Here is a 72089-nt window from a genome sequence, read left to right as displayed (position 1 = left end):
GCAAGCAGGGAATTGTCATGGAGTATATAAAAATATATGGAGACAGTATGACATGTTGTTTACTAGAGACCAAGAAAAGAAAAATCAGCTCATGCATCATGGCAGAGTACTTACATCTCTTTCTGCCTACTATCTTTGAATATTCCTATCCCGTTCATTCTTCTTAGGCAGAGGCATCTGAGAGAGTAATCAAAGAGAGGGTTTAGAGATATGGAAAAGTTACAAGAACATAGAGTCATGTTGTTTTGATTAATATATGGGACATCATTTAAGAGGATTGGTAACCAATGCAGAGAATTAAAAAATAGAAGGCCGAAGCTGCCATTTACAATACTATAGCTTATAGAGGAAAACAATACAGTGCAAGAACCTTCTGAATGATGTGTTAAAACAAACCAGAACCCAAAAATCTCTAGCTCCAACATGAACTTATAGTTGAGCAATCAAACACTAGAAAAACAATTATAGTGTAACTATATAACAATAGAAAATACTATGTTTGCAGTCAAGCAGAATTTTTGTATTTCAAACAGCATGGTACAAACAGAACATTAACAATGCATGCTACCAAAATTGGAGAATTATTATATATGCAAAAATAAACTGCAAAACTCTTATTTAGCAAGCTATCTAAATGGATGATTGTAAGATACAGAACCTACCAATGGAGCAATAGTAAGTTATAACTCACTGATAAGTATCATGAGCAGCAGTAAGTAATTTTTCCAAACAGCAAAAAAACAACACATCATGACCAGATGAAGCTCATATTTCACAATCTTCAAATTTAATCAATATTTAGTTCTTCACTCAATCTTCCTATTTGCAACTAGGGTAAAGAAATGATTTATCGGAATCAGCAAGTATCAAAGCTAGGCTATAGCACATAGCATGGCAAAACAGGGGGGAACATGACCTGTTACAGGATGTCGTCATGGTCGGGGTTGAGGAAAGAGGACCTTCTGCGAGTACGCGCAACACCTCCCGATCTACCGCTGTCACCCACCAGGAGCAGCTCGCCGTGACTGCTGCCATCGGAGGCGAGCGTGACGGTGGATGCCGGCCTGAGATAGCGAACGCCAGGAGGGTTGGCAAGAACCGGGGCCGTCTGCAGCTGTCGGCAGTCCTGCAGGCCATGGGAACACCGACGCCGGTGAAGGCCGGCTACATCCACCCCGCGCGGTGAGGTCGGCCACCGAGCCTGGTCAGCACCACCCGCTGCGGGGGCTAGGTTTCTATTGAAGATGCAGTTTGGTGGTAATCCAAGGTGGAATGGAGAGAGGAGGGGGAGGGGTTCCGGAAATATGGTAGGCGGCGCAGGGAGTGGCCGGATTTGGCCGGAATCTAGGCCGGCGACCGAGGTGGAGGAAAGGGGACGATGGAGGAGGCGCTGTGAAGGGGTAGGTCATGATGGAGTGCATCTGTTCGATGGGTTTGGGATCGGGTTGGGACTTGGGAGGGGTAGCTCTCCCGCGTCGTGGGCTCAATTTTGGTCTCGCCCCTCTCAGCCCAAATTCAGATTAGTTTCGCGCCTCAGAGAAAATACAGCGCGGGATTACACAGGGTCATAGGCGAGATGAAGTTTCGGGCGTCGGATCGAGCTCATGTGGACGAGATCTGCTTTGGTGGGGTGATCCGTGGGTTGTCTGATTCTATCTTCTGATTGGCTGACAACAATTGTCCACTTTGCTCAAAAAATAAAAATAATTTTCTCAAAAGCAAGCATCAATTACTTTTTTCTTCAATTTATTTTCCATGACCGGAGACATGATTCGTTTGATTTGCTAGGCGCGTCCGGTCTCAACTTGTTAGTTTTACGCGTCTAGAAGGATAGTGGGTCCCGCTTTTCAGTTTGATGGGGCCTACATGTCAGGTGACAAGTCTCCTAACAGTTTAGTGGATCCTACTTGTCGAAAACGCATGTCTAGTAGGAATATAGGTCCCATATGTCATTGAATTAGTTGTGTAGTTGACCTCCCGGTCAATCAGTCATTGTGTTAATCCCACCTGTCAGTTTTAGATTTAAATAAACATGTAAGCGGAGGTTCACACAGACACATGGACACCTCACTTAGGCAAGATTTCTAAGGTGGACGACCAGTCAATTTAAGGCATCTCGAATTAGCAGTCATGACCATTTAATTTGGTCGTACTCGACTAAATACGAGGTCGTGAACTGTATTATTTACTCCATGACCATTTTGTGTATGGAAATTATGACCTACCTGATGTAAATGGTCGTAATGATTTATGGTTTGAACCATCTCAAATGCCTTACAACCATTTGAGGCAAAATGGTCGTAAATCTATGACCAGTTCATCCACGGTCACTATAAGAAGGTCACTAGTTAACACATTTCTTGTAGTGATTAGAAGCTTGAGAATTGAGATATAAATTTTTCTCATCCTGTAAAGATAGATTTTGTGAATCCATAGGAGGAGAAAAACTTATATCTACAATTTTCTCCATATGAGGGTCAATGTCCCGAAAATGACTAAGCATGCAAATTTTCCAAACATCATAATTTGTGCCATCTAATATAAGAGTGTTCTCGTGCACTAATCGTCTAGCCGACATCTTTACTCTCAAGGCGGTGAAGCCTAAAATGAGAGACCTTGCTCTGATACCAATTGAAAGGACACAGATGTCGCCTAGAGGGGGGGGGGGTGAATAGGCGATTTAAAACTTTTACGAGATGGGCTTAACAAATGCGGAATAAAACTAGCGTTTACTTTGTCAAGCCCAAAGCCTATATACTATGGTTCACCTATGTGCACCAACAACTTATTCTAAGCAATGGTTCATCTATGTGCACCAACAACTTATGCTAAGCAATACAAGCAAGTATGTGATAGCAAGATATATATAACTTCAAGCACGATGGCTATCACAAGGTAAAGTGCATAAGTAAAGAGCTCGGGTATAGAGATAACCGAGGCATGCGGGAGACGATGATTTATCCCGGAGTTCACACTCTTGCGAGTGCTAATCTCCGGTGGAGAGGTGCGGTGGCTTAGTGCTCCCGAACGCCACAAGAGGCTCACCTTGAGGTGTGGTTTCTCGATGCACACCAACGCCACAAAGGCCTCACCCCAAGATGCGGTACTCACACCACACACCGAACGCCACGAAGGCGCCTCACCTAAATCTCCGGTGACCCTCGCCACAAAGGCCTAGGTCACGGTTCCACTAATGGATTTCCTTCGAGGCGGAAACCGGACCTTACACAAAGATTGGGGCACACATCCACAACTTAATTGGAGGCTCCCAACAAATCGCCACAAAGGCCTAGAATCCGTCTAGGGTTCCAAGAACCCAAGAGTAACAACCTTCTTGTTTTCACCACCACGAATCACCGTGGAGAACTCAAACCAATGCACCAAATGCAATGGCAAGAACACCACAAAGATGCTCAAGTCCTTCTCTCTCAAATTCCAACAAAGCTACAAAAGCTATTGGGGGAATAAGAGAGGAAGAACAAAGGAATTCACAAAGAACACCAAGATCAAGTTCTAGAGAGTTCCACTCACAAAGAGATGGATTTGATTGGTAGAAATGTAGATCTAGATCTCCTCTCTCTTTTTCCTCAAGAATATGCAAAAATCATGGGAGGAATCAAGAACTAGGGCAAGCTTTGAAGGACAACAATGGAGGGGAGAGAGAGAGAGTGAACCACCAGCCCAAGGAGGAAGAAGGGGGTCTTATATACCCCCTCCCAACGAAATATGACCGTTTGGGACTTCCCAGGCCGGAAAATCCGCCCCCGGGCCGGATTATCCGCCCCCCGAAAACGCCCCTGGACTCGGGCCGGATATTTGGCCGGATATTTGTCCGAAATTGGCATTCGGGCCGGTTTATCCCCCCCCCCCCCCCCAGAAAACTGCAGAAACACCAAAACTAAAACGGGCATAACTTTAGCATCCGGACTCCGATTTTGATGATCTTGGGCTTGTTTTGAAGCTAGAAACAAGCTCTACAAGATCATGCAGGAAACCATCATAGTCCAACAAGGGAGGATAGAAACAAATGATGAAAGGTTTGACCTATCTAAAAAAGACATACCGGTAAAACCTCCAATCTCGAAAATGCAACAAGTTGCCCATGTAAAAACCATTCTCAATGAACTAGAGATTGTCATGAGAATAAGCACAAGCTCTAAAACATCACATGGATAAGATCCAAGTAAAACCAAGAAAGATGATGAACCAAACTCGAAAACGCAACGAGTGATCTATGCGAAATCCGTTTTCGATGAACTAGAGCTTGTCATGAGAATAAGCACAAGCTCTAAAACATCACATGGATAAGGTACAAATAACAACTAAGAAAGATGATGCAATGATGCAAAGATTTGAGATCTCTCCGAACGATACGATCGAGTTACTCACTCGAGAGCCCTCTTGATAGTACGGCAACTAAACTATAAACCGATCTCCAACTACACTATGAGACCGGTGAGAAAGAAACCCTATCAAGAGCAAACCTTATACTTGCGCATTCCACTTGAGCTCGATGACGACGATCTTGACCTCAACAAGATGGAACGCCTTCCTTGATTGTGCTTGCTTGACGAAGTCTTGTGGATTGCTCCCCCATAATCCACCATGGGAGAGCTTCTTCTTCGGCGCATCTTCACATATCAATGATCATCATAAGGATGGCAAGACTCAAGCAAAGGATCTCTTCGAGATGGCTCATCTTGAACTTGCACTTCATTTCTTCATTCTTCATCATGTTGATGTCTTGAAGTAACTTGAGGGCTCACTTCATCTTCATCTTCAAGACATACTTGACACTTGATATCCTTCATCAATTTCTTCTTCTTGCAACCTTGAAGCCAACATATGGTTCAAGCATTTCTTCATGGCAAGCTTCAAGCTTATGATCTCTTCGAGTTGGCTCATCTTGAACTTGCACTTCATTTCTTCATTCTTCATCATGTTGATGTCTTAAAGTAACTTGAGGGCTCACTTCATCTTCATCTTCAAGACATACTTGACACTTGATATCCTTCATCAAATTCTTCTTATTGCAACCTTGAAGCCAACATATGGTTCAAGAATTGCCTATGGACACCTCCTACAAATATAACTCAATGCAAACATTAGTCCATAGGGATTGTCATTAATTACCAAAACCACACATGGGGGTTCCATGCACTTTCACCCGGTACCCTCCAAGATCAAGGTTTTTCTGTGAAGGTTGGCGAAGCAGTCGCTGCCAACGGCGGATGTGAGGCATCACAGGCATATGTCAACTGATGATCGCTATGCCATTTGTGGAGGTGCAGATTCGTGGAGACATTCTCTTGTAGATTGCACGATGGCAAGATGTGTGCGGGCTCTGATGGATTGTAATATCACTGATCATATCAGCAGGAACCTGAAGCAAGAACGTGGATCAACATGATGATTGAGGTCCTAAACCATCAGGAACAAACAAGTCTTTTTTAACTCTTTGGGCTATACGGTATACTCGGAGGAAAGCAGTACATGACGAGGAAATTCAGAGCCCTTTGTCAACAAAATTGTTCATTGACAGGTTTGTGTCTGACCTGGAAGTTTGTTCGGAGAAGCAGAGAATACCCAGGGTGGTGCCTAGTGCTGAACCAGGGCGCTGGATGCCACCACCACTTGGTCATGCCAAAATACATGTAGACGCTGCGATCGGCAAGAACATGAACAAAGCTTCGGTGGCAGCTGTTGCAAGGAGCAGCGAAGGGGAGTACCTGGGGGCATCTTCTGTTGTGTTCCAGGGAAGGAACGAACCGGAAACGCTAGAGGCCATGGCGTGTAGAGAAGAGCTAGCTCTAGCGAGTGATCTGATGATCACAAAGCTAGTGATCACCTCAGACTGCTTGAATGTAGTGAAAAGCTTCAAGGAAGAAATGAGGGGATGTTATGCTCATGTAATTCTCGAGATCAAGGCAAGGAGCAGGGAGTTCGAATCCGTTGTTCTCGTCAGTGAGAATAGGAAAAATAATAAGAAAGCTCGTACTCTAAGTAGGAGCTCCCTGTATAATGAAGTAGGCCGCTATGTTTGGCTAGTTGCACTGCACCGCCTGAAGGTGTTTGTATCCCGCATAACACTATGATTTAAATAAAGCGGATATTTCTCAAAATAAAAGACTACATCTTTTGCGAGTGGTCCAGTGAGAGGAGAGGTCTTGCGAATTTCCACTGTTCCAACGAGCGCGCCGCTGGATGGGTCCGTGATCCATGGCGATAGCACCGGGTACGTTATAGTGAAGTTGTTATCAGCGCCAGTGCCACGGCTGCCAACGAGGGGGAAAAGGTTGGAACCAACCGTAGTGAAGTGCTTTTGTTTCATGGCCTGGGATTCACGACTCACGAGAGGCGCGGCTTGGCTCGTCGCTGTCCTCGCCGCAACCTCGCCGTCTGCTTCCACGATTGACAGTCGAAACGACCAATGCTTCCGGCTCGTGCCAGGTTTTCAGTTCAGGACAACGCGTCGCCTTTTTCTCTGTTGCATCGCTGGGGCGGCTGGGCTCTTGCAAACCTGCGATGCTTCCGCATGCTGCGAAACGTGGCAGGGCTCCCCCGTTGGATCAGATCAGATACCTACTGTACAGCTTCGCTGACACGTAGCTTTCCATGTCAGCGCGCAGCTTTATCATGCACCAAGCGGTTTTGTCCTCTGCTATGTGACCTGACTCTCCATGCCATGCATCGTGTCTACGTGCGCGCGCTCGTTCGCTGCTCGCATTAATCTGAGATTTTTGTGGATTGCTATAATGCTATGCTGCAGTGAAAACGAAAACATACTATGATCATTTAGGGTTTTTGATTTATAGAATAGAAAAAATATTGAAATAGGAAAAATATAGGATTGGGATGTCATGCATACTTGAATTCTATGGAAAGATAAAATTTATTTGATTATAGCAAAGTAATTTTTCATGAAATATGACGTGATGTTTTTTTCTATAGAATTTGCACTACAATTTTTTTATAAGTTTAAGTTTTCCGTTGTTGTTATTTCTGCCTTGCGGTTCCTTAAAAAGCATGGACGCCCTGGCCGCTACAAGCCTGCACTTCCCCATATCCATGGCAATCAACGCATTGATGAGTTCGATGTTCATTATTACATATCCTGCGTTGCTCGACCTAGCAAACGCAATCACTCGCAAGATCCTCCACATCTACCTCCCTCCAAGTCGAGCACGTTGGCATAATCTAGCAGTCTGTTCAGAATGGTCATTGCAATCCGATGGGTCATTGTTTGTCCGGCCCTGTTTTTACTATACTGATGAAACGCCAGAATTTCCAACTCCAAGTTAATAATGCCAACACCCCATATGGGTCAACTGAACCAACAAAGTTAACTGCTGGGTAGTGTGTGAACAACACCGGTGACTGGCCACCGGGGTGGCCCTGGATGGCGGGGACGCGCCATGACCAGAGCGCGTGTAGGAAGGGCTCCCGTCGCGGACTTCCACTGTTCCAGCGCCAGGGCGCGCCGGCCGGGGAGGCCGGCGATGCAGTGCAACGCGCTGGTGCGTCTTAAGGCCATCTCCAGCAGCGCAACGTAAATGGACGTTGAGCGACCGTTTGTATTCGTCGTGATCGGAAATACGTCTGGCACCACCTTCAGCGGGGCGACGCATAGTGATCGGATCATCCGCGAAGACGTAAACCTGGCCCAAATATGCGCTAGATTTGCGTCTCTACGGACGCTGAGCAGACGCGCAAAGTGTCCGCTCGGTCCTCGCACGGACTCGCCTGACAGGGACACAACTGCATGGTCTTCCGCGGTATTACTTGCGAAGGGCGCGCTGCAGCCTTTGCAGGGCCGCGTTAATGGCGCGTCTCGGCTTCCGCGAGTGTGCGCAGCGAGGCGGCGTTGCAGTGGCAGGCCATTGAAGGCGAGATGGCGTCCGAGCCTTTTAAAGGGACGCTGCCGGCGGCCATTTCCCCGACCAAACCATTGCCACATCCCACGGTATCCACCCCACTGACGCCATGGGGAAGAAATGCTGACCGTTCCGCAAGATCAAGAACGACCACGAGTCTAGCGGCTCGCGGTCCGGCAAAAAAGCACGGGTCGGCCGGTATGTCCGCGTCGACTTCGCGCTGCAGCTATGGGAGGAAAACCGGCCGTCATGGCCGGACGCGAACTTGCCGGGAGGGGGCTGGTACCTCAACTCGAGGCGCGTGCCGGTTCCCCCCGTGCCGCGCGAGGGCCGAGAGCGGCGGGACGAGGTGCGCTGCCGCCGGATCTGCGGGAGGATCCGGCGTACGCGCTGAACTCCTACAACTGGATTTCATTCGGGTCGTGGGAGTTCGACGCGCGCCGCCGCGCTGGCTACCTCGCCGACGTAGACTACTTCGAGCGCGAGATCGCCGCAGAAGAAGAAGAGAACGACCAGGAGGACGAGGACGGCGACGAGGACAAGGACGACGACGACGAGGACGCGGATGAGGACGAGGACGTGACCATGGTGTAGGATAACGTTGCATAGAAAAACAAAAAATTTCCTACCGCGAACACGCAATCCAAGCCAAGATGCAATCTAGAAGACGGTAGCAACGAGGGGATTATCGAGTCTCACCCTTGAAGAGATTCCAAAGCCTACAAGATGAGGCTCTTGTTGCTGCGGTAGACGTTCACTTGCCGCTTGCAAAAGCGCGTAGAAGATCTTGATCACGGCGCCACGAACGGGCAGCACCTCCGTACTCGGTCACACGTTCGGTTGTTGATGAAGACGACGTCCACCTCCCGTTCCAGCGGGCAGCGGAAGTAGTAGCTCCTCTTGAATCTGACAGCACGACGGCGTGGTGTGGGTGGTGGTGGAGAAATCCGGCGGAGCTTCGCTAAGCGTGCGGGATGTGGTGGAGGAGAGAGAGCCGCTAGGGTTTGGGAGAGGGGGGCGCCGGCCTCAAGGGGTGCGGCCACCTTGGTGGTTGTTGGGGTGGCCGGCCCCCTCCCCTTGGCCCCTCATTATATAGGTGGAAGCCCCAAGTGTTGGACTACAAGTCTCCGAATAAGACCCGAACCCAAAACCTTCCATGTGATAGGGAAACCTACCCAAGGTGGAAATCCCACTTGGGGTGGGATTCCCCCCTTCCATGTGGGGGGTGGCCGGCCCCCATAGGGGGAGTCCACTTGGGACTCCTCCCCCTCTAGGGTTGGCCGGCCATGGAGGTGGAGTCCCTCCCGGACTCCGCCTTCCATAGTGGTTTCTTCCGGACTTTTCTAGAACCTTCTAGAACCTTCCATAGAACCTTCCGGATCATTTTAAATCTCATAAAATGACTTCCTATATATGAATCTTATTCTCCGGACCATTCCGGAACTCCTCGTGATGTCCGGGATCTCATCCGGGACTCCGAACAAATATTCGAACTCCATTCCATATTCAAGTTCTACCATTTCAACATCCAACTTTAAGTGTGTCACCCTACGGTTCGCGAACTATGCGGACATGGTTGAGTACTCACTCCGACCAATAACCAATAGCGGGATCTGGAGATCCATAATGGCTCCCACATATTCAACGATGACTTTAGTGATCGAATGAACCATTCACATACGATACCAATTCCCTTTGTCACGCGATATTTTACTTGTCCGAGGTTTGATCATCGGTATCACTCTATACCTTGTTCAACCTCGTCTCCTGACAAGTACTCTTTACTCGTACCGTGGTATGTGGTCTCTTATGAACTCATTCATATGCTTGCAAGACATTAGATGACATTCCACCGAGAGGGCCCAGAGTATATCTATCCGTCATCGGGATGGACAAATCCCACTGTTGATCCATATGCCTCAACTCATACTTTCCGGATACTTAATCCCACCTTTATAACCACCCATTTACGCAGTGGCGTTTGGTGTAATCAAAGTACCTTTCCGGTATAAGTGATTTACATGATCTCATGGTCATAAGGCTAGGCAACTATGTATCGAAAGCTTATAGCAAATAACTTAATGACGTGATCTTATGCTACGCTTAATTGGGTGTGTCCATTACTGTAGGGATTCGTTGCATAGAAAACAAAAAATTTCCTACCGCGAGAACGCAATCCAAGCCAAGATGCAATCTAGAAGACGGGAGCAACGAGTGGATGATCAAGACTAACCCTTGAAGATTTCCAAAGCCTATTAGAGTAGGCTCTTATTGCTGCGGTAGACGATCACTTGCCGCTTGCAAAAGCGCGTAGAAGATCTTGATCACGGTGCCACGATCGGGCAGCACCTACGTACTCGGTCACACGTTCGGTGTTGATGAAGACGACGTCCTTGTCCCCGTTCCAGCGGGCAGCGGAAGTAGTAGATCCTTCTTGGAATCCCGACAGCACGACGGCGTGGTGGCGGTGTTGATGGAGATCTCCGGCGGAGCTTCGCTAAGCATATGCGGGAGAGGTGGTGGAGGAGAGGTAGCTAGGGTTTGGGGAGAGGGGCTTGGGCGCCGGACCTCAAAGGGGTGCGGCCAAGGCTGAGCCAAGAGTGGCCGGCCACCCTCCCCTTGCCCCTCATTATATAGGTGGAAGCCCCAAGAGTTGTCGTCCAAGTCTTCGAATAAGACCCCAACACCAAAACTTCCCAAAGGTGGGAAACCTACTCAAGGGGGGAGTCCTACCCAAGGTGGGACTCCCACCTTTCCTTGAGGTGGGGCTGGCCGGCCACCAAGGTGGAGCCCACCTGGGACTCCTCCCCCTTAGGGTTTGGCCGGCCATGCTAGTGGAGTCCCTCCGGGACTCCACCTTCCATAGTGCCGTTCTTCCGGACTTTTCTAGAACCTTCTAGAACCTGCCATAAATGCACCGGATCATTTCCAAACTTCGAATATGACTTCCTATATATGAATCTTATTCTCCGGACCATTCCGGACCTCCTCGTGATATCCTGGATCCCATCCGAGACTCCGAACAAAACTTCGAACTCCATTCCATATTCCATATCTACTTAAACGACATCAAACCTTAAGTGTGTCACCCTACGGTTCGTGAACTATGTAGACATGGTTGAGACTTCTCTCCGACCAATAACCAATAGCGGGATCTGGAGATCCATAATGGCTCCCACATATTCAACGATGACTTAGTGATCGAATGAACCATTCACATACGATACCAATTCCCTTTGTCACGCGATATTTTACTTGTCCGAGGTTTGATCATCGGTATCTCTATACCTCGTTCAACCTCGTCTCATGACAAGTACTCTTTACTCGTACCGTGGTATGTGGTCTCTTATGAACCATTCATATGCTTGCAAGCTATTAGACGACATTCCACCGAGAGGGCCCAGAGTATATCTATCCGTCATCGGGATGGACAAATCCCACTGTTGATCCATATGCCTCAACTCATACTTTCCGGATACTTAATCCCACCTTTATAACCACCCATTTACGCAGTGGCGTTTGATGTAATCAAAGTACCTTTCCGGTATAAATGATTTATATGATCTCATGGTCATAAGGACTAGGTAACTATGTATCGAAAGCTTATAGCAAATAACTTAATGACGTGATCTTATGCTACGCTTAATTGGGTGTGTCCATTATATCATTCACATAATGACACAACCTTGTTATTAATAACATCCAATGTTCATGATCATGAAACGATGATCATCTATTAATCAACAAGCTAGTTATACAAGAGGCTTACTAGGGACTCCTTGTTGTTCACATAACACACATGTATCAATGTTTCGGTTAATACAATTATAGCATGGTATGTAAACATTATCATAAACTCAAAGATATTATAATAACCATTTTATTATTGCCTCTTGGGCATATCTCCAACAATTACATCATTCATATAATGACATAACCTTGTTATTAATAACATCCAATGTTCATGATTATGAAACTAATCATCCATTAATCAACAAGCTAGTTAAGAGGCATACTAGGGACTCTTTGTTGTTTACATATCACACATGTACTAATGTTTCGGTTAATAAAATTATAGCATGGTATATAAACATTTATCATAAACATAAAGATATATAATAATAACCACTTTATTATTACCTCTAGGGCATATCTCCTTCAGTCTCCCACTTGCACTAGAGTCAATAATCTAAATTACATTGTAATATACCTAACACCCATTGCATTCTGGTGTTGGTCATGCTTTGCTCTAGGCAGAGCTTTAGTCAACGGATCTGCTACATTCAGATCAGTGTGTACTTTGCAAATCTTTACTTCTCCATCTTCGATATGCTTCAGCCTCTTGTGTGACCTTGGCTCTTGTGCATTGGCGATGGCACCCATGTTATCATAGTAAATGATTAATGGGTCCAATGCACTAGGAACCACACCGAGCTCTACAATGAACCTCTTCATCCATACCGCTTCTGATGAAGCCTCTGAAGCCGCTATGTACTCTGATTCTGTTGAAGACTTCGCCACCGTGCACTGCTTCGAGCTTGCCCAGCTTACCGCAGCACCATTCAATATAAACACGTACCCGCATCGTGACTTAGAGTCATCAGGATCAGTGTTCCAACTTGCATCGGTGTAACCGCTTACAACGAGCTCTTGGTCACCTCCATAACAAAGAAACATATCCTTAGTTCTTTTCAAGTACTTTAGGATATTCTTGACCGCTGTCCAGTGTTCCATTCCTGGATCACTTTGATATCTGCTAGTCAAACTAACAGCATGCGCTATATCCGGTCTAGTACATAGCATGGCATACATGATAGATCCTACTGCCGAGGCAAAGGGGATATTACTCATCCTTTCTCTTTCTTCTGCCGTAGCCGGTCCTTGAGTTTTACTCAAGACCTTGCCTGGTAACATAGGTAAGAACCCTTTCTTACTTTCGTCCATTCTAAACTTCTTTAGAATCTTGTCCAGATATGTACTCTGTGATAGCCCTATTAGGCGTCTTGATCTATCTCTATAAATCTTGATGCCTAATATATACGATGCTTCACCAAGGTCTTTCATTGAAAAACTATTATTCAAATAACCTTTTACACTGCTTAATAGTTCTATATCATTCCCAATCAATAATATGTCATCTACATATAATATCGGGAATGCTACAGTAGCTCCCACTCACTTTCTTGTAAATACAGGCCTCTCCATGACCTTTGTATAAACCCGAAGTCTTTGATCACCTTATCAAAGCGTCGGTTCCAACTTCTTGATGCTTGCTTCAGTCCATAGATTGAACGCTGAAGTTTGCATACTTTGTCAGCATTTTTAGGATCGACAAAACCTTTGGGTTGTACCATATACAACTCTTCCTCAATGTCTCCATTAAGGAACGCCGTTTCGACATCCATCTGCCAAATCTCATAATCGAAAAATGCAGCTATTGCTAACAAAATCCTCATAGATTTTAGCTTCGCTACAGGTGAGAAAGTCTCATCGTAGTCAACTCCTTGAATTTGTCGGAAAACCTTTGCGACAAGTCGAGCTTTATAGACAGTAATATTACCATCAGCATCTGTTTTTCTTTTGAAGATCCATTTATTCTCGACAGCCTTTCGGCTATCAGGTAAGTCTACCAAAGTCCATACTTTGTTATCATACATGGATCCCATTTCGGATTTTATGGCTTCTTGCCATTTGTTGGAATCTGGGCTCATCATCGCTTCTTCATATGTCGCAGGGTCCTCATCATTGTTATCCACAATCATGATATTTAGACAAGGATCATACCAATCAGGAGTGGCACGTTCCCTTGTCGATCTGCGAGGTTCGATGGTTTCGTCGTTCGTAGTTTCATGAGCATTATCATTAGCTTCCTCTGTTGCCGGTGTAGGCGGTACAGGTACAACTTCCGGTACTGCGCTACTCTGATCAACGAGTATAGATTCATCAATCTCATCGAGTTCTATTTTTCTTCCAGTCACTTCTTTAGTGAGAAATTCTTTCTCAAGAAAGGTTCCGTTCTTAGCAACAAAGATTTTGCCTTCGGATTTGTGATAGAAAGTGTACCCTATAGTTTCCTTAGGGTATCCTATGAAGACGCATTTCTCCGCTTTGGGTTCTAGCTTGTCCGGTTGTAACTTCTTTACATAGGATTCGCAACCCCAAACTTTAAGGAACGACAGCTTAGGTTTCTTATTAAACCATAATTCATACGGTGTCGTTTCTACGGATTTTGATGGTGCTCTAAAGTGAATGCGGCTGTCTCTAATGCATAACTCCAAAATGATAACGGGAAATCAGTAAGAGACATCATAGAACGAACCATATCTAAGAGAGTTCGATTACGACGTTCGGACACACCGTTTCGTTGTGGTGTTCCCGGCGGTGTCAATTGTGAAAGTATTCCGCATTTCTTTAAATGCATGCCAAACTCATAACTCGGATATTCACCTCCACGATCAGATCGTACAAATTTAATCTTCTTGTTACGTTGATTTTCTACTTCACTTTGAAATTCCTTAAACTTCTCGAAAGTTTCGGATTTATGTTTCATGAAATAGATATACCCATATCTACTCAGATCATCTGTGAAGGTTAGAACATAACGATAACCACCGCGCGATGCTATGCTCATTGGTCCGCACACATCGGTATGTATGATTTCCAATAAGTCAGTAGCTCGCTCCATCATACCAGAAAATGGAGTCTTAGTCATTTTTCCCATTAGACATGCTTCGCATCTATCAAGTGACTCAAAGTCAAGTGATTCAAGTAATCCATCTGTATGGAGTTTCTTCATGCGTTTCACTCCAATATGACCAAGGCAGCGATTACCACATATAAGTAGAATTATCATTCAATTTAATTCGCTTAGCATCAATGTTATGTATATGCGTATCACTGCTATCGAGATCTAACAGAAATAAGCCATTCTTTTTAGGTGCTCGACCATAAAAGATATTATTCATAAAAATAGAACAACCATTATTCTCAGACTTGAATGAATAACCGTCTTGCATTAAACAAGATCCAGATATAATGTTCATGCTCAACGCGGGTACAAAATAACAATTATTTAGGCTTAAAACTAATCCCGAAGGTAGATGTAGAGGAAGTGTGCCGACGACGATCACATCGACTTTGGGTCCGTTTCAACGCGCATCGTCACTTCATCTTTCGGTAGTCTTCGTTTATTCTTTAGTTCCTGTTTCGAGTTAAAAATATGAGCAACCGAACCAGTATCAAATACCAGTACTAGAACGAGAACCGTTGAGATAAACATATATAACATGTATATCAGATATACCTTCTTTCTTCTTCTTGACAAGGCCGCTCTTGAGATCAGCCGGATACTTGGAGCAATTACGCTTCCGGTGTCCCTTCTCCTTGCGATAATAGCACTCAGATCGTGCTTAGGGCCGTTCTTAGGTTTCACAGGAGGCGTGGCAGCTTTCTTGCCACCCTTCTTGAATTTTCCCTTAGACTTGCCCTGTTTCTTGAAACTGGTGGTCTTGTTGACCATCAACACTTGGTGCTCTTTCTTGATCTCAATCTCAGCAGCTTTTAGCATGCCAAAGAGTTCGAGTAACTCCTTGTTCATGTTCTGCATATTGTAGTTCATCACAAAGTTCTTGTAACTTGGTGGCGGTGATTGAAGGACACGATTAATCCCGATCTGTTAGGAATCACTATTCCCAAGTCATCGAGTTTCTTCGCATGCCCGGTCATGGCGAGCATGTGCTCACTAACGGAGCTGCCTTCTTCCATCATACAATTTGAAGAAATGTTTCGATGCTTCATAGCACTCCACGGCCGCATGAGTCTCAAAAATAGCTCTCAGCTCTTTCATCAACTCATGAGGATCGTGGTGCTCAAAACGTTTTTGAAGATCGGATTCCAGACTGCACAGGATGGCACACTGAACTTGAGAGTACCGAGTTTTCCGAGTCTCGTAAACAGCTTTTACTTCATCGGTTTCGGTTTGCAGGAGGGTCACCTAGCGGTGCATCAAGCACATATTGCAGATTTCCGCCAGAGAGGAAAATCCTCACATGACGGAACCAGTCGGTGAAGTTGCTACCGTTGCTCTTAAGTTTTTCTTTCTCTAGGAACTGGTTAAAATTGATTGGGGACGCCATCTCTACAACATATATTTGCAAAAGTTTAGACTAAGTTTATGACAAATTGAGTTCCAATTTTAATTCAACATAATTAAAAATCTAGGTGAACTCCCACTCAAAACAATATCCCTCGCATTGTCTTAGTGATCACACGAACCAAATCCATCGCACCTAAGTCCGATCATCACGAGACAAGGTGTGATTTCAATGGCGAACACTCAAAGTGTTCATCATATCAACTATATGATTCATGCTCTACCTTTCGGTATCACGTGTTCCGAGACCATGTCTGTACATGCTAGGCTCGTCAAGGCCACCTTAGTATCCGCATGTGCAAAACTGTCTTGCACCCGTTGTATGCACTTGTTGATTCTATCACACCCGATCATCACGAGATGCTTCGAAATGACAAGTCTTGGCAACGGTGCTACTAAGGATGAACACTTCATTATCTTGAGATTTTAGTGAGAGATCATCTTATAATGCTACCGTCGCGATCTAAGCAAAATAAGATGCATAAAAGGATTAACATCACATGCAGTTCATATGTGATATGATATGACCCTTTTGTCTTTGCGCCTTTGATCTTCATCTCCAAAGCACGGACATGATCTCCATCATCTTCGGGCATGATCTCCATCATCGTCGGCGTAGCGTCAAGGTCAATGGCGCCGTCCTCATGATTGTCCTCCATGTAGCAACTATTACAACTACTTTGAAATACTACTCAACATGAAATTTAAAGACAACCATAAGGCTCCTGCCGGTTGGCACAATACAATAATGATCATCTCATACATATTCATCATCACATTATGGCCATATCACATCACCAAACCCTGCAAAAACAAGTTAGACGTCTCTAATTTGGTTTGCATATTTTACGTGGTTTAGGGTTTTCGAGAGAGATCTAATCTACCTACGAACATGAAACACAACGTTGATACTAATGTTGTCAATAGAAGAGTAAATTGAATCTTCACTATAGTAGGAGAGACAGACACCCGCAAAGCCTCTTATGCAATACAAGTTGCATGTCGAACGAGGAACAAGTCTCATGAACGCGGTCATGTAAAGTTAGTCCGAGCCGCTTCATCCCACTATGCCGCAAAGATGCAAAGTACTCAAACTAAAGATAACAAGAGCATCAACGCCCACAAAACCATTGTGTTCTACTCGTGCAACCATCTATGCATAGACACGGCTCTGATACCACTGTAGGATAACGTTGCATAGAAAAACAAAAATTTTCCTACCGCGAACACGCAATCCAAGCCAAGATGCAATCTAGAAGACGGTAGCAACGAGGGGATTATCGAGTCTCACCCTTGAAGAGATTCCAAAGCCTACAAGATGAGGCTCTTGTTGCTGCGGTAGACGTTCACTTGCCGCTTGCAAAAGCGCGTAGAAGATCTTGATCACGGCGCCACGAACGGGCAGCACCTCCGTACTCGGTCACACGTTCGGTTGTTGATGAAGACGACGTCCACCTCCCGTTCCAGCGGGCAGCGGAAGTAGTAGCTCCTCTTGAATCCGACAGCACGGCGGCGTGGTGTCGGTGGTGGTGGAGAAATCCGGCGGAGCTTCGCTAAGCGTGCGGGATGTGGTGGAGGAGAGAGAGCCGCTAGGGTTTGGGAGAGGGGGGCGCCGGCCTCAAGGGGTGCGGCCACCTTGGTGGTTGTTGGGGTGGCCGCCCCCCTCCCCTTGGCCCCTCATTATATAGGTGGAAGCCCCAAGTGTTGGACTACAAGTCTCCGAATAAGACCCGAACCCAAAACCTTCCATGTGATAGGGAAACCTACCCAAGGTGGGAATCCCACTTGGGGTGGGATTCCCCCCTTCCATGTGGGGGGGTGGCCGGCCCCCATAGGGGGAGTCCACTTGGGACTCCTCCCCCTCTAGGGTTGGCCGGCCATGGAGGTGGAGTCCCTCCCGGACTCCGCCTTCCATAGTGGTTTCTTCCGGACTTTTCTAGAACCTTCTAGAACCTTCCATAGAACCTTCCGGATCATTTTAAATCTCATAAAATGACTTCCTATATATGAATCTTATTCTCCGGACCATTCTGGAACTCCTCGTGATGTCCGGGATCTCATCCGGGACTCCGAACAAATATTCGAACTCCATTCCATATTCAAGTTCTACCATTTCAACATCCAACTTTAAGTGTGTCACCCTACGGTTCGCGAACTATGCGGACATGGTTGAGTACTCACTCCGACCAATAACCAATAGCGGGATCTGGAGATCCATAATGGCTCCCACATATTCAACGATGACTTTAGTGATCGAATGAACCATTCACATACGATACCAATTCCCTTTGTCACGCGATATTTTACTTGTCCGAGGTTTGATCATCGGTATCACTCTATACCTTGTTCAACCTCGTCTCCTGACAAGTACTCTTTACTTGTACCGTGGTATGTGGTCTCTTATGAACTCATTCATATGCTTGCAAGACATTAGACGACATTCCACCAAGAGGGCCCAGAGTATATCTATCCGTCATCGGGATGGACAAATCCCACTGTTGATCCATATGGCTCAACTCATACTTTCCGGATACTTAATCCCACCTTTATAACCACCCATTTACGCAGTGGCGTTTGGTGTAATCAAAGTACCTTTCCGGTATAAGTGATTTACATGATCTCATGGTCATAAGGACTAGGTAACTATGTATCGAAAGCTTATAGCAAATAACTTAATGACGCGATCTTATGCTACGCTTAATTGGGTGTGTCCATTACATCATTCATATAATAACATAACCTTGTTATTAATAACATCCAATATTCATGATTATGAAACTAATCATCCATTAATCAACAAGCTAGTTAAGAGGCATACTAGGGACTCTTTGTTGTTTACATATCACACATATACTAATGTTTCGGTTAATACAATTATAGCATGGTATATAAACATTTATCATAAACATAAAGATATATAATAATAACCACTTTATTATTGCCTCTAGGGCATATCTCCTTCACATGGCATAGTACGACAACGACGACGGCGGGCCGGCGTGGGATCCGGAGACCCAGCCACCGGACATTTCCGAGGAGGAGGCCATTGCCATGGCACTGGCCAACAGCGAGCAGGACGAGCTCAACGAGCTCGCTTTGTGGGACGGGCTCGTAATCCAGCTCCGCGAGTCAGCGCTCCGCCTGCTGCTCCGGCGTGGGATCCCTGGCCACAGCCTGCTGCCCATGCGGCGGTACCTACTCCACCGCCGGCGTACGAGCTTCCATGGCCAACGCCGGAGTTGATTGACCTCGTCAGCGACGATGACCAGTAGGCAGCACCTACTTTTAGCACGCCTTTCTGGCTTTTTTATGTTTTTTTATTAATGTAAATTATGGCTTCATGAATGAAAAAAATTTATGCGTCGTTCTGCTGGAGCCACCCGACGTCCGGACGATTTCGAACATTTGGCCCGACGTAAACGGACACGACGCGTCCGCTTGGACGTCCGAAACACGTCGCACCCTGGAGATGCCTAACTGAAATCAGTGAAAGTGCCGCGGTATCGGTTAGTGATCCATGGCGATAGCAGTGCGTGCACAGTGAAGTGGTTAGCAGCACAGACAACAAGTCTGTCAGGCAGCAACGGCTCAAACAGGACACAAGGGTCAAACCGGCCTACCCCGCGTACCTAGCTAGATAAATCTAGTCAGAGCATCTCCACTCGTCCCCCGACGAGGCCCCCGAGCGATGTTTTTTCCATCCGGACGGCGAATTTCGGCCCAGTCGCGCCCCCGGTTCCTCGTTTTCGTCCGGATTTGGCCCTTAATCCATCCGGCGAGCCCACGCCACCCCCGGCCCCCCGGGGCGCGCTCGGGGACTCCGGACGAAAGGTTTTGGCGCGAAACGTCGTGTGGACCCGCGTAGTCGGCGACTGGAAAACCTAATCCTGTCGATTTTCCCTCCAATTTGCTTGCATATCCCCATTCCCTCCAATTTGCTTGCATATCCCCATTCCCTCCAATTTGCTTGCATATCCCCATTCTCTCCCGCCGAAATCCCCCAATCTCCTCGTCTTCCAGCTCCAGTTCCTGGCGGCGTCTTCTCGTCCACCACCACTCTCCTCCTCGTCTTCTCGTCCACCACAATGCCGCCGAAGGCGCCGGCGAGGAAGATGCGGGCGAAGAAGACGAAGCCGCCGGGCATGTCGAACGCCGAGTGGGCGGCGGACGAGCAACGGCGCGACGTGGAAACAAGCGCCAGGGCGGAGAGGGTGAAAAGAGCCGCCGCCAAGAGGTCGGCGGAGGCGGCCCAGGAGGAACAAGCGAGGCTGATCAGCATGGCCTATAGCGGCGGCATGTTCCCCGGCCAATGGCCGACGCAAGGTACAACAAGTTCCCCGTCTTCCTTCTCGCCTTCGCTGTACTCGCCGTCGCCGACTGCCGTGTTCCAAGAGGGCGCCTACGTCCAACCGTCCAAGCCCACACCGTCGCCGCCCGAGCTTGGCGTCGGCGGTGGCGGCCTGTTCGAGGACACCTCGCCGGCCATGCGACGAGGGCCGCTCGCGTTCGGTGCGATGGCGGCGCCGAACGAAGAGGAGATCCACGAGATGATCACCTCCGGCACCACCGCCGCCGCTGCGAGCCCGGGATTCTTCATGACCGCCGCCGCTGCGTGCCCGGGGTTCTTCACGCAAGAGGAGACGAGGGCGACGGCAGCTGTGGCGGCGCGCAACGAGCATCGCGAGGATGTTGCCGACGGAAGCCAAGCCGTCGAAGAAGAAGGCGAGGAAGAAGAAGAGCCAACTCAAGCCGCCGCCAACCTGTCGAAGGGGAAGAAGAAGAGGAAGAAGGACTCGCCGCCTGCCGAACCGCGTATCAAATGGACGCCGAAGGAAGAGGAGTGCCTCGCCGAAGCTTGGATGACCGTGTCCACGAACGGCATAATCGGGGCCAATCAGTCGTTCGACACATATTGGCTTCGAGTGAAGCGAGCGTACGAGGAGCGCAAACTCGTCGATCCCTACTTCAACAAGACGAACATGAACGTGTTCCGGGGAGACAAGGCAATGGCCACCCATTGGGGGCTCATGCGAGACGGCGTGCAGCAAATGGCACGGCATACGGGAGGAGTGCGAGAAACGGCCGATCAGCGGCCACGACATGGAGCAAAAGGTATGCTCCGTCGACCACGCATCACCGAGGTACATCGTCGTTAGCTGACCCGTATCGCCGTGCTCTTTTTTCCCCAGCTGCGCCGAGCTTTGGACATGTACACGGACGACACCGGCCTGCGGTTCAAGTTCCTCAACGTCTACGCCCGCCTCGAGAAGTGCGAGAAGTGGAAGGAAGTCCGCACGACCTGTCGAAGAGCAAGACCGAGCAGTACAACCCCGACGCTCCGGCGGCAAGCGCGCGGAAGGGCGCCACGAACTCGGCCAGAAGAAGCTCAAAGAGCTCAAAAGACGGGCAATCCCGCCCGGACGGGATGCGATCGTCGATCGACAAGTGCTGGGCCGACTTGAGGACGCACGCCGACGGGAGGAACGACAAGTTCGACGGCAGGTGGCGGGAGATGCTCGCCAACCAAGGCGTTCGGATCGCCCTGCTGAAGACGACGGCGGCGGCGAAGAAGAGGAACACAGACTTGGCGTTCCTCATGGGCGGCGGCGACATGGAACTGATGGACGAGGAGACGAGGAATTGGTACCAGGGCCACCGCAACGACATCCTCCGAGCCACTCCGGCCAGTCCTTCGTCGTCTCCGCCGGCTCATACCTCGTCTTCCTCACCATCTACCTCGTCGACTGCGGCTGCTTCGACGTCCACTGCCGCTGGTTCATCATCCGCCGCCGCAGCCGCTTCGGCCACGACGTGTGAGGAAACTGGTCCGTCGGACGAAGCCGCGCCGGCCGGGACTGCCGACGAGCCTGTTTCCGTGTAATTTCCCTCCGATCGCCGATCTGTGGCTGATCCTTTTGCTCCTTTTGCCGATCAACTGGCCGTACTTGTAGCGCGGGACGGCGGTTTGTTTGAATTTAAACTCTATCCGCCGAACTCCGGGTGGACGACTGGAAATACGGTACTCCCCACGCCTTAATTTCGTCCAATCCGGAGGTAGTTTCGTCCGGATTTGGGCGTGGGGAGCGCCAACGAGTGGGGATGCTCTCAGTGTTGGGGATCACCTGGAGAGGCTCAACCCAGCCCCTGCGGCCTACTGCACTCGGTAGGAAAGTTGGTCATGTTCATCCACCATTTCAGCTCAATTTATTTCTCACGTCCAGATGATCGACGAGGTCCATGGATGTCATCGCCATCGAGCGAGTCGACCATGGACGAGTCCCCCGCCGTCTCCACCTCTCCCGCAATATCGGATGGAGGCGCCGCCACCAGTGATTTGACAGACCGAGTGGAGCATTCTTTTTGTTAATTAACTTGGATTTGTTGGGTTGTGAGGACTTGTTTTGTGCTTTGGTTCATTCGTTTGTTCAGGGAATCCAGGTCAGTGCAAGGTCCTTTTTTTTAACAGGGACGGTCCCGAAGGACCGAGAGATTTATTAATTATGAGAGGTGGAAGTACATCTTATAGGAAGGGACTCAAGAGAATAGACAATTACACAAAAGCCCTTACAAATTGCACGGAAGACCTCAAAAGATAAATAGAGAAAGCAATCGAGGCCAGCTCCATCTTTCCCGCACATCTGCATCGCAGTCAACCTCACCGTCACTAGGGACGGAACCACTTGGGGCAATGAGGCGGGAGCCTACTGCACTGGAGCCGAAGGGCCTCCGAAGTGGCATGAAAGCCTAGAGGTTGAAGACAACCATCGGACACCGGCCGGAAGAAACCTTCACCAACGTCAGTGTCGGGAGAGGCCACCTTTAGGCCGTAGAGTACACCGACGAGCCAGACACCAGCGTGAGGTACCTCCCGAGAGAAGCAGAATACCTCCCCTGCTGTAGACTTGACTGATGGCAACCAGTGAAATGAAGGCGTCGAAGAGCCACCGCCATTGGACGAGATAAGGGTGAACATGCAGAGCATGCACCCATCTGAGCATATCGAGAGGAGAAGCCAACAACTCGGCAGAGGAGGGGAAGTTCGGGCGACCTCCAAATCCACCCCAAAGACAAGCTTATTTAGGAAGCAGTGGCCAGATCTGGACCTCACCGCCGCCCACCATGAACGCCCGTGAGCGAGAGGACCTTGGCCATTTCCAGCGCTGCTTGCTCGCACCGAAAATCTGCTTCTATGCGGCACATCGCCATTCTCCACGGAGGAAAAACACATCCTACTAGTACTAACCTGGGAGGGTCCCTCACCCAATCTCAACGCCGGCAGTCGCCAGAGAGGAGCGGGGAGGGGCCTGACAGCCAGCAATGCAAGGTCTGCTGGACATGCTCTGCTGCTATACATGGATGAGGGTGGATAGAACATGGGTTTGTATGTTTGTGCCTGCATCGATGGAGTGTATGTCTTGCAACTACATCACTACATGTCTACATTGGTCGTTTTCAGCTAGTGCTGGTTTGAAAAGATCGTTATATATCTTTGTTTCATTGGAAACATGCTGATTAGCAAAGGTGCCAGAATTTGATCATAGTAGTGGTGTGGTGTTTTCCTGTTAATTTTTGAACATGGAAGTTTGTTTCTGTGTTGGCCATTATCGACCGTTGGGACGGAGGCCTGTTGCGCAGGTGGAGCCGCTCATGAGCTCACTGCTCACCGTCCATGACAGCAAGTAGCAGGCTTGTCACGGCGCCGTTCCCGATGCCGATAGGCGATCGCTGCGTCTGGCCCAGGCATAGCGTCCTGCTCATCAGAAGCAGAGCATAGCTGTGCCGCGCGCAGTAGCCAGTCGGCACTGCACCTCCAGCTCCAACCAGCAGGCCTCTTCGTCTTCGCAGCGCAGCTTGGGCTCTTGCACTGCTGCGAAACATGGCAGTGGTCGCTCGATCTGAATCGGGGATCTCACACACAGACACACTCTTGATTATTGGCCTGCGTACTTGCTTCGCTGACTCGTAGCTTTCCTTGTCAGCAGCACGCAGCTCCTCTCGGTGGCGCGTCGCATGTGCTCGTTGGTCGTCGGATAACGGGCATAAATAACGGGAATGCATATATGCGTGGCCCGAGCGTTAAATTTTATATTCTGAAAATCTATCGTGTATCCAAGCACTTGTGAGCACTGGATACTTAGATTTGACATTTTTGTTCTCATAAATGAGAAATATGTTTTTGGAGGGAGGCCACATTTCTGGTGATTTCATCGACCTTAACACTCGTCGGATCTTTTTTTCTAACCCAGTCCCTTGAAGGTGCACATAGAGGTGGTATGTACGTGTGTACACTCATAAAGGCGAATGTATGCACGTATTTATAAGCGTCTACGTTAGTGTTTCGTAAAAATAAATTCTGGCCAGGTCACTCCACTTTAAAACAGAAAATGGACAAGTCGAATGGAATATAAGGAAGCACCATATATTCTAACTTTTACCTCCTAAACAATAAGAAGATAAGAAAAGAACGAATGAAGCCAGGTTATTGTTCTATAAAATTACCGTTGCTGCTAAATTTAAGCCACATGGTACATTGTTCTGTATAAGTCGGCATCTTGAGCTCTATGTTGTCGTCGCCTTCAAATTCATGCATAGGCATATGGAAATAAAAAGATTTCAAGACTAATTTTACTTGTGTGTAGACAAACAAGACAATTATTTTCGAAAAAAAACAAGACAATTATAACCAAGAAACATTTTTAATAGAAACCTTATAAACCATGGCATTATATGTTTGGTGAAGACTCCCCTTGGGGGAGACTTGTTTATGATCTCTTCATTAGATGAGATCATAGTATCAACCCATGAAAATCATGTTTACACAATGCAAAAAAAATCTGAAAAGTTGATACGAGTACAACACACATATTGGTTGTAACTATAACTAAATTTTATCTACTTTTTGGAGAAACTCCATACGAATACCAATGCTTAGTTATACATGCATACACTCAGCCCTATGAAAGCACAAACGCATATCCTACGCCGCACCTTATAAAGATCGGTTTGCAGGTTGGATCTTGAAATTGACAAAAAAATATTTAGAAAAGAAAACGATACATTTTCGTGTGAATAGTGTCAGCTTTGGGTAAATAGCATTTCACACTATTCATGACCAAATTTATCCTTTCTTGCTCTCTAAGTGTAGTATAATATAGCGGTATGTTGTTATTTTTTGCAGGATATGTGGACAAATTTTTTACTTCCAAAAAATCTAAAACCATATCCTACCCAAGTTGTCCAAAGAAACATGGACCCCTAGCCAGTGTGAGCAAGAGCTCGACAATCTTGCCCGGATCTAATGTGTTCTTTGTCCTAAATAGTCCTTTTCAAAACTTCAGATCACTTTTAGCCCCTTTTGAAACTTTAATATTTCTATGACCCTTTTTAGTCACGTCATGCAGGATGGCTAAACTGAAGTGAAGGTCATGCCACTTCGGTTGGCAAGGTTGTTCAAAATATGTGCAAAAAATAACTAAGTCATTTTAATCTAGCCATACCAAATGGCATGACCTACCTGTTTTCTTACCCAGAGGATCTGAAAACATTCTCTCCCTACCTGTTTTCTTACCTAGAGGACCTGAAAACATTCTCAGAGAGTCCAAGATTTTTACAAATTAGACAACCTAAATGAGTGATGAAGCTGTTTTGGGGCAAAAAAAGGCTATGTCATTTCAGTCTACCCAACATAACTGGCATGACCTCCATTTCAGGTTAATCATCGTGCATGGCGCGACCAAATGGGGCCACTTCAGTTTAACCATCATGCATGGCGTGACCAAAAGGGGCCATATAAGTTCAAAAGTTTTTAGAAAGATCAAAAGTGGTCTGAAGTTTTGAAAAAAAACCATTTATTTATCCTAAAGATAAAGAACTCGGATCTAATCCATCTAGTTGACAGGGCTGGCAGATGACGCATTAATGAGTTCGATGTTCGTTAGGTGCCCTGCTTGGATTAGTTAAGTACGGACCAGGCAAAACAATCACTCGCTTGCAAGATCCTCCAAATCCAACTCGCCTCAATCAGAAGATCCATAGCAGCCAGTGCAGAAATGCAGAATCATCATTGCGATGTTGTACTCGTTTCTCCCGTTGTTTTCACCGATGAAACGCCAGGATTTCCAGCTCCAAGTTAACTTGCGCCGGCGTGGTGGGTCGGGTGGACCTCGCGGGCACGCACGTACGACGCCCTGTACATCACTGTATCCATCCCTGTCCGAAGCGAGTGGTCCAGAGCGGCAGCAGCCCGAAGAGGTCCAACGAGCAAGGGTGGCCGTAGGCCGGCGATACATTGGTGCGTGTTAAGGTCTCCAACGGGCCGACGCATTTTAGATGCTGAAATTGTTCGCGGGCGTCCGTTTGTGTCGTCTGGCGGACGTGAAAATGACCGCGATGCACGAATTATCCGTTTGCGTCGGGGGCCATCCTCAGCGGTCCGACACATTTTGGACATCCCAGTGTGTTGTTTCCTTGCTCATTCTTTTCCTTTTTGTTGAAGAACTCCCTAATTTGTATGAATGATTACTCGAAAACAAGTTGAAACGCGAAAACAACTAGCGCGAAAACAACTAGTACTGATTACTCGAATCGAATAAGTTTAAACATATTTAACATACAAACTCGAGAACAAATTTAAAAACAAAGAAACTATAAGCTAATTCTTGGCCTTCTTGTTAGAAGGTCCTGCTTCGTCGTCCTCACTCCTGCGCCTCTTACTTGTCACCTTCTCGTCGGAAGAGGAACTGCCGGACGACGCGTCCATGGAGGACTTCGAGTCGGACGAAGTGGCGTCTTCGTCGTCGTCGTCGGTGAACGGACGACGACGCGCCGCCCGCGCCTGCGCCCTTGCCCGGGCCCTGGCCTCCTTCCTTGTCGCCACCTTCTCGTCCGCCGCCTCCTGCGCCTCCAGCCGGGCGAACCTGGCGTCGGAGTCCTCCTCCTCTTCCTCCTCCTCCTCGCCGTCGCTGCCAACGACGCCTCCGTCCTCCTCCTCCTCCTCCTGGCAGTCGCTGGGCGTGGAGCCAGGGTCGCTGGGCGTGGAGCCAGGGTCGCTTGGCGTCGCAGGGGTTTCCCGCCAATACCGCCATCCTGGCGGCTTGCCCTCGCTCTCCGAGTCCGACGGCAAGGTGTAGTCGCTCATGGCGCCTGGCTAGCCGGTGTTGGAGAAGAAGAAGAAGAAGAAGAAGCAGGCGGTTCGACGTGAATTACAGCAGACGCATGGGTTATAATCTGCGGGGATTAATGGCGGTGCGTATAACGAAGAGGCCTGCGGTTGCTCTTCCACGGTGGTTCGGCGCTCCATTCCGGCGGTTGGCGGGTTTATCGGCGCGGTTGCCACTCCGGCGGTTGACATCGGCGCGCTTGCTGTGCTTTAATTCGAGGCCGATCGAGCCAGGGTCGCTGCCAGGTGGGCCCGTGGGGGAAGCGAGCAGACGCTAGGCGCGACCGCGCAGCGTCCGCGGAGACGCAAACGTGCCGCATATTTGCGCCGCGTTTACGTCGCTGCGGATGCCCCGGATACGATGCGTCGCCCCGCTGGAGCAGGGTGCAGACGCATATCCGGTCCGCGCGGATGCAAACGATCGCACAGCGTCCGTTTGCGTCGCCCGTTGGAGATGCCCTAACTGAAAAGCGCGCGCGGATGGATCGGTCTGTGATCCATTAGGACATCTCCAACCGCGGCGACGCGGCAGCAGCGATGGTCGCACACGTGTTTGTGTCGCCTCGTGGACAGGCGTGCGTCCGTTTGCTAGGGGTACTCCCAGTGCCTTCATTTTTAAACGAAAGAGGACGATATAGTAATTACTTGTTGGGCATGTAAATCAGGCTATTATATTCCTCAAGCTCTTTATCTAATGGATCCATGATAAAAACTTTTCCACTACCAACTTCAATGATCATTAGAGCATAGTGGAAGCTACACATGCATGCATATCTCATCAACTACACTTAATATCGAGTAAGCAAAATAAAATATGTGTATAAGATAGTAATACCCACTTGAGTTGTAAGGAAATAATATTTGTGATTTAGTATTTTGTTCCCTTAGAAACGAAAGCAAGTTAAACTCGGTGTTCTTGGGATGATTTTCTGCGTTATGAGAATTAACAACATATTGGCAATGAACCCAATGTCATAGAATCTTTTTTTCGACATTCTTGCATCTTCAATCTGCATAATAGCAGAAATAAATCTCTTAGAGACAATGAACGAGGTGAGCTAGAGACTTAATTCCAGAAATAAATTACTTACTGACAATAGCAACAGACGAGAGATTTGTCGACAGCGTCTTGATTCAATAGTTGAAAGAATTCTACCATCCCAATAGCTACATGGTTTTCATTGTAGAAATAATCTTCTTTTATTGACACCATGTGAAACTAGTGACCTTGCACTGTGACTTCTTTGTACTAGTTATGCAATCAGCGCATTTGTGTTGCTAGTAGATAGATCTTCTCAAACTCAAACCAGAGGCTGCCCGTAGACATATTTCCATGCTTCCTCACGATTGGGGACATCTTCGATGCCCAGCAATTGAGCAACAGTAAGACCCTGTTCCCTAGCTGCATCAGCCACCGTCATGATCTTATCGGAATACACCTTGAGCGGGGGATCAATTGGTTTTGCTGTTCTCCTAGCTAGGGGACACTTTTCCCGCTTCCCGGAAGCTCCTTCTCCGCCAGATCCTTCTTCGCCATCAACTAAGGTGATGTTAGGAACTTCTGAAATTTAAAGTAGGAAAACTAAGCAGGATCCGAACCGACCAGCTGTGAGAAGGTGACTGGTTCCAATTCATCATACTCGCCATAAGAGCTACTCTCAATTGTCTGTCAATGTCAAATAACGAGGAAAATCTAGGATCCAGTGAATTATGTTAGTTTGCCCACGCGGGGAGCCAGACCCAGTCGGGGAACGAGATTGGATCGCCCGCGACCTCCTCCTTCCACAGCTCGATCGAGTCCCCGGCCAGGCAAGCCCTCGCTAGCATCAATCCCTCCCGGGTCGTCCCCGCTCGGGCGACTCCGGAGGCGGCCGCCTCCTCTCACCCCGCCTCCCTCTCAACGCCCCCGGCCAGGCCGCTACCGTCGCCGGCGCTGGCGGCGGTGGCGGCGCCCATCCCACCAAACGGTGGAGGGCAGCGGAGGAGGCGCGTTCCGCCAGCGCATCCGGACGGGGAGGTGCTGCGACGGGCGGGCTTGGCGCGGCGGATGTGGCGGCGAGGCGACGGGGAGCGGGATGCTGGCGGTGGGCGGCGGCGGCGCGGCGAGCTGGCTGCAGCGCGGGTCCGATCTGGGCCCGATTTGGGCCTAGAGGTCCTGGTCGTTGCTTTGTTGTCTACGGTCTGCCACGACGACGGCTTTGGCCGATTCGCTCGGGCGATCATGGGCAGCGCCTCCGGTCCTAGCCGGGGAACGCAACCTGCTGTCGAGTCTTCTTCTCTGCGGCCGCCATGGGCTTGGCGGCGATTACTAAGCTAGGTGTTAACCTCCTTCGTCGTCGTCGGGCGGCGGATGGCGGCGTGGGGGCCGGTTCATCCGCGTCGAAGAATAAAGGTGGCGGTTCTAGGGTTCTTCTCGCACCAAGTTTGAAGATCTGTCGGATGCTTGTTCCAACCAGGCTGGGTGGATTGTCGTGTTCCGGAAAAGGCCTGCCGGCGAAATTCATTGTGCGATCAGTGCCTGAAGATTGCTGGATTGGGTGTTTTCGGTCGTGCGCACCCATATTTTTTTTATCTGGCCGTTTGGTTTCAGAGGGAGCGCCTCGAAGCTCTGCTGGCTGTTAATATCATGTAGCTTGTTTTTTTTCCATGGTGCTAGCAGAGAAGGTCATCAAGCCAAGATAGGTGGAACAGCTATGATTGTCGGATCTTGGTGCTGAGGTGGAATTGGCTTGGCGATTCGTGACTTGTAATAGCGACTGGTATGTGGGGGCGGCTGCACAGGAGAAGTTCAGAGTCTTATCTTTCAGGGTGAAAACCCAAGGTCTGGCCTTAATTGGTTGTGCCTGGCAATGTTCTTGTTGGAGACATTGTTTTGAGAGAGATGACTTTCTTCAGGGTGAAAACCTAAGATTTATGATCGGGCGACGGCAGCGTTTCTGCATTGTTTCCTTCTTGGAGGCGTCGCTTATGCAGAAGCTGAGTTTCTGGTATTGTCTTGGCGGTGTCAGTGTTGCTGTTTTAAGTTATGGCTCTTTATAGCGAGATCTTTCTTTTTTGTAATTCTTCTCTTTTTTTGGCTATGTGCATCCTTTATGCCATTAGGGCATGATGTTATTGCAGAGGCTGGGTGTAATTGGTATCTCCGCGCGATATTAATATATGCTCTTTATCGAAAAAAGTAGAAGGAAAACAATGAAGCTTATACTAAAACAACGTTAGCATCATATACCTGCATAAATACTACTTATGTTTTGCATTTCGAACCTACTATTTCAAACGAGTTCAATGCGTAGCTCATTAAATATATTTTGTTCGGATGGTATGCTATGCAACTTATATTTCACGGCATGGTATCATTTTAAGTAAACTAGGAAGTTTGCGGCACGGCGTGCGCCGCGCCCGTGTTGTCCGTGATGCGGTATTATTTTTTAAAAGGGTGGTTTTAAGGTTTAAGAGTGCAGGATTCCTTTTCAAAACAGCTGAAGAACATTAAAACTCGACCGTGCCCTTGCAATCAAGATCATTGGTTACAATTTTGTAGAAATAATACAATATCTGGGTTGCTGAAATACCATGAAAGTGCCCTTGTAATCAAGATCATTGGTTACAATTTTGTAGAAATAATACAATATCTGGGTTGCTGAAATACCATGAAAGTGTCAGTGAAATAGGTAGCGTATGGTGGGGTGCTTTTGTTTCTAGATCATTGGTTAAATATTGTAGAAATAAAACAATATATGGATTGCTAAGTACCGCAAAAGTGGCTGTGAAATAGGCGGCAGATGGTGAGTGCTTTTGTTTTCGGTGTTGCTACAAAAGCAAATGGTAGTATTTCTCCGGTCGAAAGAGACAACGGGTGATGGAGTAAATATATCTTTCTAATGTTACCGTAGAAGAACACAACATTATTTTTCCCCGAGTAAAAGAGGGACGAATGTTGGATTTTTTTGAATCATCGTTGAAGAGTTATGCAGGACTAAAGAAATATCGGTGGGGAATTACGATCCGGAACCACGGTTGAGGTGGAAGGTTCGTGTAAAAATTACTACCCTCGTGCGTCGTTGAAAAATGACTAACGGAAAAATATGCAGCCTTAAATAATTAATAGTAAGTAGTTAATGGCGTGTTTCATAGTTGACACTGGCAATGTTCGAGATGCCTGCAAAGCTATTGCCTTCCACAAAAATATAGGTAGTTGCCACCTCGCAAAAAAATACTACTGAAACTAAACTTGAGGTTGAAATTAACACGTTGTTGCACCATTGAGAAATTAGGTAATTAGCGATCTATTTCATAGTTGACACCTGAAAATTACTGTTGGTGCTTACTGTTCATGTTAAAAGATTGCATCGAGAAATTATTTTTGAGAAATTAGAGATACTTACCGCCTTGCAAATTATTACGAAATCTAACTATTTCAACCGACGATGTACTGTGAGAAATTACGATCAGAGTTTTTAAATATTGTTAGCGCGACAAATTATTACGAAAATCGACGATCTACTGCAAAAATTTACCATCAGATTCTTTAAAAAATAGTATGAAAAGTTTTTAAAAATCCAGAAAAGAAAAGAAAAAGTCGATGCACTGTTCACTGCACTGTTCATGTCGCGTGAACAGTGCCCAAATCGCTGTGGGAGCAGCAAATCCCCTCAGCTTTTATATATAGTACTAGGAAGATTAGGCGCGGCGCACGCCTCGCCCCCATGGGAGATGAGAATCGAAGACTATTTGTACAGAAACATGCTGTGTTAGACTTGACATGAAGCGGCACGCCGCGCGTGAAGGCTATTGTCTGTAGCGTGGTCTGTGTGATTAGTCCATTTGTTTTCTTATTGGACTGCTGTTGAGCTTATGTGTCCGGTGTGGTGGGTTCGGAATAAATTCAGAAAAACAATAAGTACAGTACTTAGAATGAACCGTAATGGCAAAATTTGAGTCTGATCTGAGCAGCCAATCGCCTGAAAAGTTATTGAACTGAGCAAGTCAATCATGTTTTTTTTTAAAACAAAACTGAAGATGAAGTACATGGCGCTTCATAAACTGGGAAAACATGAGTGATCTAGCCAATCAACCAGAGGTGATTCTTAAATAGAATTGGTACTGTCTTTGGTCAAAAGATCATGCTGATCGGAGTAGCAAAGTTGAGTATGCATCTACATTTGTATTCAAAACTGAACCATCAATATATGGAATGGGTACAAACCAGAGAAGAAATTAGAAGGTAGATGCACCAAATTAAATATACATGTGCACAACATTAACAATCAGGATGGTAAGACAACAAAAGACTACACATATAAGAGTCAAATGTTGTTTCATCTGTGATCTCTCCTAATAAATTCATAATCTTTCAGTGGAAAACCCAACCACGGGTGGGATAGAGAGAGAAAAATCAGAAGTAGAGACAAAAGTTGAATTGCCTGGCATGTCAGGACCACCATCCAATAACACCGGCCGCTAGCCAAACTAACTTCAAGTAATATCGAATGAAGATGGCACGTCAAACCTGCAATATAGCAAGACATTTGAGTATCAGCATCACAAGACAAAGCTAGAGAATCTAACTAAGAGAAATTCACATTTAAGTCAGATATATTTCCTGGTTAGTTTATGCAGGTGTTGATGGTTTATTTTGAAATAGAAATTATGCACATATGAAAAGAATGTTTATTCTAAGAATGGCATCATGCCATTGAGTAAAGCACAAGGGGTAACTTATATTATAATCTTGTATATTCAGTACCCGATATAATCATATAACAATAATATAGCACACTATTGGCAAGAACCAGAATTCAAAGTGCATGTTTCTGCAAATTATGACCTCAGGTTAGAATTCTTGTTCCACGACTCATAACTCCCCTACTCCAGTTGATGTTGCACTGTTGTATATTATGCTAACAATTTTTTTTGAAGAAAAAGGTAGAGGATTCTCTACCTTGTAGCTTCGATCGGTGGCCACGAGACAGTGGTTACAGGTTACAGAAATTAACGCTAGCAGTTCAACAAAGCATATACCAAATCCCAAGCACACAGTGTGTTCTACAAAAGAAAAAGGCAAGCTCCTGAAGGTGTACAATGTGGAGGATTCACAGGTACATCTTCCAACAATTCTTAAGATGGAGAGCGAGGTTAGAGCTTATTGAACAGAATATCTGGCTCCGGCTTTAAGCAATCCAATGTTGTAATATTCCTTTAGACATGCAGATCGTAGCCTTTTGTTTTCTAGATGCTTTAAACATATGGAAACAAATACCAAGATAGATAAGTTGAACAAAGAAGACTTCAGCTATTCATAGATGTACTGGAGGTCCTATGTAGGCAAACTGGAAGGACTATGCCTCTTAGGTGCTTAAATACCACTTCATTCCGTTCCTAGCAATGCGTGACAGGCAACGGTGCGTGGGTGCCATCTCTGCAGAGGACATACATAGTACACGCGATGAAAATATGCAAAAGGAACACATGATATCGATATATACACATAAAAAAGTAACAGCACTGGCAAAAACCTTCAGTTTTGAGCTCCAGGCTTCCCTATAGGTTCTCCTGCCTCTCTTAATTGCCACTAATAAAAAAGCAAAATTATGAGATCCAATAAGTTGGGAGCATACTTCATAAGAAACAGAGAATGTATATTTTACCAGCAGCTTCGAATCATTTAATTAAAGGATTAAAAAATTGATTTCTCTAATCAGCCAAGCAAAAACACATGACAACCACTGGTCCATCGCATTTAGCGGCAAATGTTAAATGATATGAAAATACTATCTGGGAGAGTATAGGAGTGATGGATATACACTGAACTCTTGTGAAAAAACAGTTGCTACTCAAATAGCTAGCAGATGATGAATGGTAGAATAAGTAAGATTACCATCTGCGGGTGTTCATTCAGATGTTTTTTGTTCAACTCTGATTCTCCGCAGAAGTAGTTTGTCTGGTCACAATATTCACGCTAATGAAATTAAGAATGCAAGGCTGATAAAATCATGTAAAACTACAAAATCGAAAAGTTTGTGCCATCCAAGTTCAGTATGCTCGCTTAGGCTCTTCTTATAATTATTAACTTGATGTGCTCGCTATCTTCTACTGAATATCCTATCCAATGAAGCCATAATTGAACTGACCATATATAACTTCGCTTAGGCTCTTCTTATAATTATTAACTTGATGTGCTCGCTATCTTCTACTGAATATCCTATCCAATGAAGCCATAATTGAACTGACCATATATAACTTCTAGGCCGTCTCCAGTTCAGCCTAGAGGGTGTAAAAAAGATGAGAATGTACACATTAATCTGAGTGACAAAGAAACAGATGGTACTCAACACAATATACCTATAAACCTAACAAATACCAGGTCACCCTCTTGGATCATTAATAAGAAATATTTTATCTGAATAATGGTCCAAGATAATAGTTCGTTTGCATGAAGAAAGATAACGGAGTGTTTTTCTTGAGCAAAAATAAAACTAATAGTGGTAAATTGGTTGTTTAATAAGAAAACTAAAATTATTAGCTCTTATACACTACGAAGCACCGATACGGCAAGACAGATACGCCGATGCGGATACGGGGAAACGGGATACGTCAATTTGTAGAAACAACATTACGGCGAGTATACATAAAATTAATGAAATGCTATGCAATGACTGGTGAAATCAAAGAGTAATTGAGGCGGCAGAGGAGAGAATGATTCCAAGTGGCGGGGAGACAATTCTTGATTGCGGCGAGCGACTCCAGAGAGCAATGGTGGCGGTGCACTCACTCCCGAGGCCTCAAACCAAACTGCTTCCATAGCCTTAGCATATAGAGGATGACTGTGAGTATAAGCAGTGATGTATGAGAAAAGTTATGTACTACTTAAGATATACTTCTTATGCACTTCTTTTACAAAGTAAGAAAATAATTTTACGTGTATAACTCAACCAACAGTTAGCAATGCAGCTTCAGTTTTCTTGAAAGGACCACATAAAGAGTTCGTAATTCAGCTTATGTGTTTTTTTAAACTACCATTTTTAGGCAGTTATTTGTTCCCCCGTTTGTCCTAATCATCCTACTATATAGGCCCTTGCAGGTAGAAACTTTTTAGCATCTATAAGGATTTTGCACTAAGCTCACCAAATAGCACCCTTCTTGTTAAACCCATCATAAACTCTGAAACTATTTCATGCAGTAGTAAAAGAAGTTGACCTTTCTGTGTGAGAGCAGAGACGTGTAATTGAAGAACTCTGAAATTCAACATATGAAGAAAAAGCAATCAGAAGAAAGGAGTATGACAACTCACCTTCTGTACATTGGAGAGAAGAGGACCAATGATCCCCATTTAAAAATTGACCTCAAGAACAATTGACAGAAGTCTATTTCTTGATAATATTAACACCAATCTTCTTGTACTGAACACACTAACCATCTCGCCAGCTGCAAGATACAATGGTGTACACAAATTAAACCTAAAGATGAGTAATTTAGCTACAACAAAAAGAGAGAGAAAAGCGCAATCTAAAAACTGAATCTTAGTACCTATGGGACATTCCATCAAATACGTGAGGATCTGCACCACCGACCTTACTGCTCGTTGTGCCGCCTGGAGGCTGCACCCCAGTAGCTGCTCCCGTGTGAGAAAAGGAGAGAAATAAGTAGAGAGACAGAGTAGGAGTTGAGACTTACAAACGCACAGGCGGAGGACACGCATCTGCAGAAGAGACAGGGTCGCCTCGCGCAGCCGTTTATGTTGACGCGTACGTGCGGTAAAGCCGTAAAGGACGGCTTGCAATTCCCGTGGAGGAGATGCTGGCGGAGGTCAATCTCCTAGTGTGCACTGGCCACTGCGCCGTCGTGGTCGGGGATGCGCTCGTGGCCGCCGCTCGCCATTATTACCATAGAATTGAGGGCGTGCAGGTTACGATGGAGCTCCAGAGTGAGCCCGCCTCTGATTGGCCACGGCCGGCCGTCGGCCGTCGAAGGCATCCACGAAAACATCCGGCTCGCGCGTCCAACGTCGGGCGCCTCCGTTTTGTCGCCTCCAGCTTGCTGCTGACCCGCGCACACGTCAGCCGCCACGCCCTTCCTAGAACTTCCCACACCCATGGTGAGGAAAAGGAAGAGGGGAAAGAACACAGGAGGTGAGAGAGCAAGGAAGAGGTAACTCACCGAGGAAGTGGGCGCTGTAATCGACAGAGCAGAGAGCGCGGCTTCAAATTCTGGCCGGCGCTGCTGCTCGTCCCGTGGAGCCGCGTCGCCGCTCGGAGAGCTCCTGGCCCCTGTCTTCTTACGTATGAGGCCGTCTTCCGTTGGCTGGGACGACGATATGTCCGCGCGGTGGCGGGATGAGGTTTGGATGAAAGGAAGAGGATGGGCACAACTCTCCGATATGGTGATGGTGGGGGTGGCGATGCAGCTGAGGAGGATCTCGGCCATGGATGAGATCGCCTAGAGAGGACGGTGGAGGTGGGGATTGGTTAGCGAGGGTTTCGATGGAGGAGGTCGTGCGGCGATGGAGGAGGTCGTGCGGAAGAATCGGGAGACGGCCGAGTTGTTCGCTGGTGGGTACCCACCACCGCTTTGACTGCCGATTTGCCTATTGATTTGATCGATTAAAATAAAGCAGACGATGGAAACAAATAGAGGATTACCGGCAATCGAAGGTATGGAGAAAAAAAAAGAACGCACGTACGCAGGATAACCGGGAGGAGTACCGAAAGCTGCCGGTTTCTATGGGATTGACACCTAAAAATAAAGGAAAACAAAACCAACCTATTCGCAGCAGATCTCTATCTACAGTGGAAATAGATTTACGTGTCTATCGCTCTATGGAGGAAATGCTCCATCAACAGTACCCAAATGCATGAGGTTTTAGCAGATCCCTGTAAACTTGATATAGGTAATAATAATTGTATCACTAGTGCATCAAGTACAAGTCATACAACCGTTGGGCTACTTTCGACCCAAACAGACATACTAGCCAACGAGGCTAATTTAATGTGCGCGGCCCGATAACTGGAAAAGTCCTTAGCTGTGGAGTGCCGCAAGTACTACCAAGGCAATCACTCGCAGGATCCTGCCGACCCATATCCACTCAAGTGAAGATCTAGTAAGATGCGGGGCACAATTTAGCAATCAGTCCTGAACGATTCTTGCAATCTGGTGATCCCATTGTTATTTTTACTGAAACGCCAATAATCCCAAATGATCATCGATGGCACGGGATGCATGCTGCTGCCTTCAGTGGCTAGGGTGTGGACCAACGCGTGCGCCCGGTAGAGGCTGGGCGGCCGGGGCCGGCGATATGGATTTTTTGACAAAAGAGACCACTCTGCCCAATTTATTGATAAAAAGGACTACATGTGACTGTAATTGACAAAAAAGACCATCTTCTCTGTTTTTTGTTTGTTTGTTTGGGATGTGTCCGGAACACATAATTTGCTCTCCTTCTCAAGTTTTTCTTCTTTTTTTATACACGCAGACTAAAATGAACATAAAATGTATATTTAGAGTGAGCGGCGAGATGCTCTGACGTCCTATTCCCAGGTCAGATCGCCTGTATAGGTAACACCGAACACAGCGTTGTGTGCATCTGCTTGGATCCGTGCCTCGTCTACCTGGTAATAGCTAGGCGGCCCACGGGACCGAACGAACGGTGCTGCTGTATCGAACAACAGTACTCGCCTACCTACATTGTTTCGTACTCAAGTGTTGGTACTGGATAATGCAAGTGTTGGAAACCGAAGCTACCACGGACACGCAGAAGAGGCCGGTTTAAGCCTTTGGCCAAGCACATGCAAAAGTGGCCGCGTTAGCTTGGGAAGCCGCTGCGATCGCTTACTTCTGATGCTTCAGACACGCTGCTAACGCTGATTCGTTATGGATCACGGTGGATAAATCGACTTCGCAAAACTTTTCGATTAAGCGGACCAGTGCCGTGGCAAAAGAGACCACCCTGCCCAATTTATCGATAAAAAGGACCACCTGTGAGTGTAATTGACAAAAGACACCACATTTTCTGTGGCGGCAGCGCCCCCAGGTGACACGTGGCACATACCGCCACAGCATGTGGCGGCAGAAGCTTGCCGTCCCGTGGCGAGCAGCGCCACCCGTCGCCGTCAAGTATGGCGGGCCATGCCGCCGGAGGCAGAGGCGGCAGGGTGACATGGAGGATGCCTTCATTGAGTGTTGTGGCGGCAGGCCCTGCCCCTTGCTAATTTTTTTTGCATCCTCAATTAAATTTTACATGGCAGGAGAGCATGCGACGCATTGACATTGGAGGAGAAGGTTTTGTGTAAGTATTCACTACAGTAGTACCCATGTTCTATCTACGACATGGCCTGCACACCGTCCTGGATCCTAGAAGTCCAAAATGAGCAGCTGAGCTAGCTAGCTATGGTAAGGGCATTTGGCGACGCAAACGGATGATGAGCGACTGTTTGCGTCTGCCCGGGCCGAAACACGCTCCAGCGGGGCGATGTATAGTGACCAGGTCATTCGCAGCGACGCACTTCGGCGCATATTTGCGTCTGGAATGCGTCGTGGCGGACGCTGCGCGGACACCCGAAGTGACCGCTCGCTTCTTCATCGGGCCCGCTTGGCAGCGAGCCTGTATCGAGGGCATCGCTTCCGCGGTCAGTGCTTCCGCGTTTGCGCCGCGGCGGCCTCTTTTGCATGCGCACTGGCGGGCGGCGGCTGGGCTTCTGCGCCGCCTTCAATGGCATCATTTCCCGCGCGCGGCCGGCCTTAAAATTCGACCGGCATCGTTCCTGCCATCGCCCACACCTCCACTCCCACCACCACCACCGCGCGCCGCCGTAACTGTAGGATAACGTTGCATAGAAAACAAAAATTTTCCTACCGCGAACACGCAATCCAAGCCAAGATGCAATCTAGAAGACGGTAGCAACGAGGGGGTATCGAGTCTCACCCTTGAAGAGATTCCAAAGCCTACAAGATGAGGCTCTTGTTGCTGCGGTAGACGATCACTTGCCGCTTGCAAAAGCGCGTAGAAGATCTTGATCACGATCGGTTCCGGCGCCACGAACGGGCAGCACCTCCGTACTCGGTCACACGTTCGGTTGTTGATGAAGACGACGTCCACCTCCCCGTTCCAGCGGGCAGCGGAAGTAGTAGCTCCTCTTGAATCCGACAGCACGACGGCGTGGTGTCGGTGGCGGTGTAGAAGTCCGGCGGAGCTTCGCTAAGCAAACCGGACAATATGAAGTGGAGGAGCAAAGCTAGGGTTTGGGAGGGGGTGGCCGGCCACTCAAGGGGGGCGGCCAAGCTATGGTCTTGGGGTGGCCGGCCCCCTCCCTTGGCCCCTCATTATATAGGTGGATCCCAAGTGTTGGTGTCCAAGTCTTCGAATAAGACCCGAAACCAAAACCTTCCATAGGAGGGGGCAAACCTAGCCCAACTAGGACTCCCACCCAAAGGTGGGATTCCCACCTCCCATGTGGGGGGGTGGCCGGCCCCCTATGGTGGAGTCCACTTGGGACTCCACCCCCACTAGGGCTGGCCGGCCATGGAGGTGGAGTCCCTTGTGGACTCCACCTTCCTTGGTGGTTTCTTCCGGACTTTTCTAGAACCTTCTAGAACCTTCCATAGAACCTTCCGCGACATTTTATTTCACATAAAATGACATCCTATATATGAATCTTATTCTCCGGACCATTCCGGAACTCCTCGTGATGTCAGGATCTCATCCGGACTCCGAACAAATATTCGAACTTCATTCCATAATTCAAGAACTACCATTTCAACATCCAACTTTAAGTGTGTCACCCTACGGTTCGAGAACTATGCGGACATGGTTGAGTACTCACTCCGACCAATAACCAATAGCGGGATCTGGAGATCCATAATGGCTCCCACATATTCAACGATGACTTTAGTGATCGAATGAACCATACACATATATTACCAATTCCCTTTGTCTCGCGATATTTTACTTGTCCGAGGTTTGATCTTCGGTATCACTCTATACCTTGTTCAACCTCGTCTCCTGACAAGTACTCTTTACTCGTACCGTGGTATGTGGTCTCTTATGAACTCATTCATATGCTTGCAAGACATTTAGACGACATTCCACCGAGAGGGCCCAGAGTATATCTATCCGTCATCGGGATGGACAAATCCCACTTTGTTGATCCATATGCCTCAACTCATACTTTCCGGATACTTAATCCCACCTTTATAGCCACCCATTTACGCAGTGGTGTTTGGTGTAATCAAAGTACCTTTCCGGTATAAGTGATTTACATGATCTCATGGTCATAAGGACTAGGTAACTATGTATCGAAAGCTTATAGCAAATAACTTAATGACGAGATCTTATGCTACGCTTAATTGGGTGTGTCCATTACATCATTCACACAATGACATAACCTTGTTATTAATAACATCCAATGTTCATGATTATGAAACTAATCATCCATTAATCAACAAGCTAGTTTAAGAGGCATACTAGGGACTTCTTGTTTGTCTACATATCACACATGTACTAATGTTTCGGTTAATACAATTCTAGCATGATATATAAACATTTATCATAAACATAAAGATATAAATAATAACCACTTTATTATTGCCTCTAGGGCATATCTCCTTGATCTCCCACTTGCACTAGAGTCAATAATCTAGATTACATTGTAATATACCTAACACCCATGGCATTATGGTGTTGGTCATGCTTTGCCCTAGGGAGAGCTTTAGTCAACGGATCTGCTACATTCAGATCAGTGTGTACTTTGCAAATCTTTACTTCTCCATCTTCGATGTACTCGCGAATCGAGTGGTAACGCAGCTTGATATGCTTCAGCCTCTTGTGTGACCTTGGCTCTTGTGCATTGGCGATGGCACCCATGTTATCACATGAAATGATTAATGGGTCCAATGCACTCGGAACCACACCGAGCTCTACAATGAACCTCTTCATCCATACCGCTTCGATGAAGCCTCTGAAGCCGCTATGTACTCTGATTCTGTTGAAGACTTCGCCACCGTGCACGCTTCGAGCTTGCCCAGCTTCTTGCAGCACCATTCAATATAAACACGTACCCAGATTGTGACTTAGAGTCATCAGGATTAGTGTTCCAACTTGCATCGGTGTAACCGTTTACAACGAGCTCTTGGTCACCTCCATAACAAAGAAACATATCCTTAGTTCTTTTCAAGTACTTCAGATATTCTTGACCGCTGTCCAGTGTTCCATTCCTGGATCACTTTGATATCTGCTAGTCAAACTAACGACATGTGCTATATCCGGTCTAGTACATAGCATGGCATACATGATAGATCCTCTGCCGAGGCATAGGGGATGTTACACATCCTTTCTCTTTCTTCTGCCGTAGCCGGTCCTTGAGTTTTACTCAATACCTTGCACAGTAACATAGGTAAGAACCCTTTCTTACTTTCGTCCATTCTAAACTTCTTTAGAATCTTGTCCAGATATGTACTCTGTGATAGCCCTATTAGACGTCTTGATCTATCTCTATAAATCTTGATGCCTAATATATACGATGCTTCACCAAGGTCTTTCATTGAAAAACTATTATTCAAATAACCCTTAACACTGCTTAAAAGTTCTATATCAGTCCCGATCCATACTATGTCATCTCCATATAATATCGGGAATGCTACGTAGCTCCCACTCACTTTCTTGTAAATACAGGCCTCTCCATGACACTGTATAAACCCGAAGTCTTTGATCACCTTATCAAAGCGTCGGTTCCAACTTCTCGATGCTTGCTTCAGTCCATAGATTGAACGCTGAAGTTTGCATACTTTGTCAGCATTTTTAGGATCGACAAAACCTTTGGGTTGTACCATATACAACTCTTCCTCAATGTCTCCATTAAGGAACGCCGTTTTGACATCCATCTGCCAAATCTCATAATCGAAAAATGCAGCTATTGCTAACAAAATCCTCACAGATTTCAGCTTCGCTACTGGTGAGAAAGTCTCATCGTAGTCAACTCCTTGAATTTGTCGGAAACCCTTTGCGACAAGTCGAGCTTTATAGACGATAATATTACCATCAGCATCTGTTTTTCTCTTGAAGATCCATTTATTTTCGACAGCCTTTCGGCTATCTGGTAAGTCTACCAAAGTCCATACTTTGTTATCATACATGGATCCCATTTCGGATTTCATGGCTTCTTGCCATTTGTTGGAATCTGGGCTCATCATCGCTTCTTCATACGTCGCAGGTCCTCATCATTGTTATCCACAATCATGACATTTAGACAAGGATCATACCAATCAGGAGTGGCACGTTCCCTTGTCGATCTGCGAGGTTCAGTAGTTTCCTCGTTCGAAGTTTCATGATCATTATCATTAGCTTCCTCTGTTGCCGGTGTAGGCGGTACAGGTACAACTTCCGGTATTGCGCTACTCTGATCAACGAGTATAGATTCATCAATCTCATCGAGTTCTACTTTTCTTCCAGTCACTTCTTTAGTGAGAAATTCTTTCTCAAGAAAGGTTCCGTTCTTAGCAACAAAGATTTTGCCTTCGGATCTGTGATAGAAAGTGTATCCTATAGTTTCCTTAGGATAACCTATGAAGACGCATTTCTCCGCTTTGGGTTCTAGCTTGTCCGGTTGTAACTTCTTTACATAGGCTTCGCAACCCCAAACTTTCAGAACGACGACTTAGGTTTCTTATTAAACCATAATTCATACGGTGTCGTTTCTACGGATTTTGATGGTGCTCTATTTAAAGTGAATGCGGCTGTCTCTAATGCATAACTCCAAAATGATAACGGCAAATCAGTAAGAGACATCATACTACGAACCATATCTAAGAGAGTTCGATTACGACGTTCGGACACACCGTTTCGTTGAGGTGTTCCCGGCGGTGTCAATTGTGAAAGTATTCCGCATTTCTTTAAATGCATGCCAAACTCATAACTCAGATATTCACCTCCACGATCAGATCGTAGAAATTTGATCTTCTTGTTACGTTGATTTTCTACTTCACTTTGAAATTCCTTAAACTTCTCGAAAGTTTCGGATTTATGTTTCATGAAATAGATATACCCATATCTACTCAGATCATCTGTGAAGGTTAGAACATAACGATAACCATCATGCGATGCTACGCTCATTGGTCCACATACATCGGTATGTATGATTTCCAATAAGTCGGTAGCTCGCTCCATCATACCAGAGAATGGAGTCTTTGTCATTTTTCCCATTAGACATGCTTCGCATCTATCAAGTGACTCAAAGTCAAGTGATTCAAGTAATCCATCGGTATGGAGTTTCTTCATGCGTTTCACTCCAATATGACCAAGGCAGCGATTGCCACATATAAGTAGAATTATCATTTAGTTTAATTCGCTTAGCATCAATGTTATGTATATGTGTATCACTACTATCGAGATCTAACAGAAATAAGCCATTCTTTTGTGGTGCTCGACCATAAAAGATATTATTCATAAAAATAGAACAACCATTATTCTCAGACTTGAATGAATAACCGTCTTGCATTAAACAAGATCCAGATATAATGTTCATGCTCAACGCAGGTACATAATAACAATTATTTAGGCTTAAAACTAATCCCGAAGGTAGATGTAGAGGAAGTGTCCCGACTGCGATCACATTGACCTTGGATCCGTTTCCAACGCGCATCGTCACTTCATCTTTCAGCAGTTGTCGTTTATTCTTTAGTTCCTGTTTCGAGTTACAAATATGAGCAACCGAACCAGTATCAAATACCCAGGTACTAGAACGAGAACTAGTGAGATAAACATCTATAACATGTATATCAGATATACCTTCTTTCTTCTTCTTGACAAGGCCGCTCTTTAGATCAGCCAGATACTTGGAGCAATTACGCTTCCGGTGTCCCTTCTCCTTGCGATAATAGCACTCAGCATCGGGCTTAGGGCCGTTCTTAGGTTTCATAGGAGGCGTGGCAGCTTTCTTGCCACCCTTCTTGAATTTTCCCTTAGACTTGCCCTGTTTCTTGAAACTGGTGGTCTTGTTGACCATCAACACTTGGTGCTCTTTCTTGATCTCAATCTCAGCAGCTTTTAGCATGCCAAAGAGTTCAGGTAACTCCTTGTTCATGTTCTGCATATTGTAGTTCATCACAAAGTTCTTGTAACTTGGTGGCAGTGATTGAAGGACACGATTAATCCCAGTCTGTTAGGAATCACTATTCCCAAGTCATCGAGTTTCTTCGCATGCCCGGTCATGGCGAACATGTGCTCACTAACGGAGCTGCCTTCTTCCATCATACAATTTGAAGAAATGTTTCGATGCTTCATAGCATTCCACTGCCGCATGAGTCTCGAATATAGCTTTCAGCTCATTCATCAACTCATGAGGATCATGGTGCTCAAAACGTTTTTGAAGATCGGATTCCGCAGGTGCACAGGATGGCACACTGAACTTGAGAGTACCGAGTTTTCCGAGTTGCGTAAACAGCTTTTACTTCATCGGATTCATCTTCTGCAGGAGGGTCACCTAGCGGTGCATCAAGCACAAATTGCAGATTTCCGCCAGAGAGGAAGATCCTCACATGACGGAACAGTTCGGTGAAGTTGCTACCGTTGCTCTTAAGTTTCTCTTTCTCTAGGAACTGATTAAAATTGATTGAGGACGCCATCTCTACAACATATATTTGCAATAGTTTAGACTAAGTTTATGACAAATTGAGTTCAAATTTTAATTCAACATAATTAAAACCCTAGGTGAACTCCCACTCAAAACAATATCCCTCGCATTGTCTTAGTGATCACACGAACCAAATCCACCGCACCTAAACCCGATCATCACGAGAAAAGGTGTGATTTCAATGGCGAACACTCATAGTGTTCATCATATCAACCATATGATTCATGCTCTACCTTTCGGTATCACGTGTTCCGAGACCATGTCTGTACATGCTAGGCTCGTCAAGGCCACCTTAGTATCCGCATGTGCAAAAGCTGTCTTGCACCCGTTGTATGTACTTATCGAATCTATCACACCCGATCATCACGAGATGCTTGAAACGATAAGACTTAATAACGGTGCTACTAAGGATGAACACTTTATTATCTTGAGATTTTAGTGAGGATCATCTTATAATGCTACCGTCGTGATCTAAGCAAAATAAGATGCATAAAAAGGATTAACATCACATGCAGTTCATATGTGATATGATATGGCCCTTTTGTTCTTGTGCCTTTGATCTTCATCTCCAAAGCACGGATATGATCTCCATCATCTTCGGGCATGATCTCCATCATCGTCGGCGTAGCACCAAGGTCAATGGCACCGTCTTCATGTTTGTCCTCCATGTAGCAACTATTACAACTACTTTGAAATACTACTCAACATGAAATTTAAAGACAACCATAAGGCTCCTGCCGGTTGCCACAATACAATAATGATCATCTCATACATATTCATCATCATATCATGGCCATATCACATCACCAAACCCTGCAAAAACAAGTTAGACGTCTCTAATTTGGTTTGCATATTTTACGTGGTTTAGGGTTTTCGAGAGAGATCTAATCTACCTACGAACATGAACCACAACGTTGATACTAATGTTTTCAATAGAAGAGTAAATTGAATCTTTACTATAGTAGGAGAGACAGACACCCATAAAGCCTCTTATGCAATACAAGTTGCATGTCGAACGAGGAACAAGTCTCATGAACGCGGTCATGTAAAGTTAGTCCGAGCCGCTTCATCCCACTATGCCATAAAGATGCAAAGTACTCAAACTAAAGATAACAAGAGCATCAACGCCCACAAACCATTGTGTTCTACTCGTGCAACCATCTATGCATAGACACGGCTCTGATACCCCTGTAGGATAACGTTGCATAGAAAACAAAAATTTTCCTACCGCGAACACGCAATCCAAGCCAAGATGCAATCTAGAAGACGGTAGCAACGAGGGGGTATCGAGTCTCACCCTTGAAGAGATTCCAAAGCCTACAAGATGAGGCTCTTGTTGCTGCGGTAGACGATCACTTGCCGCTTGCAAAAGCGCGTAGAAGATCTTGATCACGATCGGTTCCGGCGCCACGAACGGGCAGCACCTCCGTTCTCGGTCACACGTTCGGTTGTTGATGAAGACGACGTCCACCTCCCCGTTCCAGCGGGCAGCGGAAGTAGTAGCTCCTCTTGAATCCGACAGCACGACGGCGTGGTGTCGGTGGCGGTGTAGAAGTCCGGCGGAGCTTCGCTAAGCAAACCGGACAATATGAAGTGGAGGAGCAAAGCTAGGGTTTGGGAGGGGTGGCCGGCCACTCAAGGGCGGCCAAGCTATGGTCTTGGGGTGGCCGGCCCCCTCCCTTGGCCCCTCATTATATAGGTTGATACCAAGTTTTGTTTTCCAAGTCTTCGAATAAGACCCGAAACCAAAACCTTCCATAGGAGGGGCAAACCTAGCCCAACTAGGACTCCCACCCAAAGGTGGGATTCCCACCTCCCATGTGGGGGGGTGGCCGGCCCCCTATGGTGGAGTCCACTTGGGACTCCACCCCCACTAGGGCTGGCCGGCCATGGAGGTGGAGTCCCTTGTGGACTCCACCTTCCTTGGTGGTTTCTTCCGGACTTTTCTAGAACCTTCTAGAACCTTCCATAGAACCTTCCGCGACATTTTATTTCACATAAAATGACATCCTATATATGAATCTTATTCTCCGGACCATTTCGGAACTCCTCGTGATGTCCGGGATCTCATCCGGGACTCCGAACAAATATTCGAACTTCATTCCATAATTCAAGAACTACCATTTCAACATCCAACTTTAAGTGTGTCACCCTACGGTTCGAGAACTATGCGGACATGGTTGAGTACTCACTCCGACCAATAACCAATAGCGGGATCTGGAGATCCATAATGGCTCCCACATATTCAACGATGACTTTAGTGATCGAATGAACCATACACATATATTACCAATTCCCTTTGTCTCGCGATATTTTACTTGTCCGAGGTTTGATCTTCGGTATCACTCTATACCTTGTTCAACCTCGTCTCCTGACAAGTACTCTTTACTCGTACCGTGGTATGTGGTCTCTTATGAACTCATTCATATGCTTGCAAGACATTTAGACGACATTCCACCGAGAGGGCCCAGAGTATATCTATCCGTCATCGGGATGGACAAATCCCACTGTTGATCCATATGCCTCAACTCATACTTTCCGGATACTTAATCCCACCTTTATAGCCACCCATTTACGCAGTGGTGTTTGGTGTAATCAAAGTACCTTTCCGGTATAAGTGATTTACATGATCTCATGGTCATAAGGACTAGGTAACTATGTATCGAAAGCTTATAGCAAATAACTTAATGACGAGATCTTATGCTACGCTTAATTGGGTGTGTCCATTACATCATTCACACAATGACATAACCTTGTTATTAATAACATCCAATGTTCATGATTATGAAACTAATCATCCATTAATCAACAAGCTAGTTTAAGAGGCATACTAGGGACTTCTTGTTTGTCTACATATCACACATGTACTAATGTTTCGGTTAATACAATTCTAGCATGATATATAAACATTTATCATAAACATAAAGATATAAATAATAACCACTTTATTATTGCCTCTAGGGCATATCTCCTTCAGTAACACCATAGGGAAGAGAAGAACGACTTCGAGGCATCCGGCGGCGGCACCAAGAATGAGGAGCGACGGCAGAGGGTGCCGCTGCCCGTCAACGTGGCGCGGCTGATGCACGCGAACTGGACGCCGTGCGACGGCTGGGGGGACGTGCACATGCCTGACGGCTGGTGGCTGAGCTACCTCTGGGTGCTCGTCCCGCCCATGCCTGCGCGCGAGCCATATAGGAGCGCCGAGATCCGGCGCAAACGGCGGTACCTGCCGCCGGACCTCCGCGCCGATCCCGCCTACGTCATCGACTCTAACAACTGGTGCACCTATCTCGCGTCCGAGAAGGATCCGAGAAGGAGGGCGGGCTTCCTGGGCGACAGGGACTTCCCCTTTGACCGTCCATCGGTGCCTCGTCGTCGAACACGGCAGGCGCCAGCGCCTGCACATGACGACCACGACGACGATGATGACGGCGACGAGGACTACATCGAGGCGCTGGCGTACCACAATGAGGAGGCCAAGGACGATAGCGACGACTACGTCGCGTGCATTTTCCAGGAATGGCAGTTGGCCATGGCGGAGGGCCGGAAGTTTGAGTACCCGGACAACATGATGGACAACGAGATCGCGAGGCTCGGCGTCCTCGTCTCGGAGGTGGACCGACCGGTGTAGCCGCCGCTGCCCCGGTACGCCACCGGCATCATTCCGCCGGGCCTTATACAGGAAGAAGCCCTACGACTGGCGCTCTAGGACTCAGCCATGCCACCGGTTCAACCGCCGCCTCCCTCGTACAACCCGTGGGGGGCTCCACCCGTTGTGGTACTCCAACGCCTCGTTGTAGTCCTCGTCGCCATCGTCGTCGTCGTCGTGGTCGTCCTGTGCAGGCGCTGGCGCCTGCTGTGTTCAACGACGAGGCACCGGTGGACGGTCAAAGGGGAAGTCCCTGTCGCCCAGGAAGCCCGCCCTCCTCCTCGGATCCTTCTCGGACGCGAGATAGGTGCACCAGCTGTTAGAGTCGATGACGTAGGCGGGATCGGCGTTTGCGCCGGATCTCGGCGCTCCTATATGGCTCGCACGCAGGCATGGACGGGACGGGCACCCGGAGGTAGCTCAGCCGCCAGCCGCCAGGCATGTGCACGTCCCCCCCAGCCGTCGCACATCATCCAGTTCGCGTGCATCAGCCGCGCCACGTTGACGGGCAGCGGCACCCTCTGCCGCCGCTCCTCATTCTTCGTGCCGCCGCCGGACGCCTGATGGCGTGTAACTCACACGTTCGTTGGGAACCCCAAGAGGAAGGTATGATGCGCACAACAGCAAGTTTTCCCTCAGAAAGAAACCAAGGTTTATCGAACCAGGAGGAGCCAAGAAGCACGTTGAAGGTTGATGGCGGCGGGATGTAGTGCGGCGCAACACCAGGGATTCCGGCGCCAACGTGGAACCTGCACAACACAACCAAAGTACTTTGCCCCAACGAAACAGTGAGGTTGTCAATCTCACCGGCTTGCTGTAACAAAGGATTAACCGTATTGTGTGGAAGATGATTGTTTGCGAGAAAACGAGAACAAACGATTGCAGTAGATTGTATTTCAGTATAGAGAATTGGACCGGGGTCCACAGTTCACTAGAGGTGTCTCTCCCATAAGATAAACAGCATGTTGGGTGAACAAATTACAGTTGGGCAATTGACAAATAAAGAGGGCATGACCATGCACATACATATTATGATGAGTATAGTGAGATTTAATTGGGCATTACGACAAAGTACATAGACCGCCATCCAGCATGCATCTATGCCTAAAAAGTCCACCTTCAGGTTATCATTCGAACCCCCTCCAGTATTAAGTTGCTAACAACAGACAATTGCATTAAGTATTGCGCGTAATGTAATTAGTGACTACATCCTTGAACATAGCACCAATGTTTTATCCCTAGTGGCAACAGCACATCCATAACCTTAGAGGTTCTTGTCACCCTCCGCATTCACGGAGACATGAACCCACTATCGAGCATAAATACTCCCTCTTGGAGTTACTAGCATCAACTTGGCCAGAGCATCTACTAATAACGGAGAGCATGCAAGATCATAAACAACACATAGACATAACTTTGATAATCAACATAACAAGTATTCTCTATTCATCGGATCCCAACAAACGCAACATATAGAATTACAGATAGATGATCTTGATCATGTTAGGCAGCTCACAAGATCCGACAATGAAGCACAATGGGGAGAAGACAACCATCTAGCTACTGCTATGGACCCATAGTCCAGGGGTAGACTACTCACACATCACTCCGGAGGCGACCATGGCGGCGTAGAGTCCTCCGGGAGATGAATCCCCTTTCCGGCAGGGTGCCGGAGGCGATCTCCTGGATCCCCCGAGATGGGATCGGCAATGGCGGCGTCTCTGGAAGGTTTTCCGTATCGTGGCTCTCGGTACTGGGGGTTTCGCGACGGAGGCTTTAAGTAGGCGGAAGGGCAGGTCAGGGGGCCACACGAGGGCCCCACACCATAGGGCCGCGCGGCCAAGGGGGGCCGCGCCGCCCTAGGGTTTGGGCACCTCGTGGCCCCACTTCGTCTCCTCTTCGGACTTCTGGAAGCTTCGTGGCAAAATAGGACCACAGGCATTGATTTCGTCCAATTCCGAGAATATTTCGTTACTAGGATTTCTGAAACCAAAAACAATGACTTGACAAGAATCGGGCACTTCGGCATCTTGTTAATAGGTTAGATCCAGAAAATGCACGAATATGACATAAAGTGTGCATAAAACATGTAGATAACATCAATAATGTGGCATGGAACATAAGAAATTATCGATACGTTGGAGACGTATCAGCATCCCCAAGCTTAGTTCTGCTCGTCCGAGCGAGTAAAACGATAACACGAGATAATTTACGGAGTGACATGCCATCATAACCTTGATCATACTATTTGTAAAGCATATGTAGTGAATGCAGCGATCAAAACAATGTATATGACATGAGTAAACAAGTGAATCATAAAGCAAAGACTTTTCATGAATAGCACTTCAAGACAAGCATCAATAAGTCTTGCATAAGAGTTAACTCATAAAGCAATAATTCAAAGTAAAGGTATTGAAGCAACACAAAGGAAGATTAAGTTTCAGCGGTTGCTTTCAACTTGTAACATGTATATCTCATGGATATTGTCAACATAGAGTAATATAATAAGTGCAATAAGCAAGTATGTAGGAATCAATGCACAGTTCACACAAGTGTTTGCTTCTTGAGGTGGAGAGAAATAGGTGAACTGACTCAAAATGAAAGTAAAAGAATTGTCCTCCATAGAGGAAAAGCATCGATTGCTATATTTGTGCTAGAGCTTTGATTTTGAAAACATGAAACAATTTTGTCAACGGTAGTAATAAAGCATATGTATCATGTAAATTATATCTTACAAGTTGCAAGCCTCATGCATAGTATACTAATAGTGCCCGCACCTTGTCCTAATTAGCTTGGACTACCGGATCATCACAATGCACATGTTTTAACCAAGTGTCACAAAGGGGTACCTCTATGCCGCCTGTACAAAGGTCTAAGGAGAAAGCTCGCATTGGATTTCTCGCTATTGATTATTCTCAACTTAGACATCCATACCGGGACAACATAGACAACAGATAATGGACTCCTCTTTTATGCATAAGCATATAACAACAATTAATAATTTTCTCATATGAGATTGAGGATATATGTCCAAAACTGAAACTTCCACCATGGATCATGGCTTTAGTTAGCGGCCCAATGTTCTTCTCTAACAATATGCATGCTTAACCATAAGGTGGTAGATCTCTCTTACTTCAGACAATACGAACATGCATAGCAACTCACATGAAATTCAACAAAGAATAGTTGATGGCGTCCCCAGTGAACATGGTTATCGCACAACAAGCAACTTAATAAGAGATAAGGTGCATAAGTACATATTCAATACCACAATAGTTTTTAAGCTATTTGTCCCATGAGCTATATATTGCAAAAGTAAATGATGGAATTTTAAAGGTAGCACTCAAGCAATTTACTTTGGAATGACGGAAAATACCATGTAGTAGGTAGGTATGGTGGACACAAATGGCATAGTGGTTGGCTCAAGTATTTTGGATGCATGAGAAGTATTCCCTCTCGATACAAGGTTTAGGCTAGCCAGGTTTATTTGAAACAAACACAAGGATGAACCGGTGCAGCAAAACTCACATAAAAGACATATTGTAAACATTATAAGACTCTACACCGTCTTCCTTGTTGTTTAAACTCAATACTAGAAATTATCTAGACCTTAGAGAAACCAAATATGCAAACCAAATTTTAGCATGCTCTATGTATTTCTTCATTAATGGGTGCAAAGCATATGATGCAAGAGCTTAAACATGAGCACAACAATTGCCAAGTATCACATTACCCAAGACATTTATAGCAATTACTACATGTATCATTTTCCAATTCCAACCATATAACAATTTAACGAAGAAGAAACTTCGCCATGAATACTATGAGTAGAAACTAAGGACATACTTGTCCATATGCTACAGCGGAGCGTGTCTCTCTCCCATAAAGTGAATGCTAGGATCCATTTTATTCAAACAAAACAAAAAACAAAAACAAACCGACGCTCCAAGCAAAGCACATAAGATGTGATGGAATAAAAATATAGTTTCAGGGGAGGAACCTGATAATGTTGTCGATGAAGAAGGGGATGCCTTGGGCATCCCCAAGCTTAGACGCTTGAGTCTTCTTAGAATATGCAGGGGTGAACCACCGGGGCATCCCCAAGCTTAGAGCTTTCACTCTCCTTGATCATGTTGCATCATACTCCTCTCTTGATCCTTGAAAACTTCCTCCACACCAAACTTAGAACAACTCATTAGAGGGTTAGCGACAATAAAAATTAACATGTTCAGAGGTGACACAATCATTCTTAACACTTCTGGACATTGCATAAAGCTACTGGACATTAATGGATCAAAGAAATTCATCCAACATAGCAAAAGAGGCAATGCGAAATAAAAGGCAGAATCTGTCAAAACAGAACAGTTCGTATTGACGAATTTTATCGAGGTACCAGACTTGCTCAAATGAAAATGCTCAAATTGAATGAAAGTTGCGTACATATCTGAGGATCACTCACGTAAATTAGCATAATTTTCTGAGTTACCTACAGAGAAAACAGCCCAGATTCGTGACAGCAAAGAAATCTGTTTCTGCGCAGTAATCCAAATCTAGTATGAACTTTTCTATCAACGACTTTACTTGGCACAACAAAACACTAAACTAAGATAAGGAGGGGTTGCTACAGTAGTAAACAACTTCCAAGACACAAAATAAAAACAAAGTACTGTAGGTAAAAACATGGGTTGTCTCCCATAAGCGCTTTTCTTTAACGCATTTCAGCTAGGCGCAGAAAGTGTGTATCAAGTATTATCGGAGGGTGGTGTATCGGCATTCTTACTAGGGGTGTTGCTCTTACCTTTCTTACTCTTATTCCTACTCTTTGGTCTAGGGAATACATGACCGCATCCGGGTGTAGAGGTAAAATTTAGAGTACCTTTCCCAACATCTATGACTGCTCCCATGAGTTTCAGCAGGGATCTTCCAAGCGTGATTTGTCCTGTCCCTACACATTCAATAACGAGATAATCAGTGGATACCGTCCTTCCAAGAAAGGTTGTGAAAACACCTTCAGCTATACCCTTAGGAATTACAACAGAGTTATCCGTAAGAGTTATTTCTTCTCCCCCTTCAGTAAGTCCCCAAAGTGTCAAAGATTTATAAATTTTTTCAGGCATGAGGCAAAACTCAGACATAATATCACAACGAGCAGGAAAAGTTTCACCTCCAATAGTAGCTTTAACGGTAGGCACCCACATCGAAGGTTCGAAGCTTAATGGAACATAATCATAATATTCGCGAATTCGGTTATACACTTCTTTTAAACAGGATATATTTGTTTCAATAGTGTTTAATCTATTATGCATGCTAGCATGAGATGGATCAAAATTATTATCGGAGCTAAATGATATAATCAATTTCCTTATAGCATTAAAAGCTTGATCCCCATCACAATGAAGGAAATCTCCTCCCACTACAGCATCTAAGGCATATCTATAGCGAAGAATAAGCCCGAAATAGAAATTACTAAGAAGCAAACTTAAGGTCATTTTAGGTTCAGTTTTACTATAAGCATAAAAAATTCTAGACCATGCTTCTTTAAAATTCTCTTCACCTCCTTGTTTAAAGGTGAAGATCGATTCCTCAGGTGATAGAGTAACAACTACGGGACTAGACATGATAATAAAGTAAATGCGAGTAACTAATTTTTTTGTGTTTTTGATATAGTAAACAAGATAACAAAATAAAGTAAAACTAGCAACTAATTTTTTTTTGTATTTTGATTTAGTGCAGCAAACAAAGTAGTAAATAAAACTAAGCAAGACAAAAACAAAGTAAAGAGATTGAGAAGTGGAGACTCCCCTTGCAGCGTGTCTTGATCTCCCCGGCAACGGCGCCAGAAAAAGAGCTTGATGGCGTGTAACTCACACGTTCGTTGGGAACCCCAAGAGGAAGGTATGATGCGCACAGCAGCAAGTTTTCCCTCAGAAAGAAACCAAGGTTTATCGAACCAGGAGGAGCCAAGAAGCACGTTGAAGGTTGATGGCGGCGGGATGTAGTGCGGCGCAACACCAGGGATTCCGGCGCCAACGTGGAACCTGCACAACACAACCAAAGTACTTTGCCCCAACGAAACAGTGAGGTTGTCAATCTCACCGGCTTGCTGTAACAAAGGATTAACCGTATTGTGTGGAAGATGATTGTTTGCAGAAAACAGTAAAACAGTATTGCAGTAGATTGTATTTCAGTATAGAGAATTGGACCGGGGTCCACAGTTCACTAAAGGTGTCTCTCCCATAAGATAAACAGCATGTTGGGTGAACAAATTACAGTTGGGCAATTGACAAATAAAGAGGGCATGACCATGCACATACATATTATGATGAGTATAGTGAGATTTAATTGGGCATTACGACAAAGTACATAGACCGCCATCCAGCATGCATCTATGCCTAAAAAGTCCACCTTCAGGTTATCATCCGAACCCCCTCCAGTATTAAGTTGCTAACAACAGACAATTGCATTAAGTATTGCGCGTAATGTAATTAGTGACTACATCCTTGAACATAGCACCAATGTTTTATCCCTAGTGGCAACAACACATCCATAACCTTAGAGGTTCTTGTCACCCCTCCAGATTCACGGAGACATGAACCCACTATCGAGCATAAATACTCCCTCTTGGAGTTACTAGCATCAACTTGGCCAGAGCATCTACTAATAACGGAGAGCATGCAAGATCATAAACAACACATAGACATAACTTTGATAATCAACATAACAAGTATTCTCTATTCATCGGATCCCAACAAACGCAACATATAGAATTACAGATAGATGATCTTGATCATGTTAGGCAGCTCACAAGATCCGACAATGAAGCACAATGGGGAGAAGACAACCATCTAGCTACTGCTATGGACCCATAGTCCAGGGGTAGACTACTCACACATCACTCCGGAGGCGACCATGGCGGCGTAGAGTCCTCCGGGAGATGAATCCCCTCTCCGGCAGGGTGCCGGAGGCGATCTCCTGGATCCCCCGAGATGGGATCGGCAATGGCGGCGTCTCTGGAAGGTTTTCCGTATCGTGGCTCTCGGTACTGGGGGTTTCACGACGGAGGCTTTAAGTAGGCAGAAGGGCAGGTCAGGGGGCCACACGAGGGCCCCACACCATAGGGCCGCGCGGCCAAGGGGGGGCCGCGCCGCCCTAGGGTTTGGGCACCTCGTGGCCCCACTTCGTCTCCTCTTCGGACTTCTGAAAGCTTCGTGGCAAAATAGGACCCTGGGCGTTGATTTCGTCCAATTCCGAGAATATTTCGTTACTAGGATTTCTGAAACCAAATACAGCAGAAAACAGCAACTGGCACTTCGGCATCTTGTTAATAGGTTAGTTCCAGAAAATGCACGAATATGACATAAAGTGTGCATAAAACATGTAGATAACATCAATAATGTGGCATGGAATATAAGAAATTATCGATACGTTGGAGACGTATCAACGCCTCGAAGTCGTTCTTCTTCTTCCCTATGGTGTTACGGCGGCGCGCGGTGGTGGTGGTGGGAGTGGAGGTGTGGGCGATGGCAGGAACGATGCCGGTCGACTTTTAAGGCCGGCCGCGCACGGGAGACGATGCCATTGAAGGCGGCGCAGAAGCCCAGCTGCCACCCGCCAGTGCGCACGCAGAAGAGGCAGCCGCGGCGTAAACCCGGAAGCACTGACCGCGGAAGCGATGGCCGCGGAAGCGATGCCCTCGATACAAGCTCGCTGCCAAGCGGGGCCGATGGAGAAGCGAGCGGTCACTTCGGGCGTCCGCGCAGCGTCCGCCGCGACGCATTCCAGGCGCAAATATGCGCCGAATTTGCGTCGCTGCGAACGACCTCGTCACTATACGCCGCCCCGCTGGAGCGTGTTTCGGTCTGAGCGAACGCAAACAGTCGCTCAGCATCCGTTTGCGTCGCCAGATGCCCTTACCATAACTAGCTAGCTCAGCTGCTCATTTTGGACTTCTAGGATCTAGGACGGTGTGCAGGCCATGTCGTAGATAGGACATGGGTTCTACTGTGGTGAATACTTACACAAAAGCTTCTCCTCCAATGTCAATGCGTCGCAGGCTCTCCTGCCATGTTCAATTTAATTGAGGATGCAGAAAATTTTGGCAAGGGGCAGGGCCTGCCGCCAAACTCAATGGAGACGTCCTCCATGTCACCCTGCTGCCTCTGCCTCTGGCGGCATGGCCCGCCATACTTGACGGCGACGGACGGCGCTGCTCGCCATGGGACGGCAAGCTTCTGCCGCCACATGCTGTGGCGGTATGTGCCACGTGTCACCTGGGGGCGCTGCCGCCACAGAAAATGTGGTGTCTTTTGTCAATTACACTCACAGGTGGTCCTTTTTATCGATAAATTGGGCAGGGTGGTCTCTTTTGCCACGGCACTGGTCCGGCTTAACTGAAAAGTTTTGCGAAGTCGATTTATCCACTGTGATCCATAACGAATCAGCGTTAGCAGCGTGTACAGTGAAGTACTGTAAGCAGTCGCAGCGCGGCTTCCCAACTGCGCGGCCACTTTTGCATGTGCTTGGCCAAAGGCTTAAACCGGCCTCTTCTGCGTGTCCGTGGTAGCTTCGGTTTCCAACACTTGCATTATCCAGTACCAACACTTGAGTACGAAACAGTGTAGGTAGGCGAGTACTGTTGTTCGATACAGCAGCACCGTTCGTTCGGTCCCGTGGGCCGCCTAGCTATTGGCAGGTAGACGAGGCACGGATCCAAGCAGATGCACACAACGCTGTGTTCGGTGTTACCTATACAGGCGATCTGACCTGGGAATAGGACGTCAGAGCACATATATTGACAGGTACACATTCTAACTTATCTTTTATTGATAAAGATAATTCGGAGATTATTGAATTAGCTGCACGGTTAGGGGTTTCTCTAGGAAAAAACATACATGACGCGGGGAAAACAGTAGACGATATTAAGAGGCTTGAAGAGAGTTGAAATCTTCAGTTTTTACAAAAAAGTGTTGATTATGTTATTGAAGGGGATGATGGTCCCTCCAATTTAGTAATGTCCAATGTGTCAGCTTTATGTGAAGATCTTGTTGATGAGGATAAAGATTATAGTGATGTAGAAGAATTAGTAGGAGATCCTTTACCACCTATAAAAGAAAAGAAAGCAAGGCAAAGAAAAGTTTATGATCCTTCTAACATTCGTAGAAGTACTAGAAAAAGAGTTAAAAAAATTTACTAAGAATGCAAAATTTAAGAGGTATGATTTGGAATGGAGGTGGCTTTGGTGATATTGCTAAGCATCGTTTTGTTAAAGAGTCTATAAGGGAGTATGCACTTGATTTCGTTGCTTTGCTGGAGACAGGGAGATCAAATTTTGCAATTCCTTTTCTTAATCAACTTGCGGGTCCTTTTAATTTCTCCTGGTTTTGTCTTCCACCTCAAGGGAGGTCTGGAGGCATTCTAGTGGGGGTTAATTATGATAATATCGACGTACTGAAAGTTACCATTGGGGACTTTTCCGTACGGATGCATATGAAATGCAAAAGAGATGGTTTTGAGTGGAATTTTGTGCCTGTCTATGGGGCTGCCCAAGACGCACAAAAACCAGATTTCCTGGCGGAACTGGTAAGAATGTGTGATAATCAAGATTTACCTATGATGGTAGGTGGTGATTTTAATATCATTAGAAAGAAAGAGGAAAAGAATAATGACAATTTTAATGCACGGTGGCCTTTTATTTTCAATTCTATTATTCAGTCTCTTAACTTAAGGGAAATTGCTCTCTCAGGGAGACAATATACCTGGGCTAGTAGAAGGGACAATCCAACTTTTGAAAAGTTAGACCGAATATTAACCACAGTGGATTGGGAACAAAAATTTCCATTAGTTTCGGTGCGAGCATTATCGAGGACAGGGTCTGGTTCTGATCATACACCTCTCCTTATTGACTCTGGAATTAAAGCACATAATGGAAACCAACCAAGATTCTCTTTTGAGCTTTTCTGGTTTAGGCAAGAAGGTTTTTATGATATGGTTGCAAAGGAATGGAATTCTATTAATACAGGTCGTAATCCTATTGAGCGATGGCAAAATAAGATTCGACATTTGAGAAGATTCTTAAAAGGATGGGCGAAGAATATGAGTGGTAAATATAAACAAGAGAAAGAAAGGTTGATTGAAATTATTGACAGGTTAGATCTAAAGGCAGAAAATACACCTCTTTCTCGAGCTGAAAGGACTTTATTGAAAGATGCAAATGAAAAAATAACTAAGTTAAGAAGGGACGAGGAGACAAAATGGGCCCAAAGAGCCAAAGTGAAACACATTCAAGAAGGGGGGAGTAATACTAAGTACTTCCATCTCATTGCTAATGGCAAAAAAAGGAAAAAAGAAAATATATCAACTTGAACAAGAGGAAGGGACTATTGTTGGGGATGCGGATTTAAAAGTCTATATCTCTGAATTTTATAAAAAGCTTTTCGGGGAGCCTGCACCATCCAATGTTGTTTTAATTGAGGACAATAATCAGGACATACCTAGGCTATCTGATGAGGAAAATGACCTTCTTATATCCCCTTTTACTGAAAAGGAGGTACATGAAGCTATTCTTCAGATGGAGCATAATAAAGCGCCTGGTCCGGATGGTTTTCCCGCTGAGTTTTATCAAAAATTTTGGGAGGTAATTAAAGATGATATAATGGCGCTATTTTCTCAGTTGCATAATGGGGAGTTGTCCTTATATAAACTGAATTATGGTATCATTACTTTATTACCGAAAAAAGAAAATGCGGTACAAATCCAACAATATAGACCGATTTGTTTGCTTAATGTAAGCTTCAAAGTGTTTACGAAAGTTGGTACAAATCACGTGACAGGAATTGCTTCAAAAGTAATAAGACCTACGCAAACGGCCTTCATGCCAGGAAGACATATCTTAGAAGGTGTGGTGATTTTGCATGAAACTATTCATGAGATGCATTCCAAAAAGATGGATGGGGTGTTATTTAAAATTGATTTTGAAAAGGCATTTGATAAAGTTAAATGGTCATTTTTACAACAAACTTTGAGAATGAAAGGTTTTGCACCAGAGTGGTGTCGTTTTATTAAAGATTTTGTACAAGATGGCAGTGTAGCGGTAAAGGTAAACGATGAGATTGGACATTACTTCCAAACCAGGAAGGGTTTGAGACAGGGTGACCCCCTTTCTCCAATTCTTTTCAACATTGTAGTCGATATGTTGGCTATTTTGATTGAGCGTGCTAAGGCAGATGGGAAAGTTGGAAGTTTAATACCCCACCTTGTTGAAGGTGGCATTTCAATTTTACAATATGCGGATGATACCATCTTGTTTATGGAGCATGATTTCCAAAAGGCTCTAAATATGAAGTTAATTCTTTGCATTTTTGAGCAACTATCGGGATTGAAAATTAATTTCCATAAGAGTGAATTATTTTGTTTTGGAAAAGCAAAGGAGGAGGAGCAGCAATATAAAAATATTTTTGGATGTGAAGTAGGTTCTTTGCCGTTTAGATATCTTGGTGTTCCTATTCACTACAAAACTCTTAGAAACCCAGATTGGTATCCAGTAGAAACTCGATTTGAAGGCAAATTGGGGTGCTGGAAAGGCAAGCTCTTATCTTATGGGGATAGACTTGTTTTGATCAATTCTGTGTTGACAAGCTTACCAATGTTTATGTTGTCATTCCTCGAAATTCCAAAAGGGGTTCTGAAAAGATTAGACTTTTATCGATCTAGATTTTTTTGGCAAGGAGATGAAGAGAAACGCAAATATAGATTAACGAAATGGAATATTATATGTAGGCCAAAATATCAAGGTGGTCTTGGCATTGAAGTCCTAGAAATAAAAAACAAATGCCTACTTAGTAAATGGTTATTTAAATTGTTGAATGAAGAAGGGGTCTGGCAGGAGTTGTTACACAATAAATATTTATCTCAAAAGACTCTTTCTCAAGTTCAGGTTAAACCATCTGACTCTCCTTTCTGGAAGGGACTCATGCATGTGAAGGATGATTTCTTTGCACGAGGTCATTTTAAGTTAGGTGATGGTTCAACTGTTAGATTTTGGCAGGATGTTTGGTTGGGAGATAGAACGTTAGCACAACAATATCCATCTTTATATAACATAGTCCAACATAGAAATGTCTTGGTGGCCGATGTGTTATCTCAGGTACCTCTGAATATTCAATTTAGGAGGGTACTACATGGGAATAAATGGATGGATTGGCTGCACTTGTGTAGACGTCTGATGAATGTTAGTCTTGAGAATCAAGAGGATGTGTTTGTATGGAACATTACAACCTCAGGCCTGTTTACGGTTAAATCTATGTACGAAGATTTGATGAATGACCATACCCCTTTTTTACGTAAATATCTATGGAAACTTAAAATCCCGTTAAAGATCAAGATTTTCATGTGGTTTCTTAATCAAAAAGTGTTGTTGACTAAAGATAATCTTGCAAAACAAAATTGGAAAGGTTGTACGAAATGTTGTTTTTGTGGTGCTCATGAATCTATTGAACATTTATTTATAAGTTGTCCCTTTGCAAAGATACTTTGGCGCATGGTGTTTTTTGCTTTTCATCTTCCACCTCCAACTAATGTTACAAATATGTTTGGTAATTGGTTAAATGGAGTTGACAAAAAAGCAAAGGATCGTATACGCATTGGTGTATCCGCTCTATGCTGGTCAATATGGAGGTGTCGGAATAATATTGTTTTTAATAACTCAACTTCTTTCAATATTATGCAGGTTATCCAGTGCACTAGGTGCAACAATGGGCGTTAGTTCTTCCTCAGGACCAGCGGGGGTTTATGGATACTGGATGCAACCATCTCCAGACGGTCGCATAGGATATCTTGTCCCAGGCTGGATGGTCTCACACTAGTCGACTACAGGATGCTTAGTTCGTCTAGTTTTCAAGGTGTTCTGGTTTTTGCATGGTTGGTTTATGTATCGATCATGAGTATTTGCTGAATTTTTGTACAACATACGCTGTTTCAGACTGAGTTTTAATAATAAAGGCCGTGTGCATCATCACGATGCAGAGGCTGGGGTCATATCCCCTTTTCGAAAAAAAGGACGTCAGAGCATCTCGCCGCTCACTCTAAATATACATTTTATGTTCATTTTAGTCTGCGTGTATAAAAAAAGAAGAAAAACTTGAGAAGGAGAGCAAATTCTGTGTTCCGGACACATCCCAAACAAACAAACAAAAAACAGATAAATTATGCGTCCGTTTGGAATAAGCTGCTGAAAGTGCCCTCACGCCCCACCACAGTGTGCAAGTTGGACTGGACGGCGGGATGTCGCTCTCGATCATCTACTTCATTTGTTGTACATGGGAAACCAAAACGGTGACCGTGCGGCGCTGCGCCTACATGGGCCAGTCTTATTTTTACAAACTCTTTGTCAAAACTAATGTCTCGTCTCACCCAATAACGCAGGAAAAATATTTCGGAACTCGACTAACTTCACTAGAAACCTAAATATTCAAACGTTTTTCAAGTTGAACTTCTGGTTTAGCAGTTCTGAAACTTTCAAGTATTGTACGAATTCAAGGAGGTTACTGTTGATAAAAGAATTAACAATAGTAATCATGACTCGCCAATTACTAGAATGCCCGTGATAGCTACAAAAGAGTACCATAAGGAATTAACCTATGATGAGAACTTGCATATAAATGCAGTAACATAGTCATACCAATTTTTCAAATTATTCCGATTAGTGTAGTTTTTTCATATACCATTTTTTATTGCTTTGCTCCCTTTGGTTCAATAGATATCCAGTAAAATCCTCTTAAAGTAAGTTTAAATTCATTAAACATGTGTAAGAAAGGAGATAAAAGGGCAATACGATAAAGCAATAATAAATAAATGTAAATATTATATTCATATTTGTAACAACTTGAATACAAAATATGCATGACGTCTTTTCCAACTTTCGGTTAAGCGACGAGCAAATGAATTATCATAGAAATAATCATTTTCCTATTTTCAGATAGTAACCATAAAATTAGTCATGCTAAGAAACTGAATAAATATGAGACTTATGCAAACTCAAAGGTTGTTGAACATGTATGTGGTCCTCAAAATACGTTGTATCGATGCTCTCAACTATAACTCGAATATTTGTTAACGATTTCTAATTGTCACAAACAATAAGCACCACATTCCCAAATGGAAACATTACTTTGGATCACTTGCACGGCATTACCTATTTGGCCCCCCTCTGCCCTGACTCCGCCACCATCCCCACGCCACCGTGCAGCATGTTAGCAACCTTATTGTTGAAGACCGGGACAAGTGAAGGTTGTACTGGAGTAGAGGTGGAGACGAAGTAACAACGTGCTGGCGGTACGTCCCTGGAGCCGGAGGAGGAGATGTGGCCATGGCGGAGCTAGCTGGTGGCTCTCTGGTGGTGATGCCCGATCTATCCAACCCTTCGTCATGTGCGTCTTGTGTTCGCTCACATATGTGGAACCCAGTGGGAGATGCAAAAATATGCGGGTTGGCCATCATATCGTAGGTATTTCCTTACTGAAACTCTGGACGCCCACATGGCCAATTAAGTGGGCTTCACAAAGCGGCACCGTGGACGTCCTGTTTCTGCCGTTGGATAAAAGGGAGCATGAGCGCTCAACGTAGCAGATTGGGTCCTTTAAGTTGTTTGTGAGTTGTGTGAGGTGTGAACGGTGTGAGCTTTTCCGTCAGTGCATGCACTGGCACACAGGGGACAGGGCAATCTCATTTAATTTGAACTAGCATGGATCAGCAAAAGGATCACGTGTAAATCAGCTGTCCTTGTCACGTCGTGAGTTCCTGCAAGATTTTTTGGGTGACACGAGTATAGTACATGTCCTTTCGTTGCTTTTGTCCATGGAGTTCTGCAAGATTTTGCACGGTTCAGCCAAAAAAAAAGCGTGTGTCACTTTGTTGCATGTTGGCATCTACTAATCAAGACGATGACCATATCATGTAGTCTGAATCTGTTGGGCATGATTTTTTTGAATGCAAAGAATAGGTGGGTAGCAAACAATTTAGCTGCAAAGATGGTTTTTTCTAAGTAATTAACTTGGTGTTAATTTTCTAGGTAAGTAAAGGTTCTAGTTGGCCATGCGATTGGTACTAAATCGATTTGGGGTACTGCATGTAACCATGGTCACTTTCCGCGATATGGTACATGTGACATCAAAAAATGTAGGAAAAAGCGACAAGAAACTAGTGCTGTAAATTCTGTCGGCATAAGAATGTACATATAAGAATGGTGCGAATAGGCAATAACAAGTAGAAGTTGCGTACATGAATTGAAACATGTGAACTTGTGTACTAAGGTACAGCTAGCATCTATGGCGAAAACATCACGAAGAGAAAAAGATCACGCGTAAGAGGGAGAAACTACAAGATGTAGATGCCTCGGCATCAAGATGAGGAGCGTGGCCGAAATGGCACCAGAGATGTGGTTGTGGTTGAACCGCAGCCTGGGCATCGCCGCCATGGACTCCAGATGCTCCCAACCAGCCTGACATTGGACAGGTCCAGCCTGACATTGGACATGTCCAACCTGGCCAGGCTCGCCATCTTCTCCTGGCCGGAGCGCATTACGCTCCCTCTGAGCGGGTTGTTGGCTGCAGGTCCTTCGGCGATGCCATGCACTGCACAAACTACGATAGCCCTCCGGTGAGGCTCCGGAGGTCGAGCAACATGAGGCTCTCGTGCTCGGCAAGCTCCGAAAGGAGGCTCCCTTCCAGCAAGTTGTTGCTAGGCCATTCAAGCTACGAGGCAGAGATCGGTTGGAAAGTTCTTCTCATGTTCATGATCAGCAATTCTTGCTCATGTACATGACACATATTTTGAATATCATCATCAATCCGTAAAACAGAGCTGAATCACTCAATTTATTACACATACATGAAAATTGAAAAGAATATGGGGCAGATACTAGAAGCAGACACGAAAGGGTCACATATTCAGGTATAGTTTTCTTGGCTTGTAAGGATCGAAATGTAATTCTTGTACTACTGAGTATAAACAACTAGTAGCAGATGTTAAACGGGTTAAACTAATCGTATTATGAGGTTAACCAAATAAAGGTAGATAGTTTTAATCACTGGAAAAAAAAACATTGACAATTCTAGACAACTGCTGTACGATTGTTCATGTTCTCCGCGATGCAAAGAAAATGAACAAGGAATCTAGATCAGAAACACAGGAAAAATCAAGATTAGAGAAAAGGGGTGAAGGAAAACCAGATCGAAGAAAAAAACAAGGACAACCTCGTGCGTGCCTCAACTTATCAAAGACAAATTGCTGCTCAATCTGTAATGAAATGGCAAAATATTAATTTGTCCAGGATCCATAAAAGAAAATACTGAAGCCTGCGCCCAAAAGGCTTGAAGCTCATTGATCGATACGATATAGATCAATTAAAATGGCATCAAGCAAACAAGGTGAAAAATCCATCACATATACAACTAATCAAATTAGCTTAGCTCGAGAATCTTTCACAGAAACAATAAAACCAAACCTAGTATCCACTGCCGAGCCCGTGCTACATCCAAATTTTCAAAGGTTTTGCAATATGTAGATGTGGAAACATGATAGGGAGGGGCCACTAGATCTTGAGCTTCAAGTTCAGTCTGTGCCCCTGCTACCCGCCTAGCCCATCGACCTTCCGCCATGCTCCAGTCAGCAGGGGCTCAAATCGGCAGAGAAAAAGGAAGCTCGTCGCTGCCTCTCGACACGCAACTGCTCCTCCTTCAAATCCCAAAAAACAGCAACTAAAACATGTACCTAGAAACTGATCAGAAAAAATAAAGTGAAGCAAATCCACACAGTGCTAAAGTGCTAGAACTAAACCAAAATGGTAAACTCTACGAAGGTGCATGGCAGGACATCGTTGAGCCCTAGATCGATAGGTGGCCCCAAATCCAAAAGTTTTTGTCTAAAAAAAGCAAAACTAATTCTAGTAAGAGAGAGAGGAATTACTGCACATTTGGATCCAAATTTTTTTGGAGCTCGACCAACATCAGACTCCCATTCTTGTTTTTTCAAAACAACACATCAAACAAACAAATCCCATTTGGATTTTCAAGTGAGCACGACAAAGAAAAATCAACATAGACATGTTCCATCAAACGATGAATAAATTTTAGATAATGAAAAATAACGAGGTGAAATAAATCTGGATCCAGAAAAACGGGTCAAGCTCAAATGCTAAATAGTCTACACATGCCCCTGCCCACAGTGGATGGTGCTCACAACACTCCAGGAGGTCGACGCAGTCTGCTGCCCAGAGCAGAGCCTGTGTTTTTTTCCCCTGCTCAAGAACATTCGGGTAGCAGAATATCATAAAGAAAAAACGATAGGAAGAAACATGACTAGGAGCTGGTATGGATCTTGAGCACCAAATACAACCGTGCAGCAAAAAATATACAATCTGGATCTACATAAAGAACACGATTTGTCTACCACATCCAAGTCAAAAAAATCTGGAAAAAAAAAGAAGATACGGAGGTGGTCATCCACGAAATTCCAGTACGGAAGCGTATAAATCTTGAGAATCAGGATGAACACTTCATATGGGATCTGGATCTAAATATATTTCTATATAATTAACAGAACTTTTCCCTCGTAATCTTTTACCCTTTATTTGAATGATCATGAGATCCGGATCGGAAGATACCATGTAAACAAAAATCAACAGCAAACTGACTCCATTAAACGGTGATGCAAAATCCAGATCGGGAAAAGGACGTGAAGAAACCCCAGATCGAAAAGAATACAAGGACCGACCTCGCTCGTCCCTCCGGCCTGACTTCTCCCTCACCCCAGTACCACTTCGGCGCAGGGACATCGGCCAGCTGCGACTAATCGGAGGGGGAAGTTCAGGAGGGGCACGGTTGGTTTGGGCAGAGGGGGAGGATAGAGGAAGATGAGTTCTGGTCTGAAGGTTGGAAGAAAGAGAACGTAACTGGATGGGCATCAAATCACCTCCCAGCAAAAATATCATGCATAAAAAAGGTCTACGTGGGGATACGGCTTTGGAGCGTGCTCTTGATGTAACGGCTTATACTGCCGACGTTAAGAGTTTCGTTGGCTCCCTATATCATCAAGTGTGTACATCAACGGTTAGGACCCCATGCACAGCTAGCCATGTGTGTAGGAGGCTATTTTCCATATATATATATATATATATATATATAGGGAAACCCTATTAGACACCCTAGGTGCAGAATAAGTAATTCTGCACCCGGGTCGGTTCATCGAGCCAGAACAACTATGCTTCGGGTGCGGCTCACACCGTGGCAGGCTCCGCTTGATGTATTTTTTTGGGGTTTATTAGGTCGTCGGTTTTTCATATCGCGGGGATCGGGACGTGCGTTGCCCAGTCGACCGAGTTTCCAGAAACTGCCGGCACACGCTCCTCCAGCTCGACAAATCCGGCGACCACCGGCGACCCGCCGCTGCCGCCCGGAGAATCCGTGCCCCAGCCCACCCCCACCCCCCGCCCCTTTCAATGACCCCAGTTCCGCCCCTCCCTCGCCGGCGGTCCTGAATTCCAGGCGGCGCTGCTCGTGGGAAGTCCCGACGGGAGCTGCGCGTGGGGCGCTTCCCGGTGGACTACGACGCGTCCACGAGCTACTGCGCGGCGTTTTCCATGGAGAGCCTGCCGTCGCCGCGGTTCCTCTCCCCATCCGGCAGGTACTCTTCTGCACTGCCGCCCCTGTTGGAGATGCAAGTACTCATCCGCCTCTCCCTCCCTGTCAGCTCCGGAAAAAATAATTTCCGAGGTGGCTCACGTATCCTCTTGCAGGGAACGAGCGGGTGGCGTACCAGGCAGCGCGAACACTCTCCGGCTTGGTGGATCCTTTAGGTGCGTTCCCGATCTGCAGCACTAGCCTATGCAGCACCACGTTTCCTTCCCTTGTTTGTTGGATACAGTTAGCAGCCATGATTTTTTTCTTCCAGATCAAATAAAGTGGTAACCTGCAAGTGGCATGATTAGTACTAGATTAACAATTCGGTCTTTGCGTTTGGCTCTTATCTGATAGTCACGGGTCGCATGCCAGATTCTTTTGGGGGAATATAATTTATTGTTGAAGACATAATGCTCTTACTGCAACCAAACGCTGGCACATAGTGTGCCTTGGATTTATTCTTTTGTTGATACCAAATAACTTATGACTAGCTATGCAGTCTTTTGTGTAAAAGTTAAAGAACTGGTTGGCTCACTTTGTTGCATGTCACCAATGTGTAATTTCTGATCCATCATGAAATAGATTGTTATTTTTCTCTTATTGTAGCATGGCTCTATAATCCAATTATCAACAAGTCAAGTTATTTTCATCCTAATTTAATTTAATTTCAGGTCAGCGGAGTGGCAACCCAATATAATTTTATCGGTCACTGCTACCAGTTCGCAACCCTGCAACCATGATTTTTAGAATCTTGCATTGATAATTTTCATCATTACTCGAATGCTAAATGCCATCGTTTCCCGTTTGCAGAAACCTTGGCTCCGTTCTTGTGAGCATCGTGGTCTAGTGTTGATTCATGTTGCTGCAATCTTAGCATATTCACTTGTTTGTTTACACAAATCCACGCTCTGTCATCAGATTTCAGCCGCCAAGCCGAGGTAGATCCTGATATCCAGTCAAGCATACTATGGTCTATGTGGTTTTCTTATAATTACTACCTTTATTTTTGGTGCAATTTAGATCTCTTCTACCTTTTTTTCTTCAAATACATGTGTTTGGGAGGTACAAATTTTTCATGTCCACTCCACTTAAAAACATTTTGGCTAATTTGTTGCAGGTTGATATTATAATGATCTCTTTGATGGCAATACTGTCGCGTAATAAGCGTTGGCTTTGTGTCTTCATACATGCCAACTAAGTAATGACTAGCTATTTGGCTCCACATGAAAGTTTTAAAATGTTATGAAAAAGCTACTCACATACAGCAAAAGAAAATGGCATACTTACAAAGCATGTCAATGCCCCTAATGTTATTTCAGTTGTACCTGGTCTTTGGAAATGGGTATATGTACAAATAAGAAGTATGCGTTTGGGTAAATCCTTCTGCCAATATTTGCAGTTTGTTTCTTTCCCTTGGTGGTATTTTGTATTTTAAGCTCAACACATGGCCAGAGTTGATATATGGTCGTGCATGTGGTTTACTAGCTGCTTGCCATACCTTTTGTTAGTAAATCTTTTACCTCTTTCTGTTTAGCCTGCTTCTCAGTTATTCTGCTTTTCCTGTCATTATACATAACTTTTCTTATGCATAAATACCTCTCAACTTTTTAGGTGCCTAATTATGCTACTGTCATTTGCATGAAAATTGATGATAGTGCGAATGGAAAATTCACGGAAGTTTGTGTGATATGTTAGTTGCTTTGCTTCGAGCTTTGACCATGTTCCTAGCCTAGTAGATTTTGCCTTGAAGACAGATATAGACCAAGTATGCCTAATGTATTGTAAATATGGCAAAATCGTGTAGAGCTTATTTTCAGTTTGCTGGCCTAGCATAGATGACATTCTAGGATTTTTAAGGGGTAATTTCTTTGACTCCAATCTTAAACATGACATAATCCTAAATGGTCGCATAATACATTCTTCTTCCACCTGATGCTACATGGGTCATATATTTCTGCTATTTTATTAGCCCCGAGTCAATTTCTAGTTCAATTCATGAGTGCAAGCTTGCTGGTGATACCTTTTGTTATTCAGAAATATACGTTTATCAGATTGGCAGTTGCTTCTCGTTTTGTATGCTATCCGTGTGACATAACTTTGTTATTTGTCAGTGATTATCACCTTTTCAGCTTCCTAGCTGTAATATTTTTGTGTGCTTGAAAATAGATTAGTGTGCCTGTTAGTTTCTTTACGTCCACCTTTGATCGTGTCATTACTTATTAGCCTATCAGATTTTGCATTTACGGACCGAGACAGCTTCAGTATCACAAATGTATCTTCGATCTGGCAAAATGACCGTGGAGAATATTCCAGTAGCTGGCCTCTGAGCATAGATGACATTGTTAGTTTATTAATCAATTATTTTCCATCCTCCAATATGACGGAATTCTAAATGGTTGCAGGATATTGGCAGCGCTGATTCTTTAGCTCAATTTTGTTCGTGTAGAGATCCAGGTGAGGCTGCACCATATCACCTCTCTCCAGTTTCCATGCATCCTTACAAGTCTATCAATTCATTTATTTAGCATTAGAAGCTTATGAATTAGTTAGATTCTGGTCTGACTAGCTTTAAATCTTGTTATATATACTGGTGATGGTGTGACAATGGACATTCCTTTTCTCTTCAGTGATTCAATTTTTTCCAAAGGAATTCTATGGTTGCAAAAAATGTCCAGGTTCTTGATTCCTATGGTAAATTGTATGCCCATTTTTCAGGATGGACGGCGATGTTCAAAAAATTAAGTGGAACTGAAGATGTGTCTTACTCCTGGGTACACAATGAACTGTAGAGCTACATCGCATGTTGTGGTCTTCAGCGTCGGGCTACCTAGTACGATAGAAATACAACATCAACGCGTTGTCTAGTCGAGCTGATCTAGCTAAATAATTTGCACCGACTAATGTAATTTTTATTACATGTTTACATATTGATTTCTTAATTTTTGATATGCACGGGATGCCTGAAATATGTAAACACATGTGTGCATGGATACATATATATGTTTATTCAAATGGAGATCTTACTCTAGCCGTACTTGTAAAACTTGCATTGTGTAACCAGGCCATCCTTGCTATTCTTATGGGCATTAAACTTTACATCACCTCTGAAATATCTTAGCTTTATTGTAATCGTTCTTAGCTTTATTTGTTTTATGTAAGTGTGTCTTTTATAAGTTTTTAAATCGCCTCTGATATTTCCCACGTGAGTGGTTGGCCCAGACTTTCTTGCCATGGAGTGCAAATTGAATTAGTGGCGCATGCTCGTTTACCAGAATTTCTTAATAGGTTCATTGCGTAGATGCTTTCTAATCAGTCAGCGAGACACATGGGTTGCCTTGGTCATTATATTACGTCAATCTGCCAAATTAGAACAGCAGAGGCCGGGAATGCTCGGGGCTTGGAACGGACACTGACTGAGCATGTAACGTAATTTTACGTCGCCTGACATGTGGACAGGGATCGTGGTGCAGGGCCTGGAACGGACGCTGATTGAGAATGCAACGGGGATTGCAGTGCGGGGCGAGCGGACAAAGTAATTTTACGTCGCCTTGCGCGTGGATGGCGAACGTGGTGCGCGCGGGACTCGTACGGACGTGCGGGCATGCGCGCCTGGTGCGGTGGGGTGCAGAATAATATTCTGCCCCCAGGGAGCCAAATAGCGCGTCTCTATATATATATATATATATATATATATATATATATATATATATATATATATATATATATATATATATATATATATGTGTGTGTGTGTGTGTGTGTGTGTGTGTGTGTGTGTGTGTGTGTGTGTGTGTGTGTATGTATGCGGGTAGATTACGTGTTGCAGTCGAACTTTGTAACATGTGCCTAATATATATAGGCACCCGAGGTAGCTAAAATGGACTAGACTAAATCTACACTACTAGAAAACAGGCAATCGGTGGCGCACCTGTTTTTGGTATCAGTGACGCATCCTGATGCGCCACTGCTATCACGGCAGTGGTAACTGTTAGCGGTGGCGCACTAGTGGTGCGCCACTACAAGCTCATAGGCGCGCCACTGCTATTTCTTCGAGGTGTGCCACTGTGCAAAATAGAGGTGCACCACTGCTAAAAATTTGAAATCTGGATCTGGATCTAGATCTGGCACATTTTTTCAAATTTTTTGCTCATTATTTTTTCTCGTTTTTATTGTTCGAATTATTTGTCCCATTCATGTTCATGCTCATAGCCTCGCCGTCGGTGAGGATGGAGCAGAGGTGAGGATGGAGTGGAGGAGAAGAAGAAAGAGGAGAGGAGGAGGAGGACGAGGAGGACGAGAAGGAGGCCGGAGTTGGAGACGTTGGAGGAGGGGGGAGTGGAAGAGGAAGAGGATGAAGTGGAGGAGGAGGAGGCCAGAGTGGAGGACGAGGAGGAGGAGGAGAAGGAGGGGGAAGGAGGGAGGAGCTGGAGGAGGAGGAGGAGGCCGGAGTGGAAGGGGAGGAGGAGTTGGAAGAGGAGGGTGGGGATAAGGGTTAAGGGCAGTCGACCATTTTGAATTTTGTAGGGCGGGAAGTTAGCAGTGGCGCACCACTAGCCTTGGTGCGCCACTGATTTTTTTTTTTTTGAAATTTCTGCCAGAAATTTAAAACCTGAAAAAAATTATGTTTCCTTTTCGATTGTTGGGAATCAAAAAATTGTCTAAACGCCCGATGGGGGTTGAAATCGGATAGGAAATTTCGCGTAGATACATTTTCTTATAAAAAAGATTTTCATCGGACGTCGTATGCAACCAAAAATCAAGTTTTACCGATACATGACGCCATTTTGCAAAAAAAGTCGAAATTCATGTTTGTTAATTCTCATTAAAACTAGATGAGATAATACATGGACATCTTGAAGGATTTTCTTTTTAAATTTTTCTTTCTATTTCTTTTATCTTTTTCAAAATCGAAAAGGCGATGGGGGGGGGGGGTGCTGAGAATTTTGGCTAGGAGTTAGCAGTGA

The 72089-nt window shown here is 45.4% G+C and overlaps 3 long non-coding RNA genes across 16 annotated transcripts; 1 reads left to right on the top strand and 2 right to left on the bottom strand.

Annotated features, from left to right (window-relative positions):
* Positions 1-32345: 32345 nt before the first annotated feature.
* Positions 32346-36738, bottom strand: LOC127341063 (uncharacterized). Of its 9 annotated transcripts, none has more exons than XR_007875161.2 (7): positions 36341-36738; positions 35858-36257; positions 35711-35795; positions 35475-35608; positions 33700-34988; positions 33126-33602; positions 32346-32693 (listed from the first exon to the last, which is right to left on the bottom strand). It is a non-coding gene; the product is annotated as an uncharacterized lncRNA (long non-coding RNA). The 9 variants fall into 9 exon arrangements; XR_007875164.2 differs by having other exon boundaries at positions 33444-33602; XR_007875165.2 differs by having other exon boundaries at positions 32346-33602; positions 33700-33755; positions 34062-34988.
* Positions 36739-63640: 26902 nt separating this feature from the next.
* LOC127341064 (uncharacterized) lies at positions 63641-66453 on the bottom strand. Its single transcript, XR_007875168.2, has 2 exons — positions 66221-66453; positions 63641-65182 (listed from the first exon to the last, which is right to left on the bottom strand). It is a non-coding gene; the product is annotated as an uncharacterized lncRNA (long non-coding RNA).
* A 229-nt stretch (positions 66454-66682) lies between these two features.
* On the top strand, positions 66683-70153 carry LOC127341065 (uncharacterized). Of its 6 annotated transcripts, XR_011754667.1 has the most exons (6): positions 66683-67129; positions 67242-67301; positions 67397-68063; positions 68243-68498; positions 69528-69579; positions 69841-70153. It is a non-coding gene; the product is annotated as an uncharacterized lncRNA (long non-coding RNA). The 6 variants fall into 6 exon arrangements; XR_011754666.1 differs by having other exon boundaries at positions 67397-68498; XR_007875173.2 differs by having other exon boundaries at positions 66688-67129; positions 67936-68498.
* Positions 70154-72089: the final 1936 nt, after the last annotated feature.

The sequence above is a fragment of the Lolium perenne genome, chromosome 3 (genome assembly GCF_019359855.2).
Source record: "Lolium perenne isolate Kyuss_39 chromosome 3, Kyuss_2.0, whole genome shotgun sequence".
In the NCBI taxonomy this organism is placed as follows: Eukaryota; Viridiplantae; Streptophyta; class Magnoliopsida; order Poales; family Poaceae; genus Lolium; species Lolium perenne.
This window is presented reverse-complemented; position numbering and strand designations above follow the sequence as displayed.